The 60,948-nt window shown below is 42.0% G+C and overlaps 2 protein-coding genes, 1 long non-coding RNA gene and 1 pseudogene across 5 annotated transcripts; 1 reads left to right on the top strand and 3 right to left on the bottom strand.

Annotated features, from left to right (window-relative positions):
• Window positions 1-1,507: 1,507 nt before the first annotated feature.
• LOC110200686 (membrane-spanning 4-domains subfamily A member 4A-like) lies at window positions 1,508-16,783 on the bottom strand. Its single transcript, XM_020976081.2, has 7 exons — window positions 16,671-16,783; window positions 13,420-13,582; window positions 11,441-11,569; window positions 8,576-8,632; window positions 7,842-8,003; window positions 6,633-6,734; window positions 1,508-5,413 (listed from the first exon to the last, which is right to left on the bottom strand). The coding sequence occupies exons 2-7, from the start codon at window positions 13,564-13,566 to the stop codon at window positions 5,276-5,278; spliced, it is 735 nt and encodes a 244-aa protein (XP_020831740.1). The 5' UTR covers window positions 13,567-13,582; window positions 16,671-16,783; the 3' UTR covers window positions 1,508-5,275.
• Window positions 16,784-28,417: 11,634 nt separating this feature from the next.
• LOC110200687 (membrane-spanning 4-domains subfamily A member 4A-like) lies at window positions 28,418-42,120 on the bottom strand. 2 transcript variants are annotated; one of them, XM_020976083.2, is made up of 7 exons: window positions 42,030-42,120; window positions 39,099-39,270; window positions 38,078-38,209; window positions 34,634-34,690; window positions 33,629-33,787; window positions 31,966-32,067; window positions 28,418-30,968 (listed from the first exon to the last, which is right to left on the bottom strand). In XM_020976083.2, exons 2-7 carry the CDS (start codon window positions 39,225-39,227, stop codon window positions 30,831-30,833), a joined length of 717 nt encoding a protein of 238 aa, XP_020831742.1. In that variant the 5' UTR covers window positions 39,228-39,270; window positions 42,030-42,120; the 3' UTR covers window positions 28,418-30,830. The 2 variants fall into 2 exon arrangements, with proteins under 2 accessions (XP_020831742.1, XP_020831743.1); XM_020976084.2 differs by lacking the exon at window positions 38,078-38,209.
• On the top strand, window positions 35,226-41,505 carry LOC144455353 (uncharacterized). The gene is made up of 4 exons (XR_013484068.1): window positions 35,226-35,735; window positions 36,613-36,674; window positions 40,081-40,166; window positions 41,332-41,505. It is a non-coding gene; the product is annotated as an uncharacterized LOC144455353 (long non-coding RNA).
• A 4,253-nt stretch (window positions 42,121-46,373) lies between the features above and the next one.
• Window positions 46,374-57,961, bottom strand: LOC110200685 (membrane-spanning 4-domains subfamily A member 4A-like; annotated as a pseudogene). The gene is made up of 7 exons (XR_013484067.1): window positions 57,762-57,961; window positions 54,625-54,796; window positions 50,502-50,630; window positions 49,532-49,588; window positions 48,817-48,978; window positions 47,167-47,269; window positions 46,374-46,593 (listed from the first exon to the last, which is right to left on the bottom strand). The product of XR_013484067.1 is annotated as a membrane-spanning 4-domains subfamily A member 4A-like (transcript).
• Window positions 57,962-60,948: the final 2,987 nt, after the last annotated feature.

The following is a 60,948-nucleotide window of genomic DNA, read 5'->3' as shown; positions in this document are numbered from 1 at the left end:
TGAAGAAATTAAAACTATGTATAGTCATATGAAAAAATGCTCTAAATCACTATTGATTAGACTTGTGAACTGATCCAGCCATTTTGGAGAGCAATTTGTACCTATGCCCAAAGGGCTATAAAAATGTGCCTACCCTTTGACTCAGCAATAACACTTCTATGGCTGTAGCCCAAAGAGATCATAAAAATGGGAAAAGGACCCACATGTACAAAAATATTTATAGCAGTTCTTTCTGTGGTGGCACAGAATTGGAAATTGAGGGGATGCCCATCAATTGGGGAATGGCTGAACAAGTTGTGGCATATGAATGTGATGGAATACTATTGTGCTACAAGAAATGATGAGCAAGCTGACCTCAGAAAAGCCAAGAAAGACTTGCATGGACTGATGCTGAGTGAAATGAGCAGAACCAGGAGAACATTGTACACTGTAACAGCCACGTTGTGTGATGACTAACTTTGACAGACTTAGCTCTTCTCAGCAATGCAAGGATCTAAGACATCTCCAAAAGTTTCATGATGTAAAATGCTATCCATATCCAGAGAAAGAGCTATGGAGTTTGTGTGTGTATCAAAGTATACTATTTGCTCTTTTTTTTTTCTTCTGTTTCATTTCTTCTCTCTTGTGGTTCCTCCTATTGGTTCTAATTCTTCTTTACAACATGGCTAATGTGAAAATATGTTTAATAAGAATGTGTATGTAGAGCTTATATCAGATTGCATGCCATCTTGGGGAGGGGGAGAAATTTTAAAACTCAAAAGCTTATGGAAGTGACTGTTGAAAACTGAAAATAAATTAATATTTTAAAAAATAGACTAACCCAAATGGCAGAAGAGGTCTGAAAAGCCAATGAGGAAAAGAATGCCTCAAAAAGCAGAATTGGCCAAAAGGAAAAGGAGGTCCAAAAGCTCAATGAAGAAAAGAATTCCTTAAAAATTAGAATAGAGTAAATGGAAGCTAATGGCTCTATAAGAAATCAAGAAATTGTAAAACAAAACCAAAAAAAGAAAAAAAAATAGAAGACAATGTAAAATATCTCATTGGAGAAACAGCTGATGTGAAAAATAGGTCAGGGGAGACAATTTTTAAATTACTGGACTATCTGAAAGCCATGATAAAAAAAAAAAAAGAGCCTAGACATCGTCTTTCAAGAAATGACCAAGGAAAATTGCCCTGACGTTCTAGAACCAGAGGGTAAAATAGAAATTGAAAGAATCCACTGATCACCTTCTGAAAGAGATCCCCAAAGGAAAACTCCCAGGAATATTATAGCCAAATTCCAGAGTTCCCAGGTCAAGGAAAAAATATTGCAGGCAGCCAAAAAGAAGCAATTCAAATATGGTGGAACCACAATCAAGATAGTACAAGATTTAACAGCTTCTACATTAAAGGATCAGAGGGTTTGGAATATGATACTCTAGAGGTTAAAGGAGCTGGGATTAAAACCAAGAATCACCTACGCAGCAGAACTGAGTTTAATCCACGCGCAGAAAAAAAGAAACTGATATTCAAAGAGATAGAGGAATTTATTGCATTCTTGAGAAAAGACCAGAGCCAAACAGAAAATCTGACTTTCAAATACAAGAATCAAGAGAAGCATGAAAAAGTAAACAGGAAGAACAAATCATAAGGGACTTATGAAAGTTAAACTGTTTACATTCCTACATGGAAAGATGATATGTGTAGCTCATAAGATATTTCTCATTATTAGGGTAGCTAGAAGGAGTATATATAGACAGAGGGCACAGGAGTGAGCTGAATATGAAGGGATGATATAAAAAAATAAAATTAAGGGGCAAGAGAAGAATGTACTGGGAGAAAGAAAAGGAGAGATAGAATGGGGTAAATCATCTCATTTAAAGAGGAAAGAAAAAGCTTTTCCGGTGGAAGGGGAAGAGGGGAGAGGTGGAGGGAATGAGTGAATCTTACTCTCATCAGATTTTGATTAAGGAGGGAATAACATACACATTCAATTGGGTATGGACATCTATCTTTCCCTACAGGAAATTAGGAGGCAAGGGGATAAGAGGGAGGAGTGTGATAGAAGGGAGAGCAGATTGGGGGAGGAGGTAATCAGAAGCAAACACTTTTGAGGAGCGAGAGGGTAAAAGGAGATAAAATAGAATAAACAGGGGGCGGGATACGTTAGAGGGAAATATAGTTAATCTTTCACAACATGACTATTACAGAAGGTTTTTGCATGACTACACATGTATAACCTATATCTAATTGCTTGCCTTCTCAATGGGGGGGGGAGGAAGGGAGAGAATTTGAAACTCAAAGTTTTAAAAATGAATGTTAAAAATTGTTTTTAAATGTAACAGAGGACAAATAAAAATGCCAAATCAAAAAAAAAAATCCATCAGTATTAAGGGGTAGCTTGAGTACATTAGATCCACGCATGGCCACACAGCCAATGATGAGAATGACAGGGTAGGAAAACAAATAACAAAATGCCCCATTGCCTAGCCCAAGATTTCTGCTGCTTTAGCCAGAGAATCCTTCTTTTCTTTTCCTTCCTCTTTCAAGGTGCAGGAAATGAATAGTAAACTGCTTCCTCTTTTTTTAATTTCAGAGAAAAAATTGCCACTCACCCAGCCCTTTGTAGGTCTGTACTCTGCTTCAATGAAAGGGATTCCAAGATGATGAACCAGAGACAAAAGGAGAACATAGAAGTTCTCGAACCCCTACATCCTGTTCTCTTCATGCTTGTGAATCCTTTCTGTAGATTGGTCTACTCTCTGATAGCAGGCAAGCTCCTATGCCTCCTGTTGTTGTATTGTTTCAGTCATATGCAGCTCTTCATGACCCCATTTGGGGGGTTTCTTGACAAAGATACTGGACTGGTTTGCCGTTTCTTTCTCCAGCTCATTTTACACTTACAGTCCTGAGGCAAACAGGGCTAAGTGACTTACCCAGGGTCACACAGCTAGTAAATGTCTGAGGCCAGATTTGAACTTAGGTCATCCTGGCTCCAGGCCCGGCACTCTATCCACTGTGCCACCTAGCTGCCTTCTACATCCTGTGAATTTGGACAATCATTCCCAGGAAAAACCCCACTTGGGGAGAAATGTGAGAAAGAGAAAAGGCTGGGCACATTCTATTGGAGCCCAGTTAGACTTCCTCTTCCTCTGCCTCCTTCTAAGGCCAGTCATTTGATCCAGGTAGAGCAATGGGGATATTCTAAGCTAAATCAAGGAACCAGAAATAGAAATGAGAGCCTGAGATCTCATGCAATCATAGCTTCCAATATAAACTGAGTGGTAGTATCTGGTAAATAACCAGATGAGCTACAGGGAAACAGAGATAACCAAGGCATGGAAATCCATACCTACTGGAGATGATGTGAAGGACCAAGGTGCGAGTGATTGCTTCTGTCCACAGCTTTGAGACAAACTTAGCTCAGAGATGTTGGCATTTAATTAGAGTATCCAAACCAAATGTGGATCAGCCAGAAGGTCTGCAATGTCTCCTCCCTCACTCTTACTTGGCCTGAGGATGTGGTCTCCCAGGGTCCTATGGCTATCACTCCACTCTCCTGGGGAAGTGTGCCTTCTTGCTTAGTTGGACTGCTCCTCTCTTTGGATACTCATTCGCTAGAAGAATGAGGGATCACTAGTAGACTGCCCATGGTCAGGGTGATTAGAGAAAAGGGAGGGTGAACAGCTGCCAAAATGGCAAGGGTTGGCCCCTTCTCTCTACATCCATGAAAAACTCTCTAAAGCCAGGGATTGGCCCTTGCCCCTCTCTTGATCTCACTAGCCTGGGAAGTTGTGGCCTGCACAACTGAATGATTCAGGTAACATATGTTGATAATTTTTGCAATTCGCAGGTTTCCTATCAAGCAGATCATCCACTCCCTTGCTCTGCCAATATAAACAGGCGTTGGGGGAGAACGTAAACTTCTCCTAGAGATAGACTCTTCAGAGTCACTTATTTCCCACCCTTTTGATCTGACCTTGGAGTTTTAATGCCTTTATCATCTCTAAACTTGGAGGTCCCCATGAACTATTCCTTACACGTTCCTATTCCCTTCCTCTCTAATCCCTGTGGCTCAAAGCTTCCTTCTTCTAGGCAAAACAAAACCAAAGCCAAAAAAGCTCTTCCCCTTATAAGTCCCCCTTACATATAAGTCCCCCCACCTTGTCCTTACTCAGCTCAGTCCTCTCCATCCATAGTTCTAATTCTTTTCTACCCTTCCTTCCCACTGTGAGCTCTAGAATCCCTGTTCATCAAATCCCCTCATTCTAGAGCTCTTCTCACACTGCTTTCATCTTCTAATGTTCCCTGAATCCTGGTTTTCTCTTAAAGATGACCTCTCTTGGCCCCTTCTCCAAGGCTGGATGCTCTGCTCACTGCCACTTCCTTGCCTACACAGTGCCAGGAGGAGGAGTTAACATGCTCTGTGTTCCCCACTGTCTTTGTCACACTTCCCTGCGCTCCCATCAATTAGCATCTATTTCTCCTCCTTGTAACTGCTTACCACTAGAGGGAAAGGAGTTTTTTTCTGTTTACCCAGTAAATAACATTGAATGGAATAGGATGAGGGTTTGAAAGAGCTGATTGATGAAAAAAAGTTGCCATTTCATTAACTAATGAGAGAATATTCCAATAAGTCTCTGAGTTATGTGAGGGCTTGACATAATGATATAAAATATGAATAAACATGTCAAAGGGCAGATTGAGAGGTGATCCACAAGAGAGTGCTGGTCAACTCTCTAATTCTTGCCATGTACATATTTGCACTGATCTGTGATTTCAGCAGTACATGGAGCTAGAGGGATTCATTTCAAGGGTCAGGGTGCCAGAGGAGCAGCAACCACAGAAGTTGAAGAACAAAGATGATGGAGCCCAGATCACTGGGGGTGGAATCACAGTATACCCTCAGGTAAAAGAAACAGAAGATTCCAAAGGTTGAGAATCCTCATTCAAGGGGGAGCAGGAAATCTCATTTTGTGCTACTATCCCCATCCCTTCCTGCTCCCTTGGGTTGTCTTCTAGGGACTCTGTCTCCCAGCATCCATAGGCTGACTGAGGCAGGCTCCACTTATTGGCTAGCCAATGAAAAATCTGATTCACTGATGTTTTTGCTGATACTGTTGTAAGCAAACACTGAGATTATTAGAGGACTATTGGGGGGGGTTGGAAAACAGGAAAGTAGAAGTCTGTGACCTGTGTTGAAAGTGACCATTAACAAGGAATTCCAGGAAAATATAATTGATTTGTTCTCTATTTCCTTAAGAAACAGTCAGGAGGGAAAAGGGAAGCATGTGTTCTATATGAAACTGTCAGGATGGCTTCCTGGCAAGGCAGTTGTGTCAGCAACTGGGCTCTGAAGTGTGGTCCCTTCTTTGCACGCTTCAGCAGCAGAGTTCTCTGGCACACGGGTAGGGGGAGGCATGAAGATGGCAACCTATAGAGGCAAGAAAAATCCCAGAGATGAGTCACCTTAAGGGTGCAGAAAGAGAGCTGCAGAGAGTATTAGGGCAGAAAAACTCTAGTGACATCGCCCTTCTGTGGAAGGCTGGCCCTGGTTAGACAGGACAAGAAGGATGGCCCTGTGAGGAGCTGGCTGGCCAGCTTGTCATATCCACTTGTCCTCCCTATCCACTCTCAACTCCTCCTCCCCATCACCCTCTTTTCTTCTCATCTTTCTATTTTCTGGCTTCCTTGCCCTCACGCCATCTCAATCTTTCTCTAGGTTCATTCTTAACTATACTACTCTCTGGAACTTGTTCAAAAAGGTTTAAAAAAATGTTTAAAGATTAACCCTGTAACTACCTCCTTCATTTAGGCTAAACCTAAAGGCTTCCCATAACCCAGGGAAGCCCAAGTCAAGCCGTCCCCAATTAATGAGACTTAAGGAGATACTGTCAGCCCAAATGAAGCATAGTTTGCCATACCCCAGTAGGTACCCTCTCCCTAGCCAGTCCTCCTAAGTGATTTGTCAATGGGTGTACCCCACACGCTTTCTAGCAAGACGCAGTGTCACAGAGAGAGACTCACTATCCCACGAAGTTATCAAATTCACCACAGCAGCACTCCCTTGTCTTACAGAGCCAAAGTGGGACATACAAGATACTCCTCTTACTCTTCTATTTTTAATAGGAATATAGAGCCTCACCTTGTGAGGTGAATGGTAGAGTCTTGGGGGAGTGGTGATGGTTTGGGAGGAAGATTAGAAGGATGAAGCAAAGACTTGCACTTCTTTGTGCCTGGGACTTCCTGACATGTCCTCACTGGTCACCTCAGGGCTTGGTTTGACTCTGACATTGGATATAATACTTAAGAGCAAGGGTGGGGAAACTGTGGTGTGGAGCCCACATGTGGCCCTTTAGGTTCTCAAGTGTGGCCTTTTGAATCCAAACTTCACAGTATAAATCCCCTTAATAGAAGCATTTGTTCTGTAGAACTTGGACTCAGTAAAAAGACCATACTCAAGGACCTAGAAGGCCACATGTGGCCCTGAGACCACAGGCTCCCCACCCCTGCTTAAGAGCATGAAGGCAGAGACATACAAATCCCTAGTTATCCTCTCTAAAGATAGCTTGTCCTCTCACTAGTCTCTGATTTGACCTGCTGACTGATCCTCCCAGGAGAATCAGAGTTACCACATAGCATCAGCTACTCACCCCACTATACACACAGCAGAAAGCGTTGCAGCCAAAGGCTGAGACCGCAAGCGAGATGGCAAACTCTAAAATATTTAAGATCAGCAGGAACACATTGCCTCCCTGGAAAGAGAGACCGAGCAGAGACAGTTGAAGGGTAAACAAGGCCCACCTCTAACAATTCAGGAAGAAATGAGGTGAAGGAGAGTACTAAGTGGGGCAAGATGGGAGGTGAAGGACTGTCCTGAGACAAAGCTTGAAACACATTAAAGCAAACATTAAAGTGACATATGAACGTTAACTCTTATTATTATTACTACCACAATGATTATTGTTAATAACCATAAGGCACATTCCAACGGCACTTTCAGATGCACAAAGCACTTTCATCACAATAATCCTGTGAGGTATGTTGTGCAAAGATGATCCCCACTTTGTACACTGGGAAGTGAAGGTGAAGAAATACCTGTCTATGGTCGCTCAGATCTACAGCCTTTGTGCTCCACCCCACATGCAATCCACCCTGGCATCCATCTGGCCCTATCATAGGTATTCAGTACAGATTTTTTTCATTAAAAAGACCCTAAATTCTCTAGAAGACAGAATTGTGCATCCTTTTCAAGACAATAAATGTTAATCGATCGATTGATTGTCCAAGGTTTGATTTCTATTGGTGTTTTCCTCGCAGTTTGGGGGGCTTCTGGACTGTTCGGGTAATCATCGGCTACTCCTTGAGGTCCCACAGCCACCTGAGGTGCCTGCAACCACCAATCAAAGGTCCAGTCCTAGGCATGCACTTCAAAGTTAATAATCCGCCAAGGGAGAGGTGAACAAAGACATTTGTTGGAGGAACTCCGACATGCTGAGCCTGCTCCTAATCTCTAGGTCCAGTTTTAGTCATCCCTCTGTTCTACTTCCCAACCAAATGAGGCTTGGATCCCCTATACCCCAACGTTGCCCTGCTCTCTCCCCTTTCAATGGCATTGCTCACACCAACCACAGGCCAGGGACAGGCTGTGGCACACCCTCACCCTTACTTTTGAAGTTCATCTCTTCCTTGAAGGACCATCTCAGTTGACATCTGAAACATATTCTTGACTCAGCACTCCCTCCACCAAGGAAACCACCTTCCTTGAAGGTTCAGACCTCTACAAAACCCTTCATGTCTCTGCCCTGGCCTATAAAGATTGTCAGTTCCAAAGATATTGGCCCCAGTTTGGAAGTACTTACCAGTAATAGAAGGTGACTAAAAGCACAGACAACATAGTAACCTTCTTGGTGACAGTAATAGTAGTGGGCATGTTCAAACATTACCAAGTTGAGTGAGAAAAAGATGATTCCCAGCCCAGCCACCACGGAGCTAACAATGTTCATTGCAAGGCTGCTTTGGACCTGAAAGCATAGAAGAACAATCAACCCATTAACACATAGTTATGGAGTTGTTACCATGTATTCAGTCTTGTTCAAGACACACATGTGCATCCAAAAGCAACAAGAGAAAGATGTATCTATTGAGTGCCTACTGTGTATGCAAGACAGTATATCCGGCACTGGGGATGCAGGGACTGAGGGGAAAAAGTGCTCAAGTCTCAAAAGCCTTCCATTTTACTCAGCAATGCAACATGTGCATGGGAATCCTTTCTTTACATAAAGATAATTGAGGAGGTCAAGGGAACCGAAAAGTCAAGAGAATGATTTTTATTTTTGCCAGTATGACTGTAGGCTCTACCAGGTAGTAATCTGAGTAATGGGAGAGCAGTCAATAGTGATTCATCCCCTCTGTGACCCTAGTTACAAGCTCTGCCATGTGGCATTGACCAAGCAAGCCTACCATAGCCCAGCCAAGAGTTGCTGAAGTTGTCTCTCAATAATCCTTCTATTTTCCCCTCTCCTTTCAGAAGGCACAAAAAAAGATCAGAAGTTTCTTCCTCTTGAGCTTCAGAGAAAGAGTGAATGCCACTCACCAGAGTATTTGTCATTCTGTTCTCTGCAGCAATGGAGAGGGTGCCGGAGATGATGAACTGTGGACAAACATCAATACCTTAAAACCTTCATTTCTTTCCATAATGGGCTCACTCTTCCCTACCAGTCACTGAAACCTGACTCCCCCATCCACGAGAACTGTATATTTCTGATGGATCCAACATATGCTCTGAGAGCCTTTCAGACATATGGACAAAGGACGAGTAGACAAGCCTTCCTTCTTTCACAGTGAGAATTAGTACAAACCATTCTGAGGTTAAGTAACCCTGCTCAAAAAGAAAACAAGGCTAGTCTCCCATGGCTTGAACCTAATGAAGCCCTACTGCACCATTGTAGTGACTACTGGCCTTTCTAGATATAAAGTGCCCTATCGTGGATGATACATCCTAGAATTTTGCCAGGATTGAAGTAAAACTCACCGATTTATAATTCAAAGACCACACTGTCTTCCTTTTCTCGATGATCAAGACAAATGCCATCCTTCAGCGCTAAAGTGCTTCTATTCTCCATCATCCTCTCAAAATCAGTGACATGGGCCTACAACCAGTTCTGCGTATTCTTTCATGTGTTTGCAGATGGGGCTTGATCTGTACCTAACAATGTGAAGTGATCGAGGGCAGACGATTGCAATCTTGTTGTCTAATTATTGCCCAGGATCTCTCTCATAGCATTTACCCACTGCAATCCGAAGATTATTCTCTGGGGGAAAAAAATTGAACAGTCTTCTCCACACCATCCAGTAAAATGTTCATACCTCCACCTTGAGATGAGGCATTTCACCTCTTTTGGTCTTTCTCTTCACAAATATAGTTTGCTCTTTATATGTACCACCCACCTCAGCTCATTCTGAGCTTCGGTGTTCTTGACACTATTCGTATTGTACCCTTCTGGTAGTTTCGTTTGTTTTCTTTACCCTCAACCTGCATAACCTAGTCATGTATTTGCTTGCATGTTTATATTAAAAAATCAAAATTCCCAGACACTGAATTCTTTATACAACTCTTAACTTTTTCTCTTACTTAGAATTCTTTCTCTTTATTTCATAATTTCATTCTTTAATGTTTCTCATTCCTCCTAGTCTAGCTATATAATATTAGGTCATGAGATATTGCATAATCCTAGATTCCCTAATTTCCTTCAGGATTTACCCCAAGAGCTAGTGTGAATATGCCACCCAGCTATTATTGCCCCCTGAAATCCCAGTGCCTTTACTGTGTGTCTATTCTGTATTTACTTTTATGTGTGAAAGGGATGGAGACTGGTTTGTTCTTCTCTCTTCATTGCCTCAATCAAGGTGCATGGACCAAAGGAAGCATTTAAGATTACTTGTTAATCGGATGATTGATTGATTGCACTCCTCCAAATCTGGGTACCATGACAAACTGTAGTAGGCTTTCATTTGGATGTGGATATGGATATATATGTATGTGTGTATGTGTATGTATACATATATATATATATGTACACACATATTTTTATGTTATACAAGTTTCTTTTCTACCTTTTCTGGCAATTGAAAGAACTATATGATAAAGGGATAATATCTCAGATATTCATTAAAGCAGGACCCTTAAGGGATTTTTCTGGGCCCTTCCAGTTTTTCACTTTATACTATTGAAAGTAATATACACACTTTACTAAAAAGATACTATAACAACATCTACAGCTTCTGGGTGCTCATGGGGGGGGGGGAAAGCATTGTTTTGCTGAGATATGATCAGATTCTCTGAACCCTCAAGAACTTTCTGTGTTTATTGGCATCTTCCTCCTAAGAGAGAGGAAATCGTTTAGAGTTACCTGTGTTTCTCTATACTGTTCTCTGTAGCTTGAGAAGAAGAAAAAGAAGAGGAGAGATGAGATTTAAATCTGCTTTGCTATTTGCTATATTGATGTATTTTGCTTAAAAAAAAAAAGATAAAACTGCATCTCAGCACCCTACTAAGGATGGTTGTATCACATCTGTGACCCAAGATTAGTAAAAAAGGCAGATTTGCATAGCAGAAGAGCTATGGGAATGAGAAAGGAAACAAATAGCAGAATTCTTTATCTAGCAGGTACAAAATATACTTTTCCTCATATGCATATGTACACACACACACACAGATGTGTGTATACATATATGTGTATATATACATATATACACACAGTTAATTCTCAACTTTTTCAGAGGTAATATTCCTAGAAAACAATGTGAAAGGCAAAAATGTGAATGTTGATACATTGAACCCATGAGAAATAATAGGTTAGGTTCCTGTGACCCCAAAATAAACTGTAACCTTTCATTACATATTTCTGAAAATACAATTTTCTGCATATACTTCTTTGCAACAAAACATTCATTCTGATAATATGCTATTTTCCTAGCACGTACATGTGTATGTAATGTGTGTGTATATAATACATATGTATGTGTGTATATACGTGTGTGTGTGCATGTGTCAACCTCTTCATATGCATGTATATATACATTTTATATATATACATATATATATAATACATTTTATATATATGTGTATGTATGTATGTATGTATGTGTATATATATATGTGTATGTGTGTATGTATGTGTATATATATGTGTATGTGTGTATGTATATATGTATATATATATATATATATATATATATATATATATATATATATATATATATATATATATATATCTCAACCCTTCCTCATATGTGTGTGTCTGAGTGCATATCAAGCCTTCTCTATATCCCCACTGGAAGTAGAGGAAGGAAAACCATGGGCAGAAGGCACATGTTGTTGGGACCAGGTTCCCTCCAGTGTCCAGGTGACAAAGAGGAAAAATACATTTCAGAAACAGTTTTCAATAACCCTACTCACAAATGCTGATCCCCAAAATATGTAGCCACTTGGCCATAGAAAATAGTTCACTCCATAAAAGTTCCAAGGAAGGAAAGTGATGAGCATTCCTAAGCCAAGGTTCATCAGGGCAATCAGGATCTGGACAGTCTAGAAGAGAAAGAGATTCTCATAAGAAGACATAGAAAAGACTGATTCACTTCTCTCCAGACATGGAGCCAAGGGTCCATGGAGCCCTCCACAAATGCCTAACTTTCCAGAACCTCCCTGGGCTCTGGAAAGAGCCCATAATACCTGGAATGTAGTAGGGATTTAATAAAAACTTTGTAAATTGGCTAATTGAATGATTGCTTGGTATTTTAAGACAGAGAAATTAGGATTGACTTCTGGCTCTACTGCTTCTAACCTCTAAAACTCTGGGCAAGTCCCTTTGTCACTAGAGATTCTCAGTTTATTCATGAGTCAAATGAAGGGACTGGACTGAAAGATCTCTAAGATTTCTTACAGCTCTAAAATCTTATAATCACATGAGCACCTGAGAGGCAGGGGCAGTGGGATAAGGTGGCTAGAGAGCTTGATAAAGGCTCCAGAAGAGCTGGTTTCATGGCCTATGTCTTACATATACTGACTGGCTGACGCCAGACATATGATTTTACTTCTTAACGTCCCTGGTAACTTTCTAAAATTATAAGTGATAGATACGTTGACTTGTATTTATAATGGTAAGGGAAATTTCCTCATCAAAAGTTCCCTACTACAATGAACTTATAGGTCCAGGTTAGAAAAACTAAACAGTTAAATAATTGAAATTTTACAAACCTAATTATATTTCCCAAAATAATGCACAAAGCGTGTTTAGTAAATTTTGAAGCTTTTACAAAATTGATTACTTTTAATAAGGATAAGATCAAGGGCAATTTTGTATAGTAGAAAAATAGCTGGTCCAGGAGTCATAGTTACCTGGATTAAAGATCTGCCTCTGACACAGACAGGCTGTGACATCCTTAATAAATCACTTAAGCTCTCTGGGCTACAGTTTCCACATCTATAAAAGGAGGGCATTGGACTCCATTATCCCAAAGTCCCTTCCACTTCTAAATCAATCATCTAATAATCCTATGATTCTGCCCCTTCCATATGCTGGTAGTATGGCCCTAAGCAAGTCACTTTGCCTCTTAGTACCCCCCCTCCCAACCTCCTAAATCCCTCTGGAAGAATATGCTGCAGAGCACATCCTAATTTTACTTGATAAAGCAAATTTCCTCTTTGAAAGCACCTTATACCAATTAAAACACTGGTTTGGTCCAAAACCAAGGGAAAGACAGCCCCCTTGGTCAACCCTGGGGTTATTCTTAGTGAGTTTAGGAAAACTGGTATGACTGCATATGCCTGGAATGGCCATTCTCTGTAGTCCATGGGCTATTGACTCATCCTTGCAATCCAGTTTGCTCTTTCTCCATCTCTCCATGTAGACGATAACCAGAAACTATACTTACTGAAATAGCTTTGAAAGGTTAGTGCAGGGGTGGAGAACCTGTGGCCTCAAGGGCACATGTGGCCCTGTAGGTCCTCAAGCGCAGCCCTTTCATTGAATCCAAACTTCACAGAACAACTCCCCATAGAAAAAAGGATTTGTTTTGTAAAACCTGAACTCAGTCAAAAAGTCTACGGCAGGTTTGTTGCATCCTTGGACAAGCCACTAAACCCAGCAGGGCCTCAGTTTCCTCAATTATGTAACGAGGGAGGGTGGACCAGATGACCTTTGAGGTCCCTTCAAGTTCTCACAGCATCCTAATATAGTGATGATTTTGAAGGTCAGGCAATCATTCAACAAGCATTCATTATACATGCTCTGTGAGCCAGCTGCCATACCAAGCTCTGCCCATCCAAAAAACAAAGCAGCACCAGTTTCTTCTGGCTCTCAAAGCTACAATCCTATAAGTCTCTCCAACTTAGAAACTACAAATCTGCTCTCCCAAGGATTTAGGACCCTAACGCACCCCCAATGCCTTGGGCTCCGCTCTCAGGAATTTCTGCAGAGATGCCTTCAATTGGTAAGATTGTACCGTTGACCCCTGTGGGATGACAATGGGGCTTGTCTGAGGAAAGGATGGAAATATTCCCTTTGCAGCAGCCTGGGACTCCATGAGGTCACTTGTGATGCTGTAAGAAGAAAAGAGAAGTCATATGAAACAGGGGCTCAGGGATTCCCCTCCTTCATCACTTCCCCCTGAAAAAAAAAGGTGGATGACATTGTATCCAAAAGAAGATAATGCAATCTTAGGCCACAGTAAGAGAGATATGGTGTCTGGAGTAGAGGGTGATATCGTCTTCTTCCCTGATCAGACCACAACTGGATATTGCATTCATAAGAATAGGAAAGCACTGATAAGATAGAGAGCATGAAGAGAAGGGTATCTACAATGGTAAAGGGGCAAGAGACCATGCATTATGAGAGTTTATGAAAGGAACTGGGAGTGGTTGTCCTGGAGCAAGTTTAGGTTGTTCAAAGGATAAAATGAAAAGCCTTGAAAGATAGTGAAATCCAAAGGCAAAGTGTCATGTCCCTTCCCAGGGAAAGAGAACAATCCTGAACATTTATTTTATTTTTTTTTTGGGGGGGGGGCCAGGCAATGGGGTTAAGTGACTTGCCCAAGGTCACACAGCTAGTAAGTGTTATGTGTCTGAGGCTGGATTTGAACTCAGGTACTCCTGAATTCAGGGCCAGTGCTCTATCCACTGCGCCATCTAGCTGCCCCTCTGAACATTTATTTTTTTTTAATTGTGAGTATAGGTTTGTGGGCATGGATCCAAATATACACTCTCTATCCCAGTCCCAGATGTGACCAAAGACACGTGTGCAAGAAAGCTGGGTTGTGATCATAGATCAAACCTCATGACTGATTGGTGTCATGTCAATATCTGTCCCAAATAAGAAAGGCTGAGTCAGGCCTGGGGTCCTCCAGAGACTTTGAACTCCAACCACAAGGTCAAGTAAAATGTGGCTAAAAAGTTCATCTATTCAACTTTGGGAACCCCCTCCCTTTGACTGAAGATGCCTGAACTGGAAGGTGAGTGACTCCCCATGTCCTCCTACTGTTTCTAGCTGATCCAAATGTCTAAACTGTGCTACATCTTGTCCAGACATCTACCAGGATGCTAGGGCCTGGGCAGCAAGGACACCTTGCCATATACATCTCATGCATGCCCTCCCCATTCTTTGTCTTTCCTTATCCTCAGGGAACGAGGATCAGATTGGTTCTGGAAAGGACTTAGCAACTTAGAGCCTACATCTACACTCAATAGCCCCTGTGACTAGTAGACCAAAGCACTCTTCCCTTACACCACTTGATTATACTTTTTGGACCCTATAGTAAAGTTGAGACTGTCTCACTTTTGGATTTGTTTCCTCACTTAGGGTATCTAGAAAGGGGCCAAGCATCTACTAGGTACTTCATGAATTCTTATTAGTTGGCAGTTTGATTGAGGGGAAACTGATTGGATGAGCCAGACAATTGGGATTATTGATCTGAATTAAAGGTGATGGTAAGAAACAAGCTTTTCCAAATATGGCTATGAAAAGGATCCATTTTATCATTATAAACCCTCCTTATGCCAGAGGCAAAGACACCACACAGCCTAGACCTGTCTCCGGAAGAGAGAAAAGATAGACTTCTCCCAGCAACCCCTTCAGTCACTCAATTCACCATGGGGAAAGAATGGGTCTGTAATGAGGGAAATAAATATGGGAAACTAGGTTTGGCCAGCTTCCAGGAGCTCATTCTGCTTGATAACTCTACTCCCCAAATCCCTTACTGAGAATCTAGTATGGGCCCAGGCTTGGTATCAGTTATGCCAATGGGGAAAGGGGCAAAAGAGTAGCTGGTTGCCTGAAATCTCATCATCATGGAGTTTGATCTCGTTTTGATACTCAACACCTTTTCAGTGCTCTCAGCTGCCTCTCTCCTCTGATTGGAGAAATGGCGAGCAGAGCAATAAACTCCTCACACAGCCTTCCTTCCAGATAAACTCTCCATTTCCCATCAGTTGATGTGTTAGGTTTTGACTGCATGATCATCATGCCCCTTTACCAGGTACCTTCTGACAGCCTCCCCCTCCCCCTTTTCAGCTTCCTTTTGCATATTGTCTCCTCCCAATAGATTGCAAGCTCCTTGTGGGCAGGAACCATTTTTCTTTTTATTTTTTGTATCCCCAGACTTGGCACACAGTAGGTACTCAATAAATGTTTGCCTCTGACTGTAACTTTCTCCCACATCTCACTCTGGCCTGGGAGAATGGATGGACTAATAAAGAGAACCTTAAAAGGAAGCAGTCTAAGGTACCTCTGGAGAGGTAGATATGCTAGGAGAAGAGACTGCTCTAAGAGGTCAGAAAAGAGATTACTGTGAGCTATCCCAGTGACCACAAGACCAGGAATCTACCAGGTAGTAGAAGAACTTGAGATGCTCTTGAAAGGGCAGTAAAATCATAAAAATGGAGAGGTGAAAAGTGAGTTTCTGTAGGCTGTAACTACCAATGTCCCCTCCCCCTCTCTCTTCTGCCCATCATTCACCCTCTTAAAGATTAGAAAGCTCTCATGATACTCTGCGGGATAGTAGCTAGAATGAGGGTACATCCTATGTATGTGTCAAAAAGGGGTAAGGCTCTGTTCCAGAGCCCTATCCCCTAAGATACCTCTCACTTCTCCAGACTTAATCCCATCTGCACAATGAAATGTGGGAGTGACTGTCATCAAAGGAATATTTTTCTCCAAGTCAAGAGGCCCTGGTTGTACCTGAGAGCCAAATAATGAATTTGGGGCTGAGAAATTCAGGGAGGAGGGCTCAACAGGGCACATGTCCGTTCCTCTTGTCCCCAATATCCAGATCAGAACTGGAGACTCCTTCCAGCTGCCACTAAGGTAAAAATATTTGTGAGGCACAAGGGGATCCCCACTATAAGGCAGTTCCTTCCAGAAGATCTTAGCCTGAGTCAGACCAGGAAAGAAGAACTATAATGTCCCAATGTCTCTGCCCCTTGTCAAAAAGATCCTTTATCCTCATTTATGCTTCTGATCAAACCTGCTCTGTCCTGTGATCCAAGGAGGGAGGGCTGACTGAAGAGCCCCCTCAAACCAAAGACATGAATACTCCTTCTCCCAGAGGGATCTCCTTGGGCCCTTCCCATCCTCATCTTCTCTAAGTTTCCACTTTTGCTAGAATCAGCTATGGGAGCCACCTAGGGTGCTTACCTGCCCGCTTCAAGTCTCCCTCTCACACTTTACCATTCAGGAATCAATGTGCATCAAGATGAGGCTTCCCCTTCCCCCCAACCCAGGGTTCCACCCTATCCTGTCTGCCTACTTCCCCCTGACATGTTTCCCATCTCACTGTGGTTTCCTCTACCTTAAAGGATGTACAGACGAGATGGCATCAAGGAGAATTTCTCAACAAGGTGGACCGTTATTTCAACTATGTAGGAAATAACTAATGTTTCATTTTGTATTGCAAGAAATCTTTTCTTATTTTTTTTAAAGTTTTGATTATAAATTCAGCAATCATAAACCATCAGGCACATTTCAAGAAATGAAGAAGAAAAGAGGGAAAGACTGTACAGAAAACTGAGTGGCCAGCTCACACATTGTTTTGTTTCTATTATTTTTTAAAGAAATCTATGTGTGAATGGCCCTATTCATATACAAATGCGTTTGTGAGTCAACAGTCAAAAAGCAAAAACACAGTCTCTACTCTGAAGGAGCACCCATTCTGATGGGAGATGCAGCATGTAACTAAACTGAATATAACTGAAGATAAATTGAAGATAATTTCAGAGGGCGAGGTGGCATTTGTTTGTCTGGTGGTGAAGGAAGAGAGAGAGAGAACCAGAAACATCCTTTTGCAGAAAGGGGGATTTGAGCTGAATCTTGTAGGAAGCCAAGGAATTTGGGAGGTAGAGGTGAGAAGAGCATTCTCCTCCTGGGGTCAACCAGTGCAAAAGCACAGTGAAGCATACGGAGATGGAACGCCATGTACAAGGAACAGCAAGTAGAAAATGTGGCTGGATCATAGAGAGGAGCAAAATGTAAACAGACTGACAAAGCAGGATGAGGCCATGTTATGAAGCACTTTAAATACCAGGCAGAAAAGTTTAGATTTGGCCTTGGAGGTAATAGGTGGTCCAATGGAGTTCTTGAGCTGGAGTCAGATTGTGCTTGACTAAGTTCACTTAGGCCTTGGAGAAGAGGACAGCTTGGAGTGGAGAGCAACTGGAGACAGAGAGACCAACCAGAAAGCTATTGTTGCAATGGTCCACGAGAGAAGCGGTAAGTGCCTTTGCTAGGGCGGTGACTGTGTGAGTGGAGAGAAAGGGATAGTGAAGTGAGAAACAACAACACTGATGACAGATATATGTAGGAGGTATGTAAATTAGGAGTCTTTTTCCCCCTTATTTTCCATTATCATTCACTTTCTCACTCCTTCCCCTTTGTTGCTGGATCTCAAACCTGTCAAAACCTCTTTCCAGGATGGACAGTTTTGTTTTTCTTTTTTATTTCAGTTTTCAGCAACTTCAGTCTTTGTCCCACATGCCTTCTGGGAGGATGTTAGCAGGCCCAGCTGGATGCTGGCCACTTTCCCTGTGGCTTAGAAGAGTGCCACGTTGCCTCACACACCTTGCCCTAGGTCCCTCTGTTCCTCATTTCCTGGTGCAGCAGAGTGTTGCCCCACCTTGAGAATTCATCTGCCTTTTGCTTTTGCAACATTTTTACCTTATGGTGGATGGTGGAGGACTGGGTGTTGAGTGAATAAATTATGGGTTAAGGCTTAGCCTTCTCTACTGTTAATTCATTAACATTTTACCTTATTTTGATTTTTCACTGTCCTAGATTGTGGAGGGAGCTGAAATTGGTTTTATGTCTTATACATAATTCCTATTTTGGAGAGGTCATAATGATTAGAAATGTCTTATCCTCCACAGTGTTGGTCAAATGAATGGGAAAGGGCTAGTGATGAGTCAAGATATGGAAGTTGCTCTTGTGATGGTCCAGGAGAAAGATGAGGAGGGTCTAGTTGAGTATTTGTGTGACTGGAGAGAAGGGTACACATAGGAGAGATGTGAAATTAGAAACAACAAGATTTGATGACAGATTGAATAGATGGGCAAGTAATAGAGTCAAGGATGACAAGGAAGTAGAAGGATGATGGTAGCCTCAGCAGTAATAGAGAAGTTTGGAAGAGAGGAGAGTACTGGGGGGGAAGAAAATGAATGTGTAATTCAGCTTAACAGGTTAATGACAAATTAGTCAGTATACCCTTTCCTTTCCTTGTTTAAGGCCTTTGAAATGCTTTATTGATTAGCTTTGTTCTGGAATATCTCCACACACCATCTACCTCCCACACCCCTACATTCAGTAAGCTTCTTCCCTTATTGCCTAATGAGTCTCAGGAATACCTTGTTTTCTTCAAGGAAAAGCACTAGGCCTGGAATCAGGAAGACTTGAGTTCAAATCCAGTCTCAGACACTTACTAGCTGTAGGCTCTAAGCAAGTAACTGCCTCAGTTTCCTCAATTGTAAAAATGGGGATAATGTTATCACCTAGTTCCCAGCTAAAGCACTTAGCTCAGTTTCCAGCACATAATAAGTGCTTAACAAATTATTGCTCTTTCCTTTTTCCCCTCAAGACTCCCTTCAAACCCCGGTTATTGCTTGAGACCTTTCCTGGCCCAGTTGACAATGTAATAGCGTAGTCCCGCATCAAAAGCCTTCCCCTCAACCCCACGTTAGTACATGTAGAGAAGGAGGCACAGGAAAGGAGTGCCTCAGATACAGCACCCTTAGGTTTCAGGGAGGGGGAACCTGCAGTCTTGAAGCCATACATGGCCTTCTAGGTCCTTGGGTGTGCTCTTCAGACTGAGGCCAAGTTTTACAAAACAAATACTTTTATTGAGGGGATTTGTTCTATGAAAGTTTGGTTTTAGTCACAGGACCCCATTTGATGGAGAGGGCCACACTTGGCCCTGAGGCTGCAGGTTCCCCACCCCTGGATAGTCTGGGGCAGGGTGTGCTGCCGGGGCTGGTGGAAGGAAGGCTACAAATGACAGTTAGCAATGACTGTCAATGAAAGGAGGTAAGAGGTCCTTCCTAGGGAAGAAAATGCACCTGTAAGTGCTCAGGAACAAAGCATTATCAACATGAAAGGCTGAAGTTGTATCTAAGAACATGACAATCAGTTCTAGGCTGAGAGAGGTAAACTGCTATCCCCAAAGAGTTTGAGGAAGAAGGATGCCTGAGAGGGCACAGGCACCAGGCACTGCTTCTGAGCTCTGAGAAGCCAAGGCTACCAATGTCCAGAAGAGCTGACAAAGTATATGTTGACTTGCCAGGATTCAGGATTAAAGACCATCAGCTAGTGTTCTGACATTTTCCTGACTCCATAAAACCTGAGTTGAAATAAGGAAGAAGATCTGAAGAATAGTTTGGAACTTCCAGAGAATGTAAAGAGCACTGGACTTAGAATCACAGACCCAAGGCTCGAACTCTGTCTTTACGAATGCCTATGTGTGTTGCCCTGGGCAAAAAACTTGTGCCTTCTCTCCTCTTCCTTTGCCTTACACACGTTATGTAAACCTCTATGATACAGGACATAGGAACTACAGTAAGGACAATAAAATTCATAAACTAACCAAATGCTGTCCTGCCCTCTCTCTTCACTCCAACCCCCCACAAAAAAAAAAAAATAGAAAAAAAAAAAGAAATCATGGCTTATTTCCTTGGGCGAGGCAAAGACAACCAGAGTCTACTGGTGGCTTCTCTTGACTTGAAGTTTATGCTTTGGACATTTTTTTTAAACAAAAAGGAAGAATGTTTATGGTGTGCACAAATATGGAAGAAGTGTGGATCAGAGGACAGAGGGCTGGATTTGGCAGCAGAGAACTTGGATTTAAGTTCTGGACCTACCATTTCAGCTCCATGATTTGAAGTGAGTCTGTTACTCTCAGTCTTTATCTAGAAAGAGATGACCTCTAAGACTATTTTCAGCTCTAAATCTCTGATCCTACTCGAGGTCATGACTGTTTGAAGAGGATTATGTTATTTATAGCTGGAAGGAGCCATGGAGGTCATCGGGTCCAGTTTTCTCTTACTATATATAGAGAGAGAGCTACTTAAATTGCCATTTTTTTAAGATTATGAGAGGAGTACGGTTCCCTTGTGTTTTGGGACAAACTATTACCTTTGATGGCTTAAAAGAATAGTGAAAAGACTGAGAGAAAAGTCTAAAAGAACTGCTTTACATTGAGAACTGTTTAACTTTTACCTTTTGAAAACAAAGAAGCATTAAGAAATGAATTCCTGAGAAGACACTATAATTGGCATTTTGAGAGAGCTGAATGGTGGGTCTGTGTTTCCAGACTGGATGATTGGAGGTGACATTGAATGTGACTGTTGCCAGAGCAGATGCCTGTTCAGTAATTACTTATGTCTTTTTATTGTTCCTTACATTGTTAATAAATTGTATAAACCATGAATTTAATACATATTTAAACTAAGGAGACTGGTGTGTATAGATGTGGCTTTTTGTATACTTTCTGTATAAGTGTGGCCAATACAGAAAGAGATAAGTAAAAGTTTACAGAAAAAGAGCTTTCTTTGGTTTAGGTTACAAATAATGTTTCATAAGCTGGAGTAGGGGCTCAGAAATGATCAGCCAATTAATATGAGAAATGTTGCAATTTTAGTAATTAGTTGGAAATTATCAGAACACATTTTATTTCCCTGGAACCTAGGATGAAAATGAAGTCATATAATTGAATCTCCCCATTTTATGTATAAAGAAACTGAGGAGCAGAGATGTTAAGTGACTTTTCAATGGCCTCACAAGTATTGTGTCAGAGGTCACATTCAATTTCAGTTCCCATGATGTCAACTTCAAGACTCCAGGGTCAATACCCTTTCCACTGAATCACACACTACAGCATATGGAGCCTTGAAGGAGTCAGAAAAGCTATAAACAGAGTCAGATCTGGAGTCAGGAAGACCTGACCTCAAATTGTGCCTCACCCACTTACTTCCAAGCTATTTGACCCTGAACAAGTCATTTGTCCAGTTTGCCTCTACAGCCCAGAGTTACTATGAGGATAAAATGACAAATTACTTGTAAAGCATTTTCCAAACCTTAAAGAGCTATATAAATGATAGATATTATTGCTATTGTTGTCATAAGCATAAAACCCTCCTTAAACTCATATTTAGATTGGTACCTCAGAGCAGCTGGAGGAAGGGACACCAAAATGCATTCAGGTCTGATTTCTGTGAATTGTTCACTATAATTTTGCCAGATCCAGCGGCCAGAATGTCTAAATTCTCTAAAAGGGAACATTGGAAAAACAATAACTTTAGGAAATAAAAATACCTGACATGATAGCTAGCTAGTTAGCATTTATATAGCTCTTTAAAGTCTGAAAAACACTTTACAAACATCACTTCATCTTATCGTCGCAACAACTTTGTGAGGTTAGTGCTATTCTTGTCTTCCTTTTACTGATCAGAAGACTGAGGCTGGGAAATGGTTAAGGACATGGCCAAGGTCATACTGCTAGTAAGTATCTGAAGACAGATGCACATTCAGGTCTTCCTGTCTCCAAGTACAGTACTGTATCCACAACACTGCCTTGCTGACGTTTACTTGGTACTCTCAAGTTTGAAAAGCAGCTGACGAATGATGTACCATGGAATGCTCACAACAGTCCTGTGGGGTGAGTGAGAGAGGTATGAAGGCCCCCATTCTATAGTCAAGAAAACCGAAGTTCATAAAGTCCAGTTTATGCTGTCGCAGATGCCAAATGCCAGAGACTGGATTTGTATGCAGGGCTCTTCTACCCCCCAATCTAGAGCTCTTTCTCCTACAAAACACGGAACCAGGAAGCCCTTCAAGGAACCTCTGGTGATAGGGGAAGAAGAAGCTGGGAAGGAGTTTATGATTTTGTGGACAATGCTGGGGTCTGCAAAGGAAGAAGAAACTTTGTGAACAGGGTGAGTTCCTCCACAAATGTGTCACTGACAAGGGAAACAAAGCAGAGAAGACAGATTTACTTCAAGGAGGAGTAATCAGAGTAGTCAGAAACAAAGATGATGGAGCTCAGAGGCGGAATCGGAGTCTATTCTCAGGTAAAAGCTGCAGATTTTCCCATCAGGGAAAGAAAGGGATCCAGTTTTGTCCTGCCACCTCCATATCTTCCTTTTCCTTTATCTTCTTTGAAACCTGCTTCCCATTATCCGTAGGGTGTCTGAGGCAGGCTGGGCTTGTAGACTGTGGATTCACCTACATTTTTGCTGATACTGCTGTGAGCAAATACTGAAATTATTGGGGGGCTGTGATGGGAGATAAGAAAGAGGAAGCAAAGAAGTCCATGACCAAGGTTGAAAGTGACTATTATCAAAGAATTTCAGGAAAGTATGGTCATGTGCTCTGTATTTCATTGAGCAACAGCCAGTTAGGAATGAGCCTTTCCTGAGAATAGGGAAGCATGTGGTCTATATGAAACTGTCAGGATGGCTTCTTGGTAATGCAATCGCATCAGCAGCTGGGCTTTGAAGCACATCCCTCCTTTGTAGGCTTTACCAGCTGGGTTTTCCGGCATGTAAGGAGAGAGATACATGAAGAAGATGACTTGTAATGCCAACAGAAACTTCACACATGAAGGGATTGCTGGGGCAAAAAATCTCTACTGACCATCACCTTTATGCTGACCTGGACTATACAAGAGAGGAAGGGTGGCATTATGAGAGTACTGATTGGCTAGCTTCTCATGTCTTTCATTCTTCCTTTGAACTCTCAACCCCTCCATCCATTTGCCCTCTTCTCTTCCCTCCACCTCTCTAGCTTATGATCATCTCCCCTTCGAGTTATTTTCCTCTTTCTCCAGGGTCCCTCTTAGCTGCTGCTTTCTGAACTTGCCCAAAAGAGGGATGGAGGGGCAAAAGACTGACACTGTAATTGTCTCATTTGTTTAGTCTGAAGACAAAGCTGTGACACTGTCCCAGGAAGCCCCAGATAACCAAACCATCCCCAATTAATGAGCCATGGATATGCCCTGGGCAATTCCTATCGCTGGTCTTTAGAGCCAAGGTGGAGAAAACAGGATTACACCCCTGCCTTTTCTACTCTTTACCAAAGATATAGTGCCTGTGTGTTGTGGGATGAATAGTGAAGTCCTGGAAGAGTGGTGATGGCGGGGAGGGGAAAGGGAAGGACAGTTTTGCTTAGAGAGCTGTACCTCAGTGCCTGGGAATCTTGACGTACCCACTGGTGGCTCCAGGGATTGCTTAGTCTCTGACGTTGGAGATTATACTTAGGAGTATGGAGATAGACATACACAAGCAATTCCTGAAAACAGCTGGTCTTCTCAACATCCTTGAAAAGACCCATTTGTTGATTCTCCTAGGAGAACTGTGACACATTCCCACCAAATTGAGTGGGTCACCACATGACATCAGTGATTCACCCTACCCTGTCCACAGCAGATTGTCTTACAGATGAAGTTCAAGACCATCAGGGAAATGGCAAATTCTAAAACAGTTAAGATCAGAAAAATCACATTAATTCCCTGGGGGGAAAAAAAGCCCAAACGGAGAATGAGGAAAGGTGGACACAAGGCCCCATCTCTAACAACTCAGGAAGAAATAAGGTAAAGGGGAGCACTGAGAAGGGCTAGACAGGAGGTGAGATATTGTCCTGAGCCAAAACTTGAGACTTATGTAAATATCTTGGCAAACCTTGAAGTACAATTATGAATATTAGCTACCATCATCAATAATAATGTCATATCCCAATTCACTTTAAGATTCACAAAGCACTTTCCTCACAATAATCCTGCGTGAAATATTGTGCAAGAATGACCACCCCCATTTTGCACATCAGCAAACTGAGGCTCAGAAATGCAAACTGATTTGCCTATGATCATGTTAGCTTCCATCATGCTCCATTCCATACACAAGTTAAACGGCCATCCATCTACGTATGCCATGGATGTTCAGCACAGGTGTATTTGATAAAGGAAATCCCAAATCCCCTGGAAGAAAACAGAGTTCTAACCAGGGTTCAATTTCTGTGTCTGTTTTCCCTACAAATTTAGTGGTTCTGGGTTGCTCAAGTCATCAGTAACTCCCTGAGGGTACCAAGCCCACAATGGTGCCTGTAGCCACCAGAGACCTGCTCCTGTGTACAGTTAAAAGCTTATAACACACTTTTATGGAGAGGGAAGCAGAGACATTGGTTTCAGGAGCTCTTCCTTGCTAAACTCTTTCCTCTGATCTTATCTTTTGCTGCATGCATTCTTCTTTTCTACTCTCTGTCCAGGCTAGCCTTAGACACTCTGTCTCCCAATCTTGTCCTACTCTCTCCCTTTATAATTGGGCTTGCCCAAACCACGCCCAGGCCAGGAACAGGCTCTCGTATATGCCATGTTTATCTGCTGAAGTCTTTCTGTTCCTTCAAGGTCCATGTCAATTGCCATTCACTCCTTAAAGACTTTCTTGACTCACCAATCTGCCTCTATCAGTAAAAAATTGTTTCTCTCTTTTCAAACATTTCCTGAAGCTCTCCTTCCCAATTATTTTGCCATCCCAAATCACAGATCTCTTATTTTCCATATTTGTTCTTCCTCAAGAAAAAAAAGAGACAGTAAGTTTTTTGACAGCCTGAACTGTGGCATTTGTTTTTACCTTTGTATTCCCAATACAGAGTGTATCACCCTCACACATAATGCTAACTGCATAACTGGAAACTTATTTGTTGAATTGAATTCAATGGGCATTAAGTGAACTGAATGGAAATATTTGTTGCTTTTGACCCTATGGAGTTCTCAAAATTCACATTTTTAACTAAGATCACTATAAGAATAATAGCAGGGGTATTGAGGAATTTCATCTAATTTCCCAATCCAACCAACCTGCTTCTCCTCAAAGGTTCAAACTTCTGGAGGACCCCTGATGTCTCTGCCCTGGACTATAAGGATTGTCCAGTACCAAGATCTATGGTTATACCTGGCTTGAGCTTAAAATACTCAACAGTAATACAAATTGCCCCAAAGCACAGGTATCACAGTAACTGTCACAAGCAATGTCATGGTTAACAGTAATAGTGGAATTGATCAACCATTCCCAAGTTGACTGAGAAAAAGATGATCCCCAGCCCGGCCACCACAGAGCTAACTGTGTTCATTGCCAGGTTGCTTTAGAACTGAAAGCAAGTAAGAATTCATTAAACAGTCAACCCATTAACACATGGTTATGGAGCTGCCATTATGTGACCAGTCCTGTTTAAGGCATAGAATGACCCCAACAGCAAAAGGAGTAAGATTCACTTATTGTATGTTTTTTTTTTTCCAACTTCATTCTATGTGCTGTCTTCCTCCATTAAATTGTATACTCCTTGATGACAAGTAGTAAGAAAGGACATAGAGAATAGAACTTAGAATGAGTGCCTGGGAAGCTTTGATTGTATGAAGAATACATATTTCTACTGTTTGATTCCAAAAACTCTTCTATAATCTTCCCATATTCTCTTTTTCAATCTTTCCCCTCTCCTTGTCAGCCACTCCCCTGTAGGGTCTTCTCCTTCTGAGACCACAAAGTTCACCTTTCCGTCATTACTAGCCCTTTCTTTGATCTCTATGTCTCACTCCTCTCTCCTCCTACTCCCCTCCCCTACTTTCAGGTACCTTCTCACCATGTTATGTTTTCCCATTAAAAGAAGCATTCACCTGTCACCAGTTCTGTTCCCATTCACCCCTCTCTCCTCGTATATGTTTAGAAACAAGCCTATTACTGGTCTTTCTGTTGTCACTCAGTGTTGCTGTCTGCATTTTTCACTCCTCCTACATTTCTGTTGTTTCAGGTATTCAAGAAGGAAATAATCTTTTCATTTTTGGTTTTTTTTTTCTTTTTTAAAAGTTTCAGCCTCTTCTTTACTATTTAACATCTCTCTTTTATCCCATATGGTAAAGCTCAGATTTGAAGGAGTGCGTTCTGGACTGCGTCCTGAGCTCCAGTGCTCTTTGGAACATACTATTCCATTTCCTCCTCCTTGCTCTAGTGGATGTGGAACAGCATTGAGTTATTTGAATGGCCCTTCCTTTGTATCTGGAGATCATTTTTTTGACGGCCTGAAGAACTTTTCATTTCTGAATCGAATTGCTGAACTTAACCACTATGTGTCCTGGCATTTGAAGCCAGTTTTTGCTTGCTTGCTTTTGTTTCTGTTTTTCTGGAGGCGATCTGTGAATGCTTTCGATTAGAATTGCATTTTCTATGTTCAGAAGTTCTTGAGCGGTTCTCTTCTATTATTTCCTTCATCATAGTGCTAAGGTTTTTTTGTTTTGTTTTATTTCATGCATCATGTTCTTCCGGAAGACCTGTGAGCTTAAGGTTGTCTTCAAAATCTATATATATTTGCTTACAGAGTGAATATTTTCCTTTAATGTTCTTTTTTTTTTTTTTGCTTTTCTTCTTCTAGATTGTCTTTCACCTCTGTGTATTTGCATTTCCAATCTATTATTCTCTCTTTTGTTTCTTTGGTGAGATTTGCCATTGAAGATTCAAGTTTTTCTTTCTGCTCATTATTTTTGCTAGGAAGTAAAAGGAAGAAGTAAATTCCACTCTCATGATTTTCATTTCTCTTTTAAACTATTCAGGAACAGTATGTTGTACTTCTGCCTTCTCAGAATCTATAGGGTCTCCTGTCTCATCAAGTGTTGGCTCATTTTCCTTCATTCTGCAGCATTAATAGATGCCTGAACTTATTTAATAGATCTGGAGGCCCTATTTCCCTCTGTTGTTACTGTTTTTCCTGTTGATTTATCTGTTTATGTTCAAGGTCTTTGAGATTTCATCTTCCTGGAATCTTTGGCACCTTCAGTCTCCTCCCTCCATCCCTTATTTTCCTGATCAGTCACTTCCTGACTCCCTCTCCTCTAATTGTGGTTTCCTCGAGGGCTGGACCTGAAAGTGTCTCAGCCTTCTCCCACACTGGGAAATTCATGGTTCATCATCCTATGTAACTTTCCCAGATGATTTTAGAATGGACAGAACTGGCCCCATCTAGCTGCGATACTCTTCCCTCAGGCTGGGTGAAGGGCTGCGCAGCTTCCTACGTGTCTTAACTTGGTGGCATTCTTTCTGTTCCTTAATTCTCTGCCCTGACACCAACAGGGCAGAGCTCACTTTCCCTAGTACTAACAATTCAGAGCTTTGCAGTGCTGGTGCTTCTTTGGGGTTGCAGCCCTGAGCAGGCTTTTGCTCTGAGGATCTGTGGCCAAGCAGGCTGTTGAGGCCCAAAGAAACTTCCACAGCTGAAGCCAGGGTTCTACAGCACCAGAAAGAGGGAGGGAGGACCAGGGTGTAGGAGAGGATTTTGGTAAAAGTTGGTCTTGTGTCCATGGGTTTGCTAGTTCGGCCTTGCTCCTGGTAGTGTGGGAGGTGGGGCAGGGATGCTGAGTGAGCAAACATTAGTTCTTGGATTTTATTTTGTTCTGGTTTTTTCTTTATGTTCTTTGGTTTCCAGGAATCTGAGACCGTAGAAAGAGCTGAAATTGCTTTATCTTTGGTATATAATTTGTGTTCTGGAGAGCTTTGAGAGGTCCTGAGGATCAGAGGAGATCTAGTTCATTGTCTTGGTGCTCACCTGACCCAGAAGTGACTTTCATTGTATTTTAACACCAACTTCAATGACCTCTCCCAAAGAGACTATAGACAACGTTTGTTTGCTTCTTATTTGTTATTATGCTTTAAGAGGCAATGAAATCTTAGTCATAGACATTTTAACTGTCATTCTTTGAGGATTACATGAGGAGACCAAGAGTTCAATTACTTTTCTGTACATATTATTAACTGTGATGGTTTGAGAGAAACAGTGAGAAGACTGAATGAAAAGACTAAAATAACTCCTTTACTTTGAAAACTTTTTAACTCTTATGTTTTCAAAAAAATTCATTAGGAAATGAATTCTTGAGAAGAGACTTTAATTGGCATTTTGAGAGAGTTGAATGGTGGACCTCTTCTTCTAGAATGAAGAAGCTAGGGAAGCTAGGTGGCGCAGTGGATAGAGCACCAGCCCTGGATTCAGGAGGACCTGAGTTTGAATCTGTCCTCAGATGCATAACACTTACTAGCTGTGTGACCCTGGGCAAGTCACTTCACCCCATTGACTAGCCAAAAAAAAAATGCAATGTAGAATGAAGAAGATAGTACCAGTGGTTCGAAGACACACTGAATACGATTGTTGCCACAGCAGATTCATTTTCAGTAATTATTTGAACATTTTTATTATTTGTTTTGTAGTTAACAAATTGTATAGACCATAGACCTAATATTTATTTAAATCAAAGTTACTGGGGAAAGTGTGCAGATTATACCAAAGGAGACGAGCAAAAGCCCATGGGAAAAGAGTTTTCTCCAATTTATGCAACAAAGTTTTTTGCTAAACTGGAGTAGGCGCTCAGAGATGAGGGATTAATTAATATAAGAAATGATGCAGTTTTAATAATTGGTGAGAAAATGTCAGAACACATGCTAATTATTTCCCTAGAACTTAGAATGTAAATGAGGTTATTTAATCAAATCCTCCCATTCTACATATAAAGAAAATAAGGCCTAGAAATGTTAAGTAATTTGTCAATGTTCTCACAGTTATTAAAGGTCAGAGGTCTGGTTCCATGATGTCAATTTGACTCCAAAGCCAGTACTCTTTCCACTGAGCCACACTATAACATGTGAAACCTAATAGAGTCAGAAAAGCTTTGACTAGAGTACTGGGTCTGGATTCCAGGAAAACCGAGTTCAAATCATGCCTCGGACACTTACTTGCCAGCTGCATGACCCTGGTGAAGTCATTTAACCAGTTTGTCTCTACAGCTCAGAATTGCTGTGAGGATAAAATAACAAATTACTCATGAAGCATTTTCCAAACCTTAAAAAAAAGTAAGTGCAAGATATCATTGCTTATGTTGCTGTAGTCATTGTGATTGTTATAATAGATATAAAATAATAGACATAATAATAAAGGAATAGATATAAAATTGTACTTAAACTCATAATTGAATCGGAAGTTCAGATCTGGAGCAAGGGAAACCATCATGTATTTGAACCTAATTTCCTCTATTTCCAAAATTTTGCCAGAGCAGTGGCCAGATCGTCTAAGTCAATACTATGGTAAGAGGAAACATTGGAGAAATAAGAATTATAAGAAACAAGAAGCCCTGACATGATGACTAGCAAGTTAATGTTACATGCTCATCAAGGTTGGCAAAACACTTTACAAACATTATTTCAACTGATCCCAAAAAAAACTCCACGAGGCAGGTGCTATTGTTGCTCTTCATTTTACATATGAGAAAACTGAGGCTGAGAAAGGTTAAGCGATTTTGCCGGAGTCACACAGCTGGTAAGAGTCTGAGGCCAGACCTGTGTTCAGGTCTGCCTTACTCCGCCTAGCACACTGCACACAGCTCTGTCTTGCTGACACTTACTGGCATCTCAGGCTTACAGAGCAGTTGACTGTGCTGTGCCATGCAATGCTCACAACCATCCTGTGAGATCGGCAGGCGGGGTCTGGCTGTCCCGAATTTATGCCAAAGGAAACTGAAGTGCAGAAAAGGTGAGGCTATGGTGGCATAGATAGGAAGCCTCAGAGAAAGGATTTGCATCCCCAGCTCTTCTGACTCCTAATCCAAAGGTCTTTTTTTAAAACAATACACTGAACCAGGAAGCTTTAAAATGAGAGTTTGGTGGTAGAGGGAGGGCCAATGATGAAGCTGTTTCTGATTCTGTGGGGTCAGAAAAGGATGCCGAATTTTTGAGATTAGAGTTAAGTTCTTCCAAAAATGTCTCACTGACAGGGAAGCAGGGTAGAAAGGAGGTATTTTCTTTAATGGCCAAGGTGCTGGAGGAGCAAACAGAGAGGTCAAAGAGCAAAGGTGATGGAACCCAGACTACTGGAGGCAGAATCACGGGACGTCGTCAGGTAAAAGCAGGAGAAAATTCCAAAGGTCAAGAATCTTCATTTGTGGAGGACGGGAAAGGATCTAGTTTTGTGCTGCCATCTCCATTTCTTCTTCTTCCCTTATCTTATCTTCTAGGGACCCTATTTCCCAATATTCATAGGCTTCAACAGGCTAGGCTTGATACAGCCAAAGAAAAATATGATTTACTGACATTTTTGCTGACATTATTGTGAGCAAATACTGAGATAATCAGGTTGTTGTGAAAAATGAGAAAGCAGATGTGATTAGCCCATGGCCAAGGCTGAAGGTAACTGTGAACAAAGAATTCCAGAAAATAGAGTCACTTTGCTCTATGTTTCACTGGGAAACAGCCAGTAATGGAAGGAGCCTTCCCTAGGGATGCGAAAGCATTTGTTTTATATGAAACTGTCAGGATGGCTTCCAGGCAATGCACTGGTGTCAGAAACTGTGCTTCGAAGCATTGCCTCTCCTAAGGAGGCCTTAGCACCTGGGTTCTCTGGTACGTAGGGTGGAGGAGACATGATAAGAGTGACCTATAAAGCAAATGGAAACTGTATTCATGAGTCATCCAAGGGTGCAGAAAGAGAGGTGAAGCAATTGTCAGGGTAGAAAATCTCTAGGGACTTCCCTTTTATGCAAAGGGCTGGCTCTGGCTTAAAGCAACTTGGAAGGAAGGTATTGTAATGGTACTGACTGGCAACTTCTCATGTACACTTATTCTTCTAATTCGCTCTCTACACTGTTCTCCTCTCTTCCCACCACCTTTCTGCCTTATGGCATCCTTCGCTTTAAGTCCTCACACTCAATCTGCAAAGCCACTCTGGAATGGGCTGCTCAACGAATTCTCAAAAGAGGAGGCAGGGAAAGAGTGATCCTGTAATTGCCTCCTTTATTTATGCTGAATACAAAGACATGACACTAAACCAGAAAGCCCAAGATAGCCAAACCAACCAATGAGACTTAAAGGTATGCCCTCAGTCTAGTTGAGGCATATCTGGGCATGCCCAGAAAGGTGCCACTGTAATCATCTTAAGTACATTGTCAATGGATGTGCCTCATATCCTTTCTAGGTAGATGTAATATCCCAGATAGAGACTCACTAGGTTGTGAAATCATCAAATTGATCAAAGCACTCCCCTGGCAAATTTCTATGTCTTCTCTTTGGGGCCAAGGTAGGGAAAACAAAATGTTCCCTCAGACTTTATTCTTAACTGGGATTCGCTATCTGCCTACTTGTGATGTGAATGGTGCAATCTCGGTCGAGTAGGGATGGTGAGGGAGAAAAGGGTGTCCCTCTTAGTGCCTGAGGATTCTTGACATCCTCACTGGTGGCCCCAGGGGATGATTGGTCTCTGACACTAGATATGATGCTTAAGGGCATGGAGGCAGAGACACACAAACTTCCTCTCTGAAGGTAGGCTGTCCTCTCACTAATCCTTGGAAGGCCCCACTTGGCGATTGTTCCAGGAGAAGCCCTATGGCACAGTCCCAGCAAAGTAACAGAGGCACTACATGATGCCAGCTACTCACCGAACTCTGACTACAGCAGGTGGCTTTGCAGCCAAAACTTGATACTGCGAGGGAGATGGCAAGTTCCAGAATAGCTAGGATCAGTAGTATCACATTGATTCCCTGCAAAGAGGGACCAAAGAGAGAATGCTGAGAGGTGGACACAAGGCTTTACTTCAAACAACTCAGGAAGAAAAAAGGGAAAGGGCATATTAAAGGACACAAAACAGGAGGAAGGTGACTGTCTTGAAACGAAACCTAAGATGTATGAAAAGCTCTTCATAAACCTTAAAATGCAACATGAATGTTAAGTTCTTATTACTAGTCACAAAAATAATGTCACATTTAAGACCCACAAAACACTTTCCTCACAATGACCTTATGTCACATATTGTGCAAGGATGACTACCCCTTTTTGCATATCAGCAAACTGAGTCTCAGAAAACTGCCCTGCCTATGGTCACACAAGCATTCTTCTCTTGCGCTCTATCCCATACACAAGCTAGGCTGGCATCCATCTGAGTACATAATGGGGGCTCAGCACAGGGTTCTTTGATACAGGAAAACTTAAACCCTCTAAAAGAAGACAGATTTCTGACCAGGGGTCAATGTCTATGTCTGTTTTCTTTAGAGATTGGGTGGATCTGGGGTGTTCAGTTGATGGGGGCGGTCTCCGATTCCACAGTGATGCCAGTAGCCATCAGTCAGAGGCCCAATTCTGGGTGTGAATTTCAACGTTTATAATCCACCAAGGGGAAGGGAGAAGAGGGGTGGGGAGCAAAAGCATTTGGTAGAGGAGCTCTTTCTTTTTTGTTGTTGATGTTGGTTTTGGTTTTTTGAGGCAATCAGGGTTCAGTGACTTGCCCAGGGTCACACAGTGTCTGAGGCCAGATTTGAACTCATGTCCTCCAGACTCGAAGGCCAGAGCTTTATCTACTGTACCACCTAGCTGCCCCTGAGGAGCTCTTTCTTCCTAAGCTTGCTTCTCATTTCCATTCTTGCCTCAATCACCCACTGATGTTCTCACTGCATTCGTTCTTCTTTTCTAATCTCCATCTAGGCTAACTTTTGACATTCTCTATCTCCCATTCTTCCCTGCTTTCTCCCACAAGGACCATAGACCAGGAGTAGGCTCATGTTTATCTACTGGCTCTTCTGTTTCTTCCAAATTCTTCTCAGTTAGCATTCTGTCCTTAAAGACTTTCTTGACACCCCTCTCTCCTTCAGTCAGAAGTGGATTTTCTCTCTTCAAATGTTTCCTGAAGCTCTCCTTCACATTTACCTTGTCCTCTTCTGTCATAGATCTTTTTTCCCCTACCTGTCCTTTCCCAAAGAATAAGTGAGACTATAAGTTATCTGCCAGCAAGAACCGTGGCATTTTTTAGTATCTTTATACTGCCTGTGCTGAGTACATCACCTCACAAGTAGTGCTAACTGAATACCCAGATACTTATTTGTTGAATTGAATTTTCGACCCTTTGGAGTTCTCAGAATTCACATTTCTGACTCTAAAGACAGGAATGACCAGAAATGTTAAGGAATTTCCTCTTGTTTCCCAACTCGAGCAAATTACTTCTCAAAGTTTCAGAGCCTGCAGGACACTTGGTGTCTCTGACCTGGCCTGTAAAGACTGCCCATTCCAAAGATCCATGGTCAGAGCTGGCTCCAGCTTGAAAGTACTCACCATCAATATAAACATGCCCAAAAAACAGGAATCAGAGGAACTTTCATAGTCACAAAAATAATGGAGTGAATCTGTCATTGACAAGTTGAATGAGAAAAAGATGATTCCCAGCCCTGCTGCCACCGAGCTTACAGCGTTCATTGCCAGACTGCTTTGGACCTGAAAGCAAGCAAGAACCCATTAATCAGTTAACTCATTAACACGTGGCTATGGAGCCCCTACCACGTGTCCAGTCCGGTTCAAGATTGTACATCCAGCAGCAAGAGAAAGAGACACCCATGGAGCAACTATTATGAGCTAGAGACTCTACAAGCTTCTCCAGATACAAAGACCAACGGACAGTCTGCTTATTTCCCCAAGTCTTTGCATTCTAGGCAATGCAGCATCTGCACTGAGATCCTTTGTTATTGTTGTTCAGTCATTTCAGTCATGTCAGACTTATCATGACCCCGTTTGGGATTTCCTTGGCAAAGATGCTGAAGTAGCTCGTCATCTCATTCTCCAGCTCATTTAACAGATGAGGAACCGGGAGAAACAGGGTTAAGTAACTTGTGCAAGGTTACACAGCTAGTAAGTGTCTGAGGCTAGCTTTGAACTCAAGAAGATGAGTCTTCCTGACTTCAGGCCAAGCACGTTATACATCGAGCCACCATCTAGCTGCCCCTTTCCATGTATTTTTACATAAAGATGATTGAAGAGGTCAAGGGAACTAAAAAGTCAAGAGAGCAATTTTTATTTCTGCTGGTATGGCTGCAGGCTTTCCCAGGTAGCAATCTGAATAATGGGGGAGCAGCCAATAGTGATTCATCCCCTCTGTGACCCCAAGGTACAAACTCAGCCATAAGCATTGGTCAGGCAGGCATATTACAATCCAGCCAAGGGTTGCTGACGTTGTCTGTCAATGACCTTTCCATTCATTTATCCCTTTTCTTTCCGGAGAGCCGAAAAGAGATTAAAAAGAATTTCCTCTTCTTGAGCTATAGACAAAGAGGGAATGCTACTCACCAGAGTGTTTGCAGTTCTGTTCTCTGCAGCAATGGAGAGGGAGCCAGAGATAATGAACTGTGGACAGAAGACGTAGTACATGAATGCCTTAAAACTTTCATTTCAGTCCCGGTTGTGCTCACTCTTTCCCAGCCAGTTGCTGAAAATTGCCTCTGCTATCCCTGAGAACTGATGTCTCTGATGGCTCCATTACATGCTCCAGCTGCTTCATAAACATTTAAACAAGGCACAATTGTCAGGCCTGCCTTCCTTCATAATGGGAATTAACACAGATTACTCTGAAATGCAGGTACTCATGCCAAAAATGAAAACAAAGCTAGTCTCTTATGGCTTATACTCCATGAAAGTTTGAGAAGAAACAAGGCTCTTCAAATGTTACTTACCTACTTACCTACTACGTCTTACCTACCTACCTACCTACCTACCTACCTACCTACCTACCTATCTATCTATTTCTAGATCAATACACATACATGTGTACAGGCATGTATTTGTTTGTGTGTGTATTTTTTCTTCATGTGTGTCTCTGAGTGTATAATGAGATTGGCAAATCATTCTGAGGATCTGAGAGAAAAGTTCCCTCTAACTAATATACTGAAAGGACTTGTTTGAAAGCACAACATCGACTGAGATCATGGTGTTGTGATTCACTGTTGTTCATTAGTTTGTTTACATATAGCCAGTTTCAGTATTAAAGTAACATCTGACAAACTGGTTGGGGAAATACTGGAGGGTTATATAAGGGTTGCTCCAATCACACCGGGAAGAAGAGAGGATTTTTTTGAGTTTCACAACTTAAGGCAGTCAGCAGTCACTAAATACAAAAAGCCCCAGATGTGAGGCATTAGAAAGTATAGGAAAGAGGAGACAATAAGAAAAATCCAGGCACAGTGGAGCATAGAGGAAGATCAGAAGACTGATGACAGAGCAGACATAAAAATTGCCTAAAGAGGGATGCTGACCATGCTACTTATTACTTATTACCTATTATTTTAAAAAGAAGAGTAGAGGAAACCTCTTGTATGATGGAGTAAATTCTGAAGCTTACACCTCTTCAATCCCCCTTGGTCCGAGGGCCCCTTCCTCCCACTAATAGGAGAGGGTGAGTTTGAGAGCTTCTCCAAGATCATTCTTTCTTATTTAACTATAGGTCTTCATCATGTCCCCATGCTGTGTATTTTTTCCCCTGCCCCCAATTTTCAGTTTCATTTAATATGCTGTCTTCCCCATTAGACTATAAACTCCTTGAGAATAGGAAGTGTCTTTTCCCTCTCTTTGTAGCCCCAGCTCTCAGCAGAGTAATTGGCCTTTAGGAAATATTTGCTTGCTGACTCAATCAGAAAATTAGAGCAGATGTTTGCAGGTGGAGTCAACCGAGAGAGTCAACCAAGAGCATGCATGCTCTATTGGAAAAGAGACATTGCTTTAGGGAAAGATAATTGGAGAAAGCACAAGCCTCTCCTGTTGGGAGTTTATTGTCATTAAGTGCCATCTACCTCCTAATTGATGGGAAACCCTTCGTGGTTACCTGTGTTTCCCTGCTGAGTTCTATATATCTCAAGAGAAGAAGAAAAAAAGCAGAAAACATGAGATTTGCATTTCCATTTCTGTAAGCAATACGGATATGCTTTTCTTTTTAAAAAAGTAACAGTTTGGGGCAGCTAGGTGGTGCCCCAGATAGAGCACCAGCCTTGGAGTCAGGAGGACCTGAATTGAAATCTGGCCTCAGAAACATATTTCCTAGCTGTGTGACTCTAGGCAAGTCACTTAACCCCAATTGCCTCACCCAAAAGAAAAAAATGACTAAAACAAAACAAAAAAAAGTAACCATTTCTTAGCCTCCTAATAAGGATAGCTGTATGAGAAAAGAACTTCATATCATGTCGGTGGCCCAAGAGTCAGAGAGAGTTACATTTGCATAGTAGAACAGCTGTGAGGACAAGGAGGGGAGCTGATAACAGAGTTCTTCTGCCCAACAGGTGATGCATGGTACAGACTGTTTCTGGAACAGAATAAGAACATCAGTGGTGATACTAGAAAGGTGAGTTGTTTTTTATGTGATTTCCTGCTTGGTTTCTGTAGGCACGTGCTCTCTCTCTTCAGTGGACAGTGGCACACGTTTACGGGAGGGCTGCTGTAGGTGGTTCCTTTTGCTGAGTAAATGCTTTGATTATTCCTGTTCTTACCTTCCATCCACTAAATGCTGTGATTACTCTCGCTTTTGCTTTCTTATTTGATAAATGTTTCACACATAAGAATCAATGGTGAGTGATTTTGCATAAACACAGAGCACTTCAGATAGCACCCGAGAGTTCCAATGGAAAATGATAAGGGTGAATCTAACCCTGAACTTGTGTTATGCCCATGACTCTGCATGACTTTGTATGCTAGCCACACGGCCACTCTTCTGGGAAGAACTTGACCTTACAAGAATGGTGGTGACTTGGGTTTATGAGTCAGCCCAGAGAAGCAGGGAAGGTCAATCCCTCAATCAGGCCACAGGAAAAAAAAAAGGGTTTTTTTTTTTTAAAAAAAAGGATTCCAATTAATATATCATTTTTAAGAGAAATGAGCTGCTCTGGTGAGTATCTCAATTATTTTAAATTTAGTCACTTGGCTGTCTTAGCATTATTGCAGAATTAACTAAACACTGTACTTTGCATCATAATCCTGACTCACATACAAAATAGTTGCATGCTTCTAAGGAAGGCCATCAACAACTGAATCTCAGTTTTCTCATTTGCAGAATGGGGATGATAATACCTGTGCTATGTGCCTTAGAGGGTTCTTGTGATTAAATGGTTTGGAAATCTATAAATCGTGAGCCATAGAGAGTGAAAAGCACATTTCTCTCCAGATGATCACACAATAACATGGCAAGGTGGAAAGAGTGCTGGCTTTGTCCCTAGGAAAACCATGGTACAAATTCTAGCTGTGGTGATCAATAGCTCTGGGACCTTCAGTAAGTCACTTCACGGCTCTGAACTTGTAAAAATAAGGTGAGATGGACTATAATGCAGTCCAAGCTCTACATCTCTCATCCCATTGGGCTTTGAATTGTTGTAATAAAAAATGACTGGGCTTCCTTATCATGGGCTTGGATACTATCTATTTATCTATCTATCTATCTATTGATAAATCTATTGATCTATCATCCCAGTATACTGTATAGAGTAGATTATATATTTATGTGTATTACTATATATATTATATATTATCACATTTTACACTTTATATATGTCATATAATATATATAACATACTATTTCAATATATAATACATATCATGTATCATAATATCAACCCTTCCCTGTCTCCACCATTGGAAATTGGAAATGAGAAACCCCAGGCATAAAGGACATATTGTAGACAGATTCCTTCCTGTCTCCAAAGAACAGAGGGGAAAACTCCATATTTCAGAATTGGTTTTATTAATTCTACTCACAAACGCTGTTCCCCAGAATATGTAGCCAGTATGAAGAAGAAAATATTCATGCACATAATAAGTTTTCATAGGAACCAAAATGAGAACCATTCCCAAAGTGAAGTTCATCAGGGCGATCATGATCTGGACAGTCTAAAAGGGAAAGAGATTTTCATGAGTACATAGAGGACTGAGTCACTTCTCTCCAGAAATGGAGTCAAGATTCTTTTGCCTTTCCCAAATGTGTTTTTTTAATAGAACTTTACTGGGTATGAGCAAGAGGTCACAGTAAACTGGCATGTAGTAGAAGCTTAATAAAAGTGTATTATAGGCTACTTGATTGATTGTTTGAGATTTCAAGTCAGGGAAAATAGGATCAATCCCCAGCTCTACTCCTTAAAACCTCTAGAACTGTGGACAAGTCCTTTCTTTTGTTGTCCTTCAGTCATTTTGCAGTTGGCCCAACTCTTGGTGATCCTATTTGGGGTTTTCTTGACAGAGATACTGGGATGCTTTGCCATTTCCCTCTTTAGATCATTTTTGCAGATGAGAAAATTGAAGTCAATGAGAGTAGGTGACTTGCCCAGAGTCACACAGCTAGTAAGTGTCTGAGACCAGTTTTTAACTCATGAAAATGAGTCTTCCTGATTCCAATTCCAATGTTCTATCCACTCCACCACCTTGCTGCCCAACCTCAGTCTGTTTCATCTGTGAAATAGATGGTTGGACTAAAACATGTCTACAGTCTTATCCAGCTCCAAAATCCTAGAATCATATAAGATCGAGAGAAGTAGAAAAGCATAGTGGATAGAGATCTTGCTGAATGATCAGGAGGACCTGGGTTGAGGTCCTCTTAACTCTTACATAGACTGATCGTGTTTTCCCAGATATATCATTTAACTTCCTACTGGCTCCCAAAAATTTTCTAAGATTATAAATGGTAGGGTTGTTGCCTAGCTATATTGGTAGGTGGAATTCTTGTAAGTTCCTCCCAGACAGAAATATATGAATCAATTTCCCAGGAATAGGGACTCTGACTCACCCCCAGCACCTTGGGCTCCCCTTTCAAGAACTTCTGCAGGTATGCTTTCGATTTGTAAAGTTGCACAGATGTCCCCATTGGACCCTGTGGGAAGGAAATGGGACCTGGCTGGGAAAAGGATGGCAACATTCCCTTTGGAGTTGTGTTGGAGCCGATGAGGTCACTGGTGTTGCTGTAAAAAAAGAAAAGAAGTCACATGAAATGTGGGTTTAGGGTGCCCTTCCCTTAAAAAAAAAAGATGGGGGAATGGTTGCCAAAAGAAGCTAATGCAATCTTGGGCTACAGTAAGAGAAGTATGATGTCTGGAACGATGGAGCTGATAATGCCACAGCCTTCTGCCCTGGTCAAATCACAGTTTGGGGTTTTGTAGTTTAGGAAGAGCATTCAACTGGAGAACATGCAGAAAAGGGCCTAGAGACTGTACTATATGAGAGTTGATTGAAAAAATGGAAATGGTTAGCTTGGAGAAAAGATTTAGGTTGTTGAAAAAATAAAATGAGGTGATGGACGTGAAAGGCCGTGAAAGATATCCATTAAGATGCAAAGGCAAGGGGTTATGTCCTTCATCGGGGAAGATAACACTGCTAAAACCATCATTATAGGACACATACATTGTTTTTCTTTGGGGGAGAGGGGGGCTGGCAATGGGGTTATGTGACTTGCCCAGGGTCACACAGCTAGTAAGTGTTATGTGCCTGAGGCCCGATTTGAACTCAAGTTCTCCTGATTCCAGGACCAGTACTTTATCCGCTGAGCCGCCTAGCTGCTCCTAGGACATATACTTTTAACATTTTTTTCCAGCTGGAAACATGGGCTAGTATGGATCAATATATCCTCTCCAGAAATATTCTGGAAGTGACCAAAGGCACATGTCCACACAGATCAGAGCAAAGTGAACTGGCTCACATGAGGTTTGAGACTGACTGGTACTGTATGCATGACTGTCCCAAACTAAAAATGCACAGTTATCATTTTGACTCAGGTCCAGGATCCTCCAGAGACCTTCCACAGTAACCCCCAAAGTTGAGGGAAGTGGAGGTGGAGATGCCTGAATTAAAACGTGAGTGGGTAAGTGGGTCTTCAATCCATCCTTCTCCTTCCCAGCAGTCCCAGATGCTTAGACTATGCTCTATCCCATCGAGACTTCTATAGAACACCGGGATCTAGGCAGCAGGGACATCTTGCGATTTGTGGGACACCTTATGCACACACTCCCAATCCCCTCTCTTCTCTTACGCTAAGAGAAGCAATAAGTAAATCAGGCTGGAAAAGAGTTCAGCAACCGATGGCCCTATACCTTCACATGCAGGCAACTTTGATGACTGCCTAGCCCAAAACACTCTTTCCCTGCTGTCTCTTGCCTATATATCTGGTATCACCTCGGGGAATTGGGACTGTCTCAATTTTGAATTTGTCCCCATGAGTTGCTCCCCATGAAACACACTTAGAATAGTGCCAAGGTAGGCACGTGGTGTCCATTTAATAATTTTTTGTTGATCGATTGATTGAGAGGGAACTGATTGAATGAGCCATATAAATGGGGTTATTGATCTTACTTAAAGGTGGATGTGAGAAACAAGCTTTCACAAATCAGGCTATTTCTGACCGTGAAAAGTATCCAAATTGATAATTTCACCCTTGTTCTGTGACGAAGGCTTGGCATAGAGTCCACAGCTCAAACCTATCTCTTCAAAGTGGACAGACTTCTCCCGACAACCCCCTCATTCTGTCGCAGCACTCTATGAGGATTAGGGAGGTCTAGGATGGGGGAAAATAAATAGGAGGTAGTAAACTTAACTAGCTAGGAGCCCACAACATTCTGATTCCTTGATTCCATGGAACTTTGAGGGCCTAGCATGAGTTTAGATTTGGGTTCAGCTGTGCCATGAGGAAAGGGGCTGGAGAATACAACCTCTCATTTTCCAAAGCTTGCCTCTGTCTAGAGAGGATGGATAGACTAAGCAAGAGAATTGAAAAAGGAAGCAATCTAAGAGCTATTTCTGGGAAGATCTAGGAGAAAGAAGTGCTTTGGAAAGTCAGAAGAGATCCAGATTGCTGTGGGGTACCCCAAGTGACCAGGAAGTCAGGCTTAACAGTTGTTATATACCTTGAACTGGGTTTGAAGACTATTTATATCATAAGCTGTGAAAAGGGGGGAAATAGAGTGTTGGGTGTGTATTTCTATGATCTCTGACTGCTAATATTCTCTCTCTTCCATCCCTTACCTTCTCAGAGTTTAGAAAAGGCTTACGGTCTACACTGCAGGAATGGAGCAAACATGAATACAGGCCTGAAATTTGTGCAAATTGAATTTGAGTGTCTATTCTAGGAGTATCAACCCCCAAGATTTCCCCAACCTTAATCCCATCTGCACAATAAAATGTGGGGATGACTGTCACCAAAGGAAGGGACCTTGTCGGTATACTGGTATGAATTTTTTTCCTCTAGCTTAAGATGCGCTGGCTGCATCTGAGAGCCAGACAATGAATTCTAGACTGAGGAATTCAAAGCAGAAGGATCTCCAAAAAGGCAACAATCTATTCCTCTTGTCTACAATAAACAGAGCAGATTGGGAGACTTCTTTCAGCTGCCCCTGAGCTAGAAGTCTTTGTAAATACCTAAGGGTTGCCCAGTGAAAGTCTCTTTGCTTCAGAAGAATCCAGCCTGGGAAAGGTCAAGAAATAGTTTTTTGGAAATACAGTAAGACCCAGAAGGTCTCTGCTCACAGTCAAAAGATCTTTCATCTTCATCCTCCTGTGACCAAACTTGATCTGTCCTATGAGTCAGGGAGAGCTGGTTGAAGAGCTCCCTGAATCCAAAGACTTGAATATTCCTTCCCCCTCGAGGCCCTCTTAGATTCCTTCCAAACCCATTCTCTGTGGGTTCTGGCTTTTCCTGGAACCAGGGATGGGAACTACCCAGAGTGCTTACCTGTCCTCTCCCAGCTCATCCAGGGTCTCCTGGTCTTCAAGTCTTCCTCCTCACAGTCTGCTAAGAAAGGGATGGAGATCTTCCACTGGGGTTCCAACCTCTCTTGTCTTCCTTCTTTACCCTGATACTATGCTCATCCCACTGGTTTTCTCTTACTTATGTGCGATGACGACTGCAGTAAGCAGTTTCCAAAAATCGTGAAGTGTTACTTTCCAAAATAGGAAGTGACTAATGATAAGTTCATGCCACAAATTTGTCTCATATATTATAGGAAGACACGGACTAGAGTCAAAAAAGATGGGAAGGCATGGATGAATTGCAATCTGCATTGGTGGAGATCGTGTGTCCATTGGATTATTCAAGTCTTAGACAAATGCTAAATCTGTTACCTTGTCTTCAAAGGATTCCTCAAGATATCAATACTACTTGTATTGAAAAACAGGATATCCAAAGTTAGCAGTGAATCTAATCAAAATGAGCTTCCTTTTAAAAAAAACTATGTTATGCCTGATCATATTCACATACATGTGTGTAAGAGGTAACAGTCAACAAGCGTTTAGTAAGAGCTTACTGGCATTCTGGGCTCTGTGCTTATCAATGGGATACAAAGAAAAATCAGCACACAGTGCCAGATCTGAAAGAGCTCATATTCTAATGGAGGAGACAGCATGTGACTAATTAGGTACGTACAAAATATGTATGGTGTAATTAGAAAGAAATCTCAGATGTGTGTGTGTTGTGGGGAGGTGAAGTCGGAGAAAAGGCAAGAAAAAAAAAGGCCTTTTGCAGAAGACAGAATTGGAGCTGAGACCTGAGGGAAGCCAGGAAGTGGAGATGAGAAAAGAGAGCATTCCAGGTGTGCCAGCATCCAGTGAATGGTGAAGTCGAGAGATCAAGCTTGGTATTCCAGGAAGAGCAAGAAGGACAGTACTACTAGAACTTGGAATACTCAGAGGAGAGCAATGTGTGAGGAGGTAGGAAAGATAGGATGCAGCCAACTTGTGAGGGACTTTAAATCCCTTATCAATGATTTCATGCATATTATCCTTCAGATAATAGGGAGCCAATGGAATTTGTTGAGTTGGGATCAGATCTGTGCTTCAGCAAGATCACTGTGGCAAGTGAATAGGGGACGATTGAAATGAGACCGGTTTGAAGCAGTATGACCAACCAGCAGGCTATTATTTCAACATTCAAGGGGAAAGATGATGAGGTCCTACGCTACGGTTGTGGTCGTATGAGTGGAGGGAAGAGTATATAAAGGAGAGAGGTTGTGAAGTTAGAAACCAGGCTTGATGAAGATTGCATATGCAGGGTAAGCGACAGTGAGATGTCAAGGGAAGACATGAAGATGCAATCCTGGGAGCCTAGAAGGAAAATAGTACCCTTATCAGTAACAGGGAAGGTTGAAAGAAAGGAGAGCTTGGAGACAGCAGGAAGAAAACAAATGTGTATGAAAACTTAATAGGTTCATAAAACAGTTTGCCCTATTTATATGCCCTTCAGTGCATCCTTTCCTTTCCTTCTGTGAACCCTCTAAAATGCTTTCTTAGTGTTCTTTTCTGATGTCTGTCATCACCCACTACCCAAGCCCCTATACCCACACACCCAGACATCTTCCCTCATCCCTGACAAGTCTCTGGAATCCCTAGCTTCCTTTAAGATTACCCTCAAGTGCCACCTTCAGCGTGGCGTCTCTCTTAAAGCCCAGCCGCTAGCGTAGCTCTCACTCAGAGTACTGAGAGGCCACTCTGGCTAATTAGGTTACTTTCCGCTTTGTATCTATTGAGTATGTACATACATATATGTGTATCCTGTATTATAGATATAGGTGAGATGGGGAGAGAGAGGGAGGGAGTCAGGGGAGAGGGAGGAGGGGAAAGAGCATTTCCTTGTTAGAATGGAAGCTCCTTGAGGGCAATGGCTATGGATAATCTGGTTCTTGCTGTTGTTCAGTCACGTCCAAGTTTCCATGACCCCATTTGGGGTTTCCCTGGCAAAGAGACTGGCGGGCTTGCCATTCCCTTCTCCAGATCGTTTTACAGATGAAGAACTGAGGCAAGCAGGATTAAGTGACTTGCCCAGAATCACACACCCAGCGTCTGAGACCAGATTTGAACTTTCTAGCTCCAGGCCTGGTGCTCTCTTGCCACCTGGTGGACATATTCATTAACCTACATTCTGAAAATGACCATGCTGGTGCTGAGTCCAGTCCCGTCCCTAGAACTCATTCACGTGTAGCCCGTGTTCTTTGAAGAACTTTTCCAATGTTTACCATACAAATAAACTCCAGCTACCTGGGCAGCGTCTGCTTGGTAACTGAGACACCTCTCTGTCTTATGGCTGAGGACCCACACATTTGAATCAGGCAGATCACCTAGCAGGATCCGCGGCTACCCACCTCTTTGTCCTATTCTTATTTCTGGGGACTTAGGGCCCTGCTATACGACAAAATGTCATTTTTAAAAGTATGTCATGTTACAGCTGTCATGTGAAATTTTAACACTAACAATCAACAATGCTATGCTTTATTCATATTTAAATGTGTTAAATTTGAATCCAGATTTAATGTGAGGCCTTTTCTCCCTGCACATTACCAAGGAAAGTAAAAGTGAAAAATTGTCGAGACCTTTGCAGCTGCTGTGATACATGTGATAAATGTGTCATCTATCTATTTGTCCAAGTCAGCCCTAAATACAGGAGTCAAGTGTTTCCTTGCATTCATATGCCATACTTTGTTCATCCATTTGATGGGCACCTACCTGATTCCTAGTTTCTTGCAACCAGAAAAGAGCTGTTATAACTATTTTCATGCATATTGAGTTTTCATCTCTTTCTTTGATCTCTTTGAGATACAGAACTATCCTACTTGAATTGATTGTTTGAACCCAAACATAGAATTTTACATTTATCTCTCCTAAGTTGCACTTTAGATTGACTTCAATTCTATCTGTCCAATCTATTGTCAGAGCCTGACTCTCTTATACAGAATGTTTTCTATGTCCCCAAGCTTATTTGTGTCATACGCAAATTTGAAAAGAAACCTCTCTAAAGTTTCATCCAAGTCACTGATAACAATTTTAAAGCGACTCAGAATCATATATTGGCCCAATATCCTGATTTAACCATCAATTTGTCACATAATCCTTGCACATACACACATGCACAGACACCTGTACTGACTTTCACCCTCTATTATTTTGCTCAGTGAAACCCTGAAAAAAGTTAGAAGATAGCGAGAGTCCTATTTAATATTCTACTAGTACACTAAAACAACTTCCATAAAGCTTAAAATATGACAGGTTTATGGGGGGAATTTGTCCTGAGATGGAGCTAAGGGCATTGGGCTTCAATTATAGATTTTCTGATATGCTGAAAGGCAGCAAAATGCAGTGATAGAGGCCTTTGGCTGAATGACAAGAGATCACTTGGGAAGTTGGCTACAGCATTTACATAGAAGTTGCATGTCTTCAGCAAATCTGTTAGTCTTCTCCAGGCCTAGGTATATAATATTTTCTCCATTTTCATGAGAGAGGCCAAGAGAAGGGAAATGATTACTTTCTGTCCGCAAAACAGGGAGATAGCTGGTATGGGGGAAAGAACAACAGATTTGGAGACAATTGCCTAAATCTGAATCCCAGTTGTAGGATAGTTACCATGTCAATCAGGGAAAGTCACTTAATTTCTCTGGGCCTCATTTTCTTCCTCTCTAAAATGAGAGGGTTAAACTAAGCAAGTGTCAGAGGTAAGATCTGCACCCATGGCTCTTCTGTAGTTCCTTCTACTATACCACATTGAATCAGGAAGTCCTGAAAAGGAGACTTTGGTGATAGAGGAAGAGGAAGCTGTGAAGGAATTTATGATTTTGTGGGCCACTGTGGGGTCAGAAAAAGATGAAGAAACTTTGAGATTAGGGTAAGTTTCTCTACAAATGGCTCACTGAGAGAGCAGCAAGGTGGAGGGGACAGGTCAAAGGCTAGAGTCAGCAGAGTAGTCAAAGATCAAAGATGATAAAGCCCCTAGCACCGGAGGTGAAATCACAGTGTATCTTCACATGGGAGCAGCAGAATATTCCAGAAGCTGAGGATCCTCATTCATAGAGGACAGCAAGGGTTCCAGTTTTGTGCCACCATCCCCATCTCTTACAGGGATCGATAGGGTGACTGAGGCAGGTTGCACTCGGCGGGCAGCCACATTAAAACACAATTCACGGACGTTTTTACTGATACTGTTGTGAGCGAACACTGACATTATTAAGGGATTTTTATGAGAAAAAAGGAAAAGAGGAAGTGAGGAATCCATCACCAAAGCTGAAAGGGACTCTTAACAAAGAAATCCAGGAAATCATGATTAATTTGTTTTATTTTTCATCGAGAAAGAGCCAGCAAGGCAAAGAGCCTTCCCTGAGAACAGGGAAGCAGGGGTTCTATATGAAACTGTCAAGACGGCTTCCTGGCAAGGCAGTTGTGTCAGCAACTGGGCTCTGAAGCGAGGTCCCTCCTTTGCAGGCTTCGGCAGCTGGGTTTTCTGGCATGTAGGGTGGGGGAGGCATGAAAATGGTGATCTATAAGGCCAACAGAAAGCCCACACATGAGTCACCCAAAGGTGCAGGAATAGAGCTGAAGGGATTATAAGGGAAGAACATTTCTAGGGGCATCACCTTTATGCTAAGGCTGAAGCCCTGGATAAATGAGACAGGAAGGGTGGCATTATGAGGGCTCTGAATAACCAGTTTCTCATGTCCTCTCATTCTTTGCACTCTCCACTCATCTATCCTTCTGCCCTCTTCTCTTCCTTCCACCTTTCGAGCTTATGACCACCTTCCCCTCAGGTCCTCTCACTCTTTCTCCAAGTTCACTCCTAATAGGGTTACTGTCTGCACTTGCCTAAAATAGGAAGGGAGAGGTAAAAAGCTGACCGTGTCATTTTCTCCTTTATATAGGCTGAATACAAAGTTCTGACAGCTGACCAAGGAATCCCAAGATAACCAAACTGTCCCCAATTAGTGAGACTTAAGGATATGTCTTCAGTTCCCTCTTATGCCTAAAAGGACCTACTTCCTGATCCCCCAAGCAGTGGCCTCAATCGCACATCCCCACCAAAGTGACCAGGTCACCAGACGGCGTCAACTACTCACCCCACTGTGGCCGCAGCAGCTTGCCTTGCAGCCAAAGCCTGAGACCGTGAGGGGAGAGGATAAATTCCAAAACAGTTAGAATCAGAAGAATAAAATTGATTCCCTGGAAGGAGCAACCAAACAGAGAATGGTGAGAGGTGGACACGAGGCCCCGTTTCTAACAACTCAGGAAGAAATGAGGTAAAGGGGAGTATTGAGTGGGGCAAGACAGGAGGTGAGAAATTGTCCTGAAACAAAATTTAAGACATACATTAAGCTCTTGGCAAACCTGAAAGTGCAATGTGAACGTTACATATATTATTATGAGCAATAATGATAAATCCTATTTCAATGGCATTTTAAGGTCCACATAGCACTTTCCTCACAATAATCCTGCGTGATATATTGTGCAAGTATAACCACTCCCATTTTGCACATCAGCAGACTGAGGCTCAGAAGCGTAAACGGCCTGCCTATGATCATGTAAGTATTCTTCCTTTGTGTTCCATTCTATACACAAGCTAGGCTGGCATCCATCTGGGCATGTCATTTGTGCTCATCACAGGTTTATTTGGTAAAGAAAACCCCAAACCCTCTAGAAGGAAACAGAGTCCTAACCAGCATTTAATTTCCATGTCTGTTTTCCTCACAGATTTGGCAGCTCTGGGTTGCTCAACTCATCAGTATCTCCCCTAGTAGCACCGAGTTCACAGTGGTGCCTGCAGCCACCATGCAGAGCTGATTTCAAAATTTATCATCCACTAAAGAAAGGGGAAGTGAGCAAGGGCACTGTGAGAAGAGCTCTCCCTCCCCAAATTTGCTCCTAATCTCTATTTCTGACTTCATTATATTGTGATCTTTATCTCCTACTGAACTCATTGCTCTTTTCTGATTTCCATCCAGGCTAGCTTTAGACACTCTGTATCCCCAAATCTTTCTCTGCTCTCTCCATTTTCTTTTTTTGTTTGTTTGTTTTGGTTTTTGAGGCAATTGGAGTTAAGTGACTTGCCCAGGGTCACACAGCTAGTAAGTGTCAAGTGTCTGAGGCCAGATTTGAACTCAAGTGCTCCTGACTCCAGAGCCAGTGCGCCACCTAGCTGCCCCAAGTTCTCTCCCTTTTCAATGACCTTCTCTGAGCCAACCACTCACCAGGAATAGGCTCCAGTACACTCCACGTTTATCTGTTGAAGTCCTGTTCCTTCCAGATCCATCACAGCAGGCATTCACTCCTTAAAGACTGTCTTGACTCACCTCCCCCTTCTTAAGTCAAAAGTGGGTTGTCTCTCCTCCAATACCTCCTGAAGCTGGCCTCCTCACATCACTCACCCGGGGTAGAGTTAACACCTCACACGGTGATAACATTATTATTGTTATTGTTTGCTTTTCATGTTATTGTTATTATTTCATCAAAACGGTGGGCATCAACTGAATTGAATGGACATATTAATTGCTTTTTCCCCTTTGGAGGTCTCAGAATTCATGTTTCTGACTCAGACAATAGGAATAAGACCAGAAATGTTAAGGAATCTCCTCTTGGTTCCCAAGCCAAGGAAACCACCTTCCTTAAAGATTCAGACCTCTACCAAACCTTAATGTCTCTGCCCTGGCTTGTAAAGATTCTCAGTTCCAATGATCCATGATCCTAGTTGGCCCCAGTTTGGAAGTACTTACCAGTAACAGAAGGTGACTAAAAGCACAGACATCATGGTAACCTTCTTGGTGACAGTAATAGTAGAGGGCGTTTTCAATTATTATCAAGTTCACTATGAAAAAGATGATTCCCAGACCAGCCACCACGGAGCTAACAATGTTCATTGCAAGGCTGCTTTGGACCTGAAAGCATAGAAGAACAATCAACCCATTAACACATGGTTATGGAGTTGTTACCATGTATTCAGTCTTGTACAACAGCAACAAGAGAAAGATGCATCTATTGAGTGCCTACTGTGTATGCAAGACAATATATCCGACACTGGGGATGCAAGGACTAAGGGAAAAAAATGCTCAGATCTCAAAATCCTTCCATTTTACTCAGCAATGCAACATGTGCATGGGAATCTTTTCTTTACATAAAGAGAATTGAGGAGGTCAAGGGAGCCGAAAAGTCAAGAGAATGATTTTTATTTCTGCCAGTATGACTGTAGGCTCTACCAGGTAGTAATCTGAGTAATGGGAGAGCAGTCAATAGTGATTCATCCCCTCTGTGACCCTAGGTTACAAGCTCATGTGGCATTGACCAAGCAAGCCCCCTATAGCCCAACCAAGGCTTGCTGAGGTTGTCTCTCAATAATCCTTCTATTTTCCCCTCTCCTTTCAGAAGGCACAAAAAAAAAAGATTAGATGTTTCTTCCTCTTGAGCTTCAGCGAAAGAGTGAATGCCACTCACCAGAGTATTTGTCATTCTGTTCTCTGCAGCAATGGAGAGGGAGCCAGAGATGATGAACTGTGGAAGGAACAAGGAACAAATCAATGCCCTAAAACTTTAGTTTCTGTCCCTACTATGATCGCCCCTGCACAGTCAGTCAAAAGACCTGCCTCTCCCATCCCTGAGAACTTGATGCATCTGATGCATCCGTCATACACTCCAGGAGCCTCCTAAACATTCAAACAAAGAGTGAGTGGACAAGCTTGCCTTCTTTCACAATGAGAATTAGCAGAAATCACTCCGAGATCAAGTAACCCTGCCGAAAAGGAAAACAATACTAGTCTCCTACAGCTTGGACTTGGTGAAAGTTTGAAAAGAAAGAGAGAGAGAGACAGAGACAGAAAGAGAGTGAGTCAAGGGTAACTGATTTTGCACAAACAGAGAGCACCCCTAATAGATCTCAGGAGTTCTAGTGGCAAATCATAAGGGTGACTCCACACCTGAATTTGGCTTGTAACTAGGACTCTGAATGATTTTGTACCATGACGACATGACCACTCCTCTGGGAAAACCTGACCTTACCACATAATGGTATATTGGGGGTGTGAGGCAGCCCAGAGAGCTATGAGGAGTCCATGTCTCTCAGACTACAATTAAGTAAATAAAAGTGTTAACACTTATTATATCATTTTTAAAAAGAAATGAACTTCTGATGAGCTGCTCTGGAGAGTGTCTCAAATATTTAAAATTCACTCTTATATTACAGCCAATGAGCAGGGATAGGAGACATAGCTATGCATGTATACATACAAATATGTGTGTATACATACTTGTGTATGTATGTATGTATGTGTATCAATTCTTCCCCAAATCCATCACTGGAAGGAGCAAAAAGGAAATCATGGGGACAGGGGACATGTTTCCCACCTGCTTTCTAGGTACAAAGGGAATAACTCTACATTTCAGAATTAGTTTCATTAATTCTACTCACAAATACTGCTCCCCAGAATAGTTAGCCAGTGTAAAACAGAAAAGCGTCGCGCATATAAGGATCCGTAGGAATCAAAATGAGAACCATTCCCAAGCTGAAGTTCATCAGGGCAATCATGATTTGGACAGTCTAGAAGGGAAAAAGATTCTCATGAGCACATAGAGGACTGAGTCACTTCTCTCTAGAAACAGAGGCAAGGGCTTCTGCCTTCCTTAAATGCCTTCCCTTCCTTTCCAGAATCTCACTGGGCACTGGCAAGAGCCCATGGTACCCGGTATGTAGCAGAGGCTTAATAAAAGTCTGCAACTGGTTCATTGATTGTTTGGGAGAAGCAGGAGCAATCCCCATATCTACTACTTACAATCCCTAGGACTTGGGACACGTCCCTTCGTCTTTCAAGATCGCAGTTACTTCATTTGTAAGATAAAGAGGTTGAACTAGATAAGATCTCTAAGGTCTTGTCCAGCTCTAAAGTCCTCTAACCATATGAGTGCAATGGATAGAGAGCTCTCTCAAGGGTCAGGAAGAAGCGGGCTGTGTCCTTCCTATCTCTTGCATGTAAGTATTGTCTATGTGGTACCAGAAACATCATTCAACTTCTAGTGCCCCTGGTAACTTTGTAAGATTACAAATGGATCTCTGCTGGTAGAGAGAATTTCCTCACTGGCATTTCCCTACAACAATGAAATCGTAGCTCTAGGTTACAAAAAACAGGTTGTTGTTGTTTTTTAATTTTAAAATTACAGAGTTAATTAATTTATTTTAAAAAAACTATTTTTAATTCCAAGATGATGTCTATTGAGAACTTAGCAAATTCTGAAGCTTTATAAATTTGACTGATTATTCTCAGTAAGGATAATGTGGCATACTAGAAAAACAGCTGGCATTAAAATCACTGTGATCTGAGTTAAAGTCCTGCCTCTGACACATACTGGCTGTGAGATCCTGGGCCAGTCACTTATCATCACCATCCCCCAAATCCTCTCAGAGTCACCGTCTATGAATATGTCACAGAGCTGGCACCAGTTTTCATTGATAAAGCATTTCTTCCCCTTTGGGAGCATTTTACACTAATGAGGTCACAGGTTTACTCCAGAGTAACTTTTGTGGGCTTTGTTGGTGGGTTTGAAAGCAAACCTTATCTGGAAAACAAGTGTAACTGAGCCCTGCCTGGGGTCAACTCCATGGAACAAGATGCCCCTACCAGTATCATTACTTCTAGACTCGTGCCATGCTGCTAGCTCAAGCCTTGATTGACCCCACCTTTGGTGGTATTAAGGGTGAGCACCAAGCTGCTCCTGGCACCTTCCTTTCTAAAGGGCAGATACTGCACTCTCAGATCACTCCACTTTGCATTGCTGCCCTACCTTGTTTCACTTCCACGCAATGGAGAAGCCCCTTGCCCTGAGATGGCACCTTCTGGTGTCCCAACGTTCCCTCCTATGCTTTCCTATCTCCTGTTATGTTTCATCTCTTTCCTTAGATTGTGACCTTTGAATTCATGGATTATTTTCTTTTTATTAATTGTGTCCTCAGTAATTAGCACAGTGCCTGGCACATAGTAAGCACTTAATAAATATTTATTGAATTGAAGTAAGCCTAGTATAACCATTTTTTCTAGTACATGGGCTACTGACATCCCTGAAAGCTAGTTTACCTCTCCGCCCCCAAGTCAAACTCTCAATCAGTAAACATTTATTAGGTATTTACTTAATAATTTAATAAGTTTTATTTAATAATTTACTTGCCAGGAAGGGGATAAACAGAAACGGAACTTGATCAAATAGTTCTAAAGGATGTGTGTAATTCCCTTTATGCTATCAGCTGTTGCAAATTGTTGCCTTGGTCTTTTATCCACCAAGCCAACTCTTTCCAGGATACAGGAATACACTACAGAGACTCCAAATGAGAGAGCCAATTGCTAAATTATCAGTGTGAGTATTTCTCCTTCAGAAATTGACAATCCTTCCAAATCAGAGCTTGATTTAATATTTTGTTGATTGTCTAGACTTAATTGATATAGCAAATAATGTTAATGTGGATTAAACCTTAAAATGTATCCTGCATACATTTTTTTTCACAGAAGCTATTATTAAACATTTACACCACTGACTCCGAACCAAGAAAAGATGAGGGGAGATCAACAGAAGGCCATAGAAATTATATCACATTGGCACATAAAGAGCTCATCATTCGATTTAGGACCCCAACTCTGAGAGACATCCCATTTCTTTGTTCTTCCTCTTCCCAAGTGCCTTTTGCCTTCTTGCCCTATTCCTTGCTAGTCATCTTTATATGACGCCATCACAGAGGAAAGAATAGGAAAAAATAGAGACTTCACCAGAAAATCCCTATTTTACTCCCTAGGACAACAGGAGGAGGCAGACATTCCAAGTCATCAATTTATAGATACCCATCCCTCTCACGCCGTAGCCAGACATCTCTCTTTTTCTTCCCCACCACCCTGACTAAATTGAAAGGATTCTAGACTAGGGCTACACAGAGTTGGTACAAAGCTCTAGATCCTCTCTAGGCCTAACTATGGGCCTGTTTAGAGCTGGCCATTCAGGGATCATGCTAACATCCATCTCTAAGACTAAATAAATCTATCCTAAATGCATGGTGCCATTCTGGCCCAACCTGAAATCTACTAAGCCCTGGGAAGGTCACATAACTGAGGCAGTCAATAGAATGGAAATAGCACTGAATTTTAAGAAAGGAGATGTATTCAGATTCTGAGTACTGCTCCTCAATTTCTACATACCATCAAGTCATTGAATCTCTCTAGTTAACCCATATATAACATGAGAGATTTGCCTGAGATGCAAACACTTGAAAGAGTATTGGGATTAGAATCACTAACCTGGATTAAAATCTTGGGTCTGAATGATAAATGTTGGAGAAGATGTGGGAAAATTGGAACACTAACGCATTGTTGGTGGAATTGTGAAATGATTCAACCATTTTGGAGAGCAATTTGGAACTATGCCCAAAGGGCTATAAAAATGTGCATACCCTTTGACCCAGAAATACCACTTCTAGGTCTGTATGCCAAAGAGATCATACAAATGTGAAAAAGAACCACATGTACAAAAATATTTATAGCAGCTCTTTCTGTGGTGGCAAAAAATTGGAAATTGAGGGGGTACACATCAATTGTGGAATGGCTGAACAAGTTGTGGTATATGAATGTAATGGAATACCATTGTGCTATAAGAAATGATTAGCAAGGAGACTTTAGAAAAACCTGGAAAGGCTTGTACGGACTGATGCTGAGTGAAGGGAGCAAAACCAGGAGAACATTGTACACAGTTGCAGCAACATTGTATGATGACCGTCTTTGATAGAGTTAGCTCTTCTCAGCAATGCAAGGATCTAAGACATCTCCAAAAGTCTCATGATGGAAAATGCTATTCATATCCAAAGAAAGAACGATGGAGCTTGGATGCAGATTGAAGTATACTATTTGCTCTTTTTTTCTCTTCTGTTTTGCTTTGTTTCTTCTTTCTTGTGGTTCCTCCTATTGGTTCTAATTCTTCTTTACAATATTATTAATATGAAAATATGCTTAATAGGAATGTATATGAATAGTCTATACCAGATTGCACACCATCTGGTGGAGGGAGGGGAAGAAAATTTAAAACTCAAATGCTTACGGAAGTGATTGTTGAAAACTAAAAATAAATTAATTTAAAAATAAAGAAAAAATAAAATAAAAGGAAGAGGGAGAAAGTTTTCTTCCTCACTTGATATTTATTGTCAAAAAATAAAATAAAACAAAATCTTGGGTCTGTTATGTACTATTTCTATGACCTTGGAAGTGCCTCCAAACCCTGCCAGAGCCTCAGTTTCCTCAACTCTAAAACATCAGGGGAAGGGTGGACTAAATGATTTTTGAGTTTATTTCAGATCTCATGATATCAAAATAGAATTTAATAATTTTTAAAGTAACCTAATTATTGCACAAGCATATACTATGCTCTTACTCTTTGCCAGGCACTGTGCTAAGCTCTGTAGATACAAAGGCAAAATCTTCTGGCACCCAAATCTACAAACTTTTAAGTCCCTCCCAGCTAAAAACATATGAAGCTGCTCTCACAAGGGCTGGGGAACTCTGACTCACCCCCAGCACCTTGGGTTCCCCTTTCAGGAATTTCTGTAAGGGTGCTTTCGATTTATAGAATTGCACAGGTGTCCCCATTGGACCTTGTGAGAAGGAAATGGAACCTGGCTGAGGATAGGATGAGACCATTTCCTTTGGAGTTTCCTGGGAGTCCATGAGGCCAATGGTGATGCTGTAAGAAAAGAAGAGAAGTCACACGAAACATAGACTCAGTGTGCCTCCCTCTGCCTTCCCCTCCCCCTCACCTTTCCCTCCCCTTTCCCCCTCCAAAAGGAAGCTGGAATTGTAGCCCAAAAAAGTTAATGCTAGCTTGGGCCACACTAAGAGAAGAATTCCTGGAATAACAAAGTTGATAGTACCACGTTCTTCTGCCCATGTCAGATCACAACTAGATTATTGTGTTCAGTTTGTGGTTGTGTATTTTAGGAAGGGCCTAAAAACTGGAGAGCATGCAACAGAGGGCAACCAGGCTGGGTAAGAACTTAGAGACTTTGCCATATTATGGTTGATTGGGGGGAAAAAATAAGAGTGGTTAGCCTGGAAAGAAGATGTAGGTTGTTGAAAGGACAAAACAAGGAAGAGGATGTGAAAGACCTTGAAAGACATGCAAAGAGATCTAAAGATCACGGGGGAAGAGAGCACACTTGAATCACCATTATAGGGCATATACTATGAACATTCTTTTTTCCAGCTTAGGGGTATGGACTTGCATGAGTCCATGCAGCCTCTCCAGCCTCATCCTGGATATGACCAAAGACACATGGACAAGGGATTGAGTTCTGTTCATAGGTCAGAGAAAAGAGAACTGTCCCACAGGAGATTTGAGACTGATTGGTACTATGTGCATATGTGTCTCAAACTAGGAGGGCTCAGCTATCACTCTGACTCAGGTCCAGGGTTCTATAGAGACTTTGAACGTCACCCCAAAGGTCTTCAAGGGAAGTAGGGCTAAAAAGTCAGTCCCAACTTTGGGAACTTCCTTCCCTTGGATGAAGACGCCTGGATTGTAAGGTATGTGGGTGAGTGAATCTTCAATTCGTCTTTCTCTTTCTAGCTACATCCCATCTAGGTATCTACCAAGATACAAGGGTCTATGTAGCAAGGACAATTTTGCCATCAACAAGACACTACATGCCTACTCTCCTATCCCCTCTGGTCACTTATGCTCTTGGAACAATAATCAAATTAGTGTCACCACTTATTCATCTTGAAAAGGTCACAGTATCTTACAGTCTTACAGATCCATTCACAAACCCATGACCGCTGAATACAAAGCGCTCTTTCCCTGCTACCACTTGCCTAGATATCTTGATTCCTCTAGGACAGTTGGGAATGTCTCAATATTTTAAAAATGTTTTCCCCTTATATAACACACCTAGAAAAGTGTTAAGCACCTAGAGACCACTTAATAAATTCTTTTTTTTTTTTTTTGGCGAAGCAATCAGGGTCAAGTGACTTGACCAGGGTCACACAGCTAGTAAGTGTCATGTGTCTGAGGCCAGATTTGAACTCAGGTCCTCCTGACTCAGGGCTGGTGCTCTCTCCACTACATCGACCTGGCTGCTCCCACGTCATAAATTCTTGTTGATTACTTGATTGATTCAGAAGGGACTGATTAATGCAAACATTTGAGATTATTCGTTTTACTTAAAGGTTGCTGCGAGGAATCAGAATCTACACATCACCCTGTCCTGACCATGAAAATGATCTAGTCGATAATCCCACCCTCCTCCTATGCCAGGAGTAGTCAGGGCACAGAGCTCACAGATCGCACCTGTTACTCCAAGGCAGAAGCAGACCAGACTTTTCCAATAACCTCCCTAAAGTGACAGGACTCTCTGAGGGGAGTGGGAAAGCCTGAGAGGATGAAAATGCATAGGAAGAAACAGGCTTGACTAGCTACCAGGAGTCCATACTATTCTGATACCATGACTCCACAGAGCCTTTACTAAGGACCTAGTATGAATCCAAGCCTGGGTTCATCTGTGCCAAGAAAAGACAAGCCCCCATTCCCTAAAGCTTACCTTTGTCTGGGAAGAATAGAAGGACTGAAAAAGAGAATTTATAGAAGAAGAAATCTAGGAACTGCCTATGGAAAGCTATGGAAAAGTAGTCCTTTGAGAGGTCAGGAAAAAAAAGATTCCTGAGTGGCCAAGAAGCCAAACTTCAGAGTCATTGTAGACTTTGAACGGAGCCTAAAATTAATTAATTAAATCATAAGACTAGAAAGGTGGAAAAGGGTGGTTTGGGTTTGAATTTCTCTGTCCTCTGACCTCTAATGTCCCCTCCCTTATATCCTCCTCAGAGATTACAAGGGGCAGGTCCGACATTAGTGCAAAGAAGGGGCTAAGGCTCTGTACTAAGAGAACCATCCCTCAAGACATTTCTTCCTTCCCCAAATTAATCCCATCTGCACAATGAAATATGGTGTTGACTGTTACCAAAGGAAGGGGGAGATTTCACCCAGACCATGACCCACCTCTCAGTTCACTACTGCAAAACTCTTGTCCTTAGGGGCAGCTAGGTGGCACAGTGGATAGAGCTCTGGCCTTGGAGTCAGGAGGACCTGAGTTCAAATCCAGCCTCAAACACTTGACACTTACTAGCTATGTGACCCTGGGCAAGTCACTTAACCCCAATTGCCTCACTAAAAAGCAGAAAAAAAAAATCTTGTCCCTAATTATACCTAAGAGCCAGGCAATGAGTTCCGGGCTGAGAAATTCAAGGCAGGAGTCCCAAGAGAGCACTGAACTGTGTCTCTTATACCTAATATCCAGGGCAGATCCAGAGACTTCTGGCAGCCTCTGAGCTAGTGTTTGGAAGGCACCAGCCTGCCCAGTATGAAGCAGCAGGGGCCACCCATTCCTTTCAGAGGAGCTCAGCCTGGGCAAAGTCAGGGCTGTAAAGCCAAAAGGGTCTCTACTTCCAGCCTCAAAGAACTTTCATCTTCATTCTAGTACAACCAAACCTGCTCTGTCTTGTGAGCCCAGGGGGACAGCTGACTGAAGAGCTCCCTCAGACCCAAAGATTGGAATATGCCTTCCCATTCAAGGCCCCCTTGTATCCCTCCAACCCCCATCTTACCCGGGTTTTAACTTCACCCAGAAGGAAAGATGGGAACCATCTGCAGTGTTTACCTGTCCAATCCGACAGCTCTTCCAGGGTTTCCTGGTCTTCAAGTCTCCCTCCTCACACACTGCCTAGTCAAAGGATGCAGCTTCACAGAATAGGAGATCCTCCCCTGCGGTTTCCACTCTATGCTGTCTGCCTGCTTCCCCCTGACACATTTCCCTTCCCCCTGCAGTTTTCTGTGCCTTGAAGGATATCCTGATGACAACTACAGCAAACTAAACATGGTGAATTGTTCATTTCCAACACAGGAAGTAACTAATAATTCCTCTTTTTTTTCTTAGCAAAAGATATCAGTTCTTGATTTTTTTATTTTGATTATGAATTTAATAGTTATAAACCATAACAAACATTTTAGAACATAAAGAAGAATAGGGGAAAGGACTATATAGGAAACCCAAAATAGCTGTCACAGTGGGGATTTTTTTATTTTTCTAAGAACTATATTACAGTGAGGCAGCTAAGTGGCACAGTGGATAGAGCAGTGGGCCTGGATTCAGGAGGACCTGAGTTCAAATCCAGCCTCAGGCACATAATACTTACTAATTGTGTGACCCTGGGCAAGTCACTTAACCCCATTGCCTAGCCAAAAATAAAACAAGAACTATACTACTTATGACCCAATCATATGCATGTGTGAGAGACAAGAGCCAACAAACATGTAAGAGCTTAGTCATATGCCAGGTACTGTGCTCATAGATGGAGATACAAAGAAAATTAAACACACAGTCCTAGCTCTAGGTTGTATTCTAATGGGGGAGGCAACACGTAACTAACTGGAAACATCCAAGGTAAATACAGTGTAAATGCAAAGTGATCTCAGGTGTAGAGGCGCTTAGGGGGTTGGGGGTTGAGGGCATTGGACAGAGGATAGGAAAAAGCTTCCTGCAGAAGGTCGAACCCAGGCTGAGACTTGAAGGAAGCCAGAGAAGCTAGGCAGCAGCGATGAGGAAGGAGAGTATTCTCAGGGTGGGCACAGCCAGTGAAAATCACAGAGTCAAGAGATGGAGCTTGGTATTCCAGGGACAGCAGGAAGGACTGTGTAACTGGAACTCTGAGGACTCAAAGGGGAGCAAAGGGTTAGGATGGGGCCAAGTTGTGAAGGACTTTAAATGCCTAATAAATAAGTTTACCTTTGATATCATAGGTAATAGGGAGCCAGTGCAATTTATTGACTTGGGGTCAGATTTGTACTTTATTAAGATCATGTTGGCAGCTGACAGAAGATGGATTGGAAATAGATCGATTTGAGTTGGAGAGACTAACCAAGAGGTGATTATTGTAATAGTTAAGGAGAAAGATGATGAGGACCTAGGCTAGGGTTGGGTGGTTGCCCAAGTGGAGAGGTTACATGAAGTAGAGATGTTGTTAAGTGAGAAACAAAGTCTGATGACAAATTGGGTATGTGGGGTGACAGCATCTCATTTGGTCTCCTCATCCATAAAACGGGAGTAATGATATTCACCCTACTTCTATCACTGGGCTGTTGACAGGCTCCCATGAAAGACATGTGAAAGTTTTAGAAGCATAAAGTATCATATGCAACAGAAGTGCTGTGGCTAGTGAGAGAATATTGCCCTAACACCTTCTTATATCATATGAAATGAAAGTGATTTATTTTTTGGCCCCCAGCTTTTCTCTCTCTCTCTCAAGAGCTTTTGGGTCCTGGTTAATAAAAAAATTTAAAAAAAACCCTAGATCTGGCTGAAGACTTTATTGAGCCTACCTGGCACCAGTTTAAAGTTATGGGTTTTGAGTTAACTGTGCTTGGAAATCCTATATTCCACTTTCCCTCTGGGTATGATATATTATATCCATGGATCCCCATTCCCCACTACTAATACAGTGATGCACTCCATCCCTTGCCTAGTAGCCACATGAACATGGAAGTCTCATATGAGGCTTTGCCAGTGATCTTGGAATAACTGGAATGCGTTCTTCAGGAATCTCTTTACATAGTTATTACACCACCCTCTCTTCAATCAGGAAGAGCTTCAGCCTCCTCACCATATCCTGAAATCAGAAGGCTCAGCTTCCTGTTCTTCCTCCTATGTGCGCTACCTACATGGCCTTAGGCAGGTCACTTCCTCTCCCTCCCTCTCAGCTTCCTCATCTATAAAATGAGAGTGGTAGAAGAGCTGGACTCTGAGACGCCCTCTAGATCTAAATCTATCACACCGTGATTCTATCATTAAACTGTCCTTCTATTTCTTTGAAATTCTCCATCATAACTTACTTCCCCTGAAAACTCATTGGGAAATCTCACTATGTTGCAAGATCAAAGCTGTCTCATCTTCACATCTCATCAATTCTCTGTGGCCCTCCGATTGAACCCTGTGACTTGAAAACAGGGCCTTGAGCTTTCTGACCTCTATTTAAAGAGAATGCTTAGGGAAAGCTAGGTGGCACAGTAGATGGAGCTCTGGCCTTGGAGTCAGAAGGGCCTAAGTTCAAATTTGGTCTCAGACCCATAACACTTACTAGCTGTGTGACCCTGGGCAAGTCACTTAACCCCAATTGCCTCATCAAAAAAAGCAAAAAAAAAAAAAAGAATATAGAAAGGAGGCTGCTAAGTGGTGCAGTGGATAGAGCACTGGCCCTGAAGTCAGGAAGACCTGAGTTCAAATATACTTAGTAGCTGTGTGACCCTAGGCAAGTCACTTAACCCCAGTTGCCTAAATAAATAAATAAATAAATAAATAAATAAAGAAAAGCTGATGCTTAGCTCAGATTTTCTTCCCATTTCCAACCAGCCACATTGCTTTTGGCCTCTGGGGCACTTTCCATCATGCCCCTGCGTACCTTCCACCTGCAGCTCCCTTTCAGCTTCCTTTTGTGTATTCTCTTCCCCCATTAGATGACAAGCACCTTGAGGACAGGGACTGTCTTTCTTTTCACTTGTATCCCCAGTGCTTAGTACAATGTCTGGCACATAGCAGGTGCTTAATAAATGCTTATTGACCGGCTGAGTCTAAAAAAAAAAGATTCCAATAACCCTTGGTCCCTCATGTGAATAGATTTTCTATATATGGACAAACATCATTATACAGAAGTTTACTGAATTCACATAGTGGTCTTCCGCTACCATGATTAATTTAGGGCCTGAAATGTATCCCATACTAGTCAAGCATAAGAAGATGAATTAGACCTAAAACTGCATTAAACTGGTCCCACCAATGCACAACAACGTATAGT

Source organism: Phascolarctos cinereus, unplaced genomic scaffold, assembly GCF_003287225.1.
Source record: "Phascolarctos cinereus isolate Bilbo 61053 unplaced genomic scaffold, phaCin_HiC Scaffold_9;HRSCAF=440, whole genome shotgun sequence".
NCBI classification, from domain to species: domain Eukaryota; kingdom Metazoa; phylum Chordata; class Mammalia; order Diprotodontia; family Phascolarctidae; genus Phascolarctos; species Phascolarctos cinereus.
The sequence above is the reverse complement of the archived record's forward strand: the minus strand, read 5'-3'. Positions and strand labels throughout refer to the sequence as shown.

Bases quoted from the DNA above. Each gene is read 5' to 3' on its own strand.
- LOC110200687 (XM_020976083.2), bottom strand. From the start codon at position 39,227: ATGTTGCCATCCTTTTCCCAGCCAGGTCCCATTTCCTTCCCACAGGGT. The intron at 38,210-39,098 runs GTGAGTCAGAGT...TTTCCCTTTTAG, and splicing joins GGGAGCCCAAGGTGCTGGGG to ACTGTCCAGATCATGATCGC. The intron at 32,068-33,628 runs GTGAGTACTTTC...CCCTCTTTGCAG, and splicing joins TGGGCATGTTTATATTGATG to GGAATCAATGTGATACTACT.
- LOC110200686 (XM_020976081.2), bottom strand. From the start codon at position 13,566: ATGGAGTCCCAGGCTGCTGCAAAGGGAATATTTCCATCCTTTCCTCAG. The intron at 6,735-7,841 runs GTAAGTACTTCC...CTCTCTTTCCAG, and splicing joins TTAGTCACCTTCTATTACTG to GGAGGCAATGTGTTCCTGCT. The intron at 5,414-6,632 runs GTGAGTAGCTGA...TTGCCTCTATAG, and splicing joins TCTGCTGTGTGTATAGTGGG to GTTGCCATCTTCATGCCTCC.